We start from the raw sequence: 71,239 nt of genomic DNA on the forward strand, positions 1-71,239 counted from the left end.
GAATTGAAGAAGAAACTAGAAGGAAGGAAGGTTAGTGGGAAACTATTCCAGAAGAGCTGGAGGCTTTGAGGCCGAGACCCTTCATGCCTATGTGGTTGAACAGACTGTTTCCTGGCGAACGTGTTTAGTAGCCATTGAAAAGAGAGCTTCCCCCCAAAGGAGGATCAAAAGTCTGCCCCAGGGGTTTCCTAGAGTTGAGCCTTGCCTTACCCGAGTCCCATGCTGGCACTGGCAGAAAGCCCCGAGTCCCTAATCACAGCAGGGGACGCCGGATCCGCAGCTCAAGGCCAAAACAAAACGAACACACAACCTTCTAGGAGAGACAGTGAGAGTTTTCCCTGTGCAGATTTAAGGTACAGTTTTGGACTCGGCCTGGGGTGGTCACAGAAAACATGTAACGAGACCCTTTCACTGAGAGATTAAAAAATTGGAGGCCAGCCAAGTCAGGTGGCACGAAGGCCATTACGACGTCATCGAATGTGAAACCACCGCCCGCTTCTAGCGCTGCAGGACAAGGGCTCATCCCCCGCCGTCCGCGACTCGTGTTATTTCCACCTTCTGGCACGTGCCCTTGTGGTAAGCGCCTTCCTGCTGCGGTCCTGGCTTTATTTTAGGAGGCGGTTTCTGTAAACGCCGCGGAACCAGAGCTGAATATTGTCTCAGGCCGGTTCCCCAAGAAGCAGACAAGATTTGCTGGAGGAGGGCTCTGGGCAGGTGCGCTCGCGACCCCTGGAAGGAGGCACGGGGGGCAGACCGGGCGGAGGGCGAAGGTGGACGGCGGTGCAGCTGGGACAGGGGCCTCGGCCAAGCTCCCTGGGTTCCCTGGAGTCGGGGAGGCTGGGACTTGGAGTCTCCGCTAGACCCCTGGCTGCTGGCGGCTTCCAGGGCGGGGGCAGGGCAGCTTCCTCCGGCTCCCCCCCGCGGGCAGCCAGAACCAGTGCTGTGGTCGTGGGCTCCGGCTGCAGCCTCCGGCCAGGCCCCGTCATGATCTGGTGATTCAGAGGCTCAGGGAAATGCCTTTGGCCAGGCTGCTGCAGGATTTGAATAACCAAGCTGAGCGGCCCCGTGTTTAGGGTTGCATTAGCTGTCCCGAGCGCGAAGGGATGAAATCAGGAAGTGTCTTCTTAAGGGAGAGACGGATAGTGAGACTGAGCAGGGAAACCTGGAGGTAGCGGGGCTGGACTCACGACCCCCAAAGAGGGGCCTGTTTAAGCAAGACCTACCTCTGGGTCTCCCACCTCCTCCTGGAGGTTGGTTCCTGTTGGGTCGAGTTGTACTTCTGCACGCTGCCACCGGGCGGCAGTGTTGTGTAACCTTTAGCAGCAGGTGCTCCGGCGATCAGACCCCATTTCCACCCAGTTCACGTCACCTAAACCTCTATCACCTCATCTAGAAAGCGGGGATAGTAATATTGTTTACTTTGCACGGCCGTTAGGAATATTGATTGAAATAATACTTGTAAGCACCTAGATGAATGGCTCGGAAATAGCTGGTCACTCAGGCCAGAGGGTGCTATGGAAAGCGGGTCCATCTCGAATGTGAGTGACAATCCTTAGCAGGTTTTCTTAAGAAGGATGCTGTCTTTTCTGTGACTGAAAGACAGAGGTGGGAAGAGAGACGGAGTGGGTTGGATGATGGACGAAAATCCAGCTTGAGAATGGAGATAAACTGAAGAACGGCTACTTTTATTTTTTTTATTTAGTTTTATTAAAAAATGTTTAATGTCTATTTATTTGACAGAGAGAGAGAGAGAGAGAGAGAGCAGGGGAGGGGCTGAGGGGGACAGGGAGACACAGAATCAAAGCAGGCTCCAGGTTCCAAGCCGTCAGCACAGAGCCCGACACGGAGCTCGAACCCACGAACCAGGAGGTCATGGCCTGAACTGAAGCCGGACGCTCAACCGACCGAGCCACCCAGGCGACCTAGAAAAGCTACTTTTAGCCAACAATACGTAGGAAACAAGCTGCAGCTGATATTTCGACAGCACAGCGTCATTGACCTGGGGGCTGGGCAGAGGAACAGCATTTGCCTCGTGGAAGGTGTATGCTTTGGGACTGAATTGGGATAAACCAGGCTGAAGGTGTAGGTCGCGCCCTTGATGTCATGACCCATCAGACACCAGGCTCCCAGCGCCTGCACACCTCCGCCCATGAAAAAACATCCTGGCCTCAGGGCCAGGGTATGGAGGGTCCAGGCGTCAGAGACACAACTTGCGTGCTGCACCTACACAGACGTGACTCCATCTGCCAGAGCCACTTCTGTCCCCCTCGATGGTCAGCGAAGGCTGATCGTGTCACAACGACCCGATGCTTTTTTCTGTGCCGTCCCCTCTTCCCGCCCTCCTGATGTCCTGGTGAGGGCCGCTCTCCCCTCTTACCGCAGGCGGGATTCACTCAGTACATCGTTTCTATTTTCCCTCAGCGGTAACGGAAATAGGAGAGGAGCCAGAGTAAGCTGGGAAGTTTCTGATGATGCAGAAAACCTTAGGGATCAAGGACCTTTTGGCCCTGCAGACGTCTGTCTGTGCGACTTGTCCCTTGTCAAGTTCAAAACTCGAGTCTCCAGAAGGACGGAGAAGCCTGGGGTTGCCTTTCGTAACACACAAATGGCGTGACAGATTATCACCATTAAAAATCCATTAATGCATGATTAATATGAATGTTGGGATTTAAATACCCGAATCACCATGCTGCTCCCTCTGTTCTTGTCTCAGCACAGGATGGTTCCTTCAGACGGGCTTCCCCGGGGGTGTTTAAAGGAGAACTTAGCGTCAGGTAGGATGATCGTTTTTATTTATGAAAAATAAATATTTTTCGGCTGCCGTCACCCCCACCCTCACCGGCCATGTTGATAGCTGTTCCTGTGAATGGTATTGGCCAGATGTGGGGGCCCAAGGAGGAGGGCAGAGCTACACAAGACCGTGGGGCTGGCGTCTCACCCGCCGGCCTGGGGCGGGGGGGGGGGGGGGGGGGGGGTGCAGGTGCAGTGGAGACTTCACGCACAGGAGGTGTCAGGAGGCGAAGGTAAGAGAGGCCCAGATCGTCGCTGATCCCGGATTTGCTGAGGTTGGACTCGTCATCCTGCCCCTGGGTGGAAGAGGCCAGTGTGACCTTGTGACCGCACGCCTTGTGTTTTCTGGTGGCGGGGACGCTTGGTCCTCTGCAAACGGGGTTATTTTTTACACGGAGTACACGGGAATCACATATTTCACAAATTTGCATTGAAGTCTTAAGATAGTGTAGCCCCTGTGCCGATTTTCTTTTTTTACTTTTGTTTTTCAACAGAATGGATTCAGTTTCTGCCCCCGCCCAGGGTTTACATTTCGGTGAATAAGGCGGACAAGACATCAGGCCGCATAAATCGGCGCATCGATACGATGGCGGTGAAGATTATTGGTGACGGACCGCGTCTGCCGAGAGCCGTGGGCCCTCAGTCACTCGGCTCGGTGCTTTAAGCGCATCGACTCTGTACGGTGGAGAGCACCTGCGTGGATTCGGTGCTCTAGGTTAACAGACTGGCCCCAGGTCTCACGGTCGGGGGTGCGGCAGGGCGTTTCACGCGTGCGGCGTGCGGCCAGCGCCCGGGTGCTTCTTTGCACGCTACTGCCATTTGAGACGCCCCGGGTGCGTGCGGATGAACGGGAGGCGCAGTCCAGCCAAAGTGAGGCCGGCAGGATTTGAGCGAAACTCAAGGAGGGGAGTGGGAACTAGCGGGATGCAGGACGGTGAGACGGATGGAGGGGGCCACGCGGGCTCAGGGCGGCCTGGAGCTTAGTGCGCTGGGGTCCGGGGATGCGGGGAAAGGCCTGGGAGGAGGTGGCCGGGGGGAACAGAACGGCGACCGCACGGTCCCGAGCTCGCGAAGAACAGGCCCTGAGAACTCGGGCAAACGTGGAGGATGCAAAGGCCGGGAAAGCGTCAGGGTCTCCTCTCAGGCTGACCTTTGCGTGGCCCGTGCTGACCTTTCCCTGCTCCGGGTCAGTGCGCGGTGAGCCGGCATGAGCAGGGCAAACCAGACGGAATCATGGAAGGAGGGGGGAGATGCGGAGGAAAAGAACAATTACGGAGCGACTCTTCCCTGGAAGGGTTTGCTAGGTCTCAACCTCGTCCTTCTTGAAACTCTGGCCTTCAGGGCCTCCGGAAGTCCCCCTGGCCTACGCTTCCTCCTGGGCCCGATGGCTTACTGTCCCAGCCACGGGGGCCTGTAGGCCCACCGCCTCCTCACTCGCTGGCCCCGTCCTGGCTCTCGCCCTGTTCTCCACCACCACCTCCCGCTGGAGTCATCACCAGGAGTCCGGGTCATGGGCTCCATTAAACACTTGCCTCTGCATACCTCACAGGGGCCCACCCCCAAGGACTCTCGCACCCCCCTTTCTCTGTAATGACCCCCCTCGTTGTGGCTTTATAGCAGACGCCTGCCGTGCTCGTGGGGGGCCATGGCCAACGTCTTTTACATACTTCGCATGTAGGAAGTCCACCTCCGCATTCAGAAGCCAAGCTCTCCAGCCCTGTCCCACGCGGGAAGCACACCCCCGGGGGGCGAAGGCTTGCAGTCCCTTCCTTCCGAGGGAGGCCTGGTTTGGAGGTCGCCAGGCGAACCAGGCTCCATGCAGGGCTTCGGGCTGGCTGATGCAGCTGGTTTCAGACGTGTCTGGGTTTGGGAGACAGCAGCAATGACAAGATGGGATCCCTGCCCTGGAGGTGACGTCAGGACTCACAGGTCTCACGGCAGGCGGGTCTCCACATCCTGGGTGTGGCCGCAGAAGCGCTGAGCCCGCGTGGAGCTTTGCTGCCTGGTGTGGCGCGTCCTTGCAGGCGTGGGGGAGGGGAGGTGATGGAGGCACAGGGGTGGGTTTCTTCTGCCTTTGACTTGACTGCCCTTCAGCCTTCCCAGCAATCAGAGAGGTTCATAGTCCCTACCAAAGCTGCTTTGTATACGTGCACTGAATCATCCCGTCGCACACCTTTGAAAACATCACATGGTACCAAAAAATTTTTTTTGTTTTAGATAAAACAAAACGTTGCCGAGCAGACCCTTGTTCGCAGCGGAATCTCCAACGGTTGGAGACTTTTGCTTCCTTCCCCGCTGGTGGAGAGTCGAGCTGAGTGCCAGGCTGCCTAGCAGCGAGGGGTGTGGTGGGCATCGGCTTCAAAGGGCGGGTTTACTTCTGTTTTACCGTCCCTCGAGGCTGTGTCACCTGGTGTCCCTGAGCCTGTGTTGTCCCTCTTAAGCTTCAGCCTCCCCAGCGGTTTCCCTACCAGTCGATTAGTGACAGTGCCCTTTATGCCATGGCGCCCCTGGCGGGGTCCCCAGGCTGTGACCCAGTGATCCAGCTGACGTGACTCAAGTCCTGCACAGCGCCTGGAAGTCTCTCAATAAAGAACGTCTGTCCGCATGCAGCGCGAGGCCTCGTCTTCCTGACCAGAGCGTGAAGCTCTGGTCTTGCCCACTGGGCGACTGGAGCGACTTCAAGGCCGTTTCTTTGTCACTCTCACCACCACCACGCCCTTGCAGCCAGCACAGCCTCTCTGTCTGCCCCCCCGAACCCCCCCCCCCCGCCGTGCACCCACCTCCCTGAAGTCCTCTTGTCTCTGTCCTTTGGGGAAGCGTCTTGTTCATGTTTGTTTATTTATTTTGAAAGAGAGAGAGAGAGAATCACGAGCAGTCTCCACGCTGTCAGCACAGAGCCCAACGCAGGGCTGATCCTGTGAACCATGAGATCATGACCTGAGCCAGAATCAAGTCAGACACATAACCCACGGAGCCACCCAGGCACCCCAACATTTTTATTTTTTTTTAAGTTTATTTATTTTGGGAGACAGCACATGCAGGCACACACACACACACACACACACACACACACCAGCAACGGAGGAGGAGCAGAGAGAGGGGGAGAGAGAGAATCTCAAGCTGGCTCCACACTGTCAGTGCAGAGTCTGACTCGGGGCTCGATCCCATGAACTGTGAGATCGTGACCTGGAACTGGATCAAGAGTCGGACGCTTAACCGACTGAGCCACCCAGGGGCCCAGGGGAAAGCATTTTCGAAGGATATCCACCCACAGTCTCTTTTAAGTCTGGAATCCAGGTTATCACACCCCCACCCCAGGTAAAACTGTTATTTGTCACAGGAATATCGCTACTATATACCTACTTCCGTCGCGTTTGTACTGATGGCTCACTTTGATTGAACGGCCACTCCCCCCCCAGACTCTAGTACACGGTCTGGACCTGCACGGACTCATCCGATTCCAACGGTATCCTTCCGTGCAGGTTGATAGCATTTTCCCCGCTTTACGGTCGAGGATGTAGACGCTTTAGGGAGGCTGTAATTTCCAGGGTGAAACGCGTGTATGTAAATGGCTGAAGCAGGATTTGCCTCTACGTCTGTCTGACTATATTGCTGTCGGCCTTAGGAGGTAGGTTGACATGGCCTGAGATCCTTGGGGGATTCGGAAATCCTGGAGTGAGGATGGAGACCATCGCTCTCGCCCGGCAGGTGCCACACGGGGAAAACAGCTGGCGGGCCTCCTTTACACAGGCTGTGTCTCAAACAGGAACGCTTCTGAGGTATCGCTTCCTGAAGCAGTTTTCACTCCGGTCTTCTGCACCTCTGATTTTCTACCCCTGCCAGATCCTTCTCAGTGGCGTGAAAACACCTGCCATGTCTCCCTGGCTGGGAAAGCAAGCAGACCCAGAAAGGAGACTCTCAACCCCACATCTCCCTCCTGCTTCCAGCACACTTGCTGGCCCCTTTGCAATCCAAGCACTGGGTTTGCTAATCTCCTCCCTTGTCTCTCTGCCTCTCCCTCAAGTATGTCCTCATTAATGGCACCCAGGGAGGCCACACTGCCAGTCTGGCATTTCTGTAGGCCTCGTCTTGCCTGGCGTATTCAGAAACGTGAGCGGCTTGGTCCCTTTATCTCAAGAACTGTCCCCTCTTGAGACGTCGTCCTAAGAGACTCTTAAAAACTGACAACAAACTGAGGGTTGATGGGGGGTGGGAGGGAGGGGAGGGTGGGGGATGGGCATTGAGGAGGGCACCTGCTGGGAGGAGCACTGGGTGTTGTATGGAAACCAAGTGGACAATAAATTTCATATTAAAAAAAAAAAAGACCTCGTCCTGGTTTTCAAACCCTCCCAGAGGGAGTGGCCCCCGGGGACTTGGCTCTAACTCCTGCTACGAGTATGCTAATGACTCCCAAACTGGTCTCTCCAGACTAGCATTCTCCTGGGACTCTGCCTGTGCCCCTGAAAGGATGCCCTTGAAGCTCCGACAGACGTCTCAAGTTCACACTTCAAAACCCAGATTCCCGGACCCCCGACACACTCCACACCTGCTCCTCTGACATCCTTCTCCGTGCTCAGTCCAAACACCCAGGTGCTTCCCTTAACTCCTCTTGGACCCTCCACATCCACCCTCTCCGTAAGTCCCATCTGGTACAAATCAAACCTGTCTGATGCCCCGTCGCTCCTTAGACTCGTCACCGGCACGCGCCCAGACCCGGGCACCCGCACCTGTTACCTGCGTCACAGCAGCCCGTGAACCGGCCGTGTGGCTTCCGTCCTGACCGTGCCTCGGCATATTCTCAGGCAGCCGGAGAGATGTACTTGAAGACGTGGGCCACGTCCACCGCGTGGAACCGTCTAATTCCAGAGAGCAAGTTGCTTACGGGGCCTTCGGGAGCTGGTCTAACTCTTCCTCTCTGGCTTCCTCTCCATTCTTTCTTCCCCTTGTCCCCCCTCCCCCCGCCATCCACGCCAATTTTAACCCCCTGGAATATTCTGGAACACTCTTGACCAGGTGCCTGCACGTCCCGTCCTCCCTTCTGGAGCCGCGTTCCCCGTGAAGCCGTGGGCTTGCCTTCCTCTCCCCAGTCCTCTGCGTACATTCGGCTCTTCTCCTCTCCCGTCTCCATCTCTCTACCGTACCAACCGCACCCGTGGCTGTGCCGGCCACCCATCCCCGCTACGCCTTCCGCGTGGGCTTAGTACCATCCAAGCTGTTTTTTACTACTTGTCTGTGTGTTTCTCGTCAGTTTCTCCTCCCGGCAAAGACGCTCTGTGTGAGCTTACTTCTTTACGGTGCCAAGAATCATATCATATCTCTGGCATCTGTTAAATATTTGTTGCATTTAATAAAATGGGGCAACAAACCTCTCATCCAGGCTTGCGAAAATACGCAGGTGTCTGCCTGTCTGTGAGCGTGTGTGCGTCTGAGCGACAAAAGCCAAACTTAAGGGTTGCAGGCGATATTATTCAGCTGCATCACCTAAACCACAGACCTCTGTTAACTTGCAAGTTCCAACTCCTTTGCTATTGTCGTTTCCTTCAGGGGCTGAAGCCCACGAAGACCTGAGCCCTTGGCTGTGGCAGGAAGGACCCAGCTCCCAGAGGAGTCTAGAATTTATCTCGCTGCCATGGATCCAGTTATACACATGTGACTGCTGATGTTTCCTGGCCCCTCCTATCCCTCCTCCTGATAAATTCCCTGGATTTGTACCATGGGCTGCCTGCCTCTGCTTCCCTGCTGGACATTCAGTCCTCCCGAGAGTGCGATTCTCCAAAGCTTAACTTGCCTGGCAAGTCCTCGACTCCCACCCCCTTTTACCCGCAGCCCGATTTCTTATGCACCTGCTGCTAAGTAAGATCCTTCTGTGAGAGGTCAGACGGCTTGAAGTCTGGCCCCGATTTCCTCCTGACTCTGAGTTCTACATCCTGCCTACACTCTTGGTTTAAATCAGCATTACTTCCTGCCACATCGGATCGTCCCTGTCACTGATACATCGTAAGCCAAACTCTCTTTTGCTCAGGGGGGCAATTGCACAGAAATCGAAATAGAGCGAGGGAGCAAGCTGTGCAGACATTCCCGGCGAAAAGAGGTAAATGGTTTAGGCAAAGAAAAGAATGGCTAATGTTAGAATTTGAAGAGGGCTAGATATTGGGGCGGACGGGATCCTTTCACGTTATAGTCAACAGCACCAACGTTTTTGTTTGTTTTGTTTGGTGCTTTTGTTTTTGCTTTTTTTATACAGGGAATCATTTTACACTTTTTGCACACCCAAAAAAGGTAGATATCAATAGAAAGAGCACAAGGCCTGCATTCGGAAGCCTTCGATTTTATACCTTCCTACTTCCCCTTACTATCTGTGTGGCCTCGGGTATGTCACTGCACTTGAGACACCGAATTCAACCTGTAGCAACGGGCAGATGATAACAAATGAATCTGCTGTGTGTCAAGCACACCCCGCCAAATGCTTACACCCCCCATTTTCCAAGCAGCCCTGAAAGATGGAACTACTATCCCCATGTCAGAGGTGGACGGGTCGTTTTCCTCTGCATCGGCCAGGCCCAGTGAAAGTGCTTTGTGACTGGTAAGCCACCTGCCAGTGGTCAGTCACACGCCAGGCCAGGTTGGTTCCCCGCTTCCCAAACCAGCGCGTGCGCTCCTGAAATCACGACGCTGCCAGAGAGATCCGAATGCGCTTTCTTTGGGCGTGAATGTTACCGTTTGAGAAATATTTAAAAACCAGTTTTTAAGGAGGCAGATCTTCTGGAGTTCAATGCAAATTGTATATGTACAAGATAAAAACAAAACTTTGGAGAGACAGCGGGGCCTTTGTCTCCTTATACAGTATATAAAATGCATCAGAATGCGATTGCTATTATGTAAGAGGCTTTTGCCAAGAGGAAATTCTTAAGGAGAAGAGGGAAACAAACAAAAAATAAGGAACTGGAGGGGCTCCTGGGTGGCTCAGTCGGTTGAGCGTCCGACTTCAGCTCAGGTCATGATCTCGCCGTCCGTGAGTTCGAGCCCCACGTCGGGCTCTGGGCTGACGGCTCGGAGCCTGGAGCCTGCTTCCGATTCTGTGTCTCCCTCTCTCTCTGCCCCTCCCCCGTTCATGCTCTGTCTCTCTCTGTCTCAAAAAATAAATAAAACGTTAAAAAAAAATTTTTAAAAATAAGGAACTGGATGTTTACCTATCGTAGATCCTCCACAGATGTGAGCTCCTCTTCCTCCTTCGTCCCCAGGACTGGGGACCTTCAATGGCCTTATCACTCCAAGGATTTCAAATGGGTGTGTTAATTTGAAAATAGTTCTGAGAAGAGTTTGAGTTCCCACTTAGGATCTGGACGCGTGGAAGGACTTTTCCTGTCGTCAGCTGCCTGCGGGGAAAGCATCACGAGGACACAGGGACGGGGATCATTTGGATGACTCACTGATGGGTCACTCAGGCTCCCTTAAGGCCCCACCTATTATTGCCGATTCGTGACCATCCTTTCTTGTTCCGTGGCTTATGTCCTGTGGCCTATGTTCTGTGGCTTATGCCCCATACGGTGTTGTTCTGGAAGTCACTAACTACTGGTGATGCCAAGCATCTTTTTTCTAATGTTCATCAGACCTTTGACTAAATTGCTTATTCATACCTTTTGCCCACTTTTCAGACAGACGGACTATCTTTCCTTATTGACAGGTGGTTCTCCATGCATTCTGAATTCAAAACATCTATTAGGTTTATACACTGCAGATATTTTCCCAGTTTGGGGCTTGTAGGTTCATTCTGTTTAGTGCATCTCTATGTGTGTTTCTGTGTCCTCCCTCAAAGATTTCCCTGTTGCGTGCAGGGAAATCCGACTAAGTGTTCCTCTCTGCTTCTCTTTTTGTACCTGGAGTAAGAATCCTCCCCCACCTCGGGGTGTGAGAGTCTCCTGTGAATCCCTCAGGAGCAGTGCTGTTCTGATTTAGGGGTTTGATCCACCTAGATACACATATTTTTGTACGATGTGAGAGAAGGCCTCGGTATTATCTGTCCCCATATAGATTGCCACTTGTCCCATTCTTACAGTTTCCCACTCTTTCCTTGTGATTTGTAATGTCACTGAATTATATACCATTTTCATGCATGTGTGATTCCGTTACCCCATTCTGTACTAATTAGTTGATTTTTCTCTGTGTGTGAGAGATACGATATGTAAACCACCATCGTATTGCTTTAATTGTCACGTATTCATAGTAAGTGTTGATATTGTAATGCCCAAAGTTCTAAAACCTCCCACAAAAGACCACCAGAGTCGTAAGTCAAAGCCAAGCGGCAAGGGTCGTTTATTGCAGGTTCGAACCTGGTCCTCTGCGCACTCGTCGCCGGTGACGCAAGAGGCCACGATTAGGGTTGGTATAGCGTTTTTATAGACAGAGACAAATAGCACAGGGGAGGTTTTTACTTGTGGCGGGAGGAAGAAAGGGGGAAGGGGGTAGGTGAGGAATGTGCTAAGCAAGCAGGTTTACAGAAGCGAGAAATGCCGGTTAGTTTGTATACAATCACTTATTTCATTACATATCAGACTACATTTAGGAAGTTTTACAGCCCATTCTACTACACAGCGGGTTACAATCAGGAAAGGTCTCACAATGCTCGTAAAACAGACTTCTCAGCAATTGTATTTCTTATCAAAGATCCATAATAAGCAGAAAAGAGAACCTAGCTTTAAACTAAGGCAGGGCTGTCATTTGAATTCAAAGCTGTTCCTTTCAATATCTAGTAGGGACAGTACTTTCTAATGAATATCTTAAACTTGTTTTGGGGTATTGTTGTCCTTACTCCTTTAGGTAGGTCTTGGGCTCACCCTGATGAGCGCAAGGGGAAGCCCTTTGAAATTCTCCATGGAGTTTACGGGTTACTTTGACAAGCCGCCATTTTCGTTTTCCTGAATCTTTATTGGTTAAAAAGATCATACATATCCTTCTTTACTTAGATCTTCATATAAATCTTTCAATGAAATTTTAAATTTTGTCTCTTTAAGGACTTTACAAATCCCTTAAGTATGCCGTAGTTTAGTTGTTACTGGAAACTGTACTTTTCTATTCCAGATTTTTTAATTTTCTTATTTTTTGAGTTTATTTATTTTGAGAGAGAGGGAAAGAGAGAGCGAGAGAGAGAGAAAGCACAAATGGGGGAGGGGCAGAGAGACAGGGAGGGCGAGGATCCCAAGCAGGCTTCAGGGCAGAGCCCGACGTGATGGGGGGCTCGAACCCACGAACCGCGAGATCATGACCTGAGCCAAAATCGAGAGTCAGACACATAGCCGACAGAGCCACCCAGGTGCCCCTCCAGATCTTTTTCTATTGGCGTCCTCCTGAAATAAAAAAAATGCCATTTTTGAATATTTGTCTTAATGTCTGGAAACATGGCTGAGTTGTTATTTTTAATATTTTGGGTATTATTTTGGATATTACACACAGATAATAAAATTACTGTGAGGTGGTCTGGGCTCCAGGACAGAAACGTCAATGGCACAACATAAGGAATCCGGAAGTGGACCCACTCGTATCTGGACAACTGATCTTCAGTTGAGGGGAATCTGTTTTTAAAGTCCCCGTAGATGATGTGCTGTCGTCTAAGAACTCCAGAGGCCTTGCATAACCTCCGGTGGTCCGTTTCACGGCAGTCCCGACCCTCTTTCTTAAGAAGCTCTTGCTTACATTTCAACAGGATCTCCTCTGCTGCACCGTAAACATTCTGCTTCATCTTCCCTTTAAAAAGATACTGACCACTTACCGTGCTTTACTTTGAAAGGAGAGTTCTCTTGGGTGGTGTCACTCCGTGTGGGTCCCACAGTGGGGACCGGGAGTAACAGTGAGGAACTGTGTTACTTCCTGGCCTGGGCACCTCACTCCTGGGCAGCCGGGCAGGTGTGGGTGCGTTCTTCCCCGTGGGTTGAAGATCTCCTGTTCCCTGAGCGCGACGGCTACATCTGGCTTTATATCCGAATGAAAAACAGAGCCGGCCAAGGAGCATCCCCCCCCCAAGGACCCCTCCCAAGGAGAGTCTCCAAACGCAGCAATTCCAGGGTTCTACACGCGACTTTGGTAGCAAAAGTCACGACACCTTATACATAATATTTGTGTGCATACCACGTGAACAGCATGGCTTCTCACACACGAGCCTGTAATGGGCGAGTGGCAAATGTAAGCAACGACGTGAGCACAGGGGCCACGCAGAACCACAGACACTGTATCAAAGCGGCCGTGTCCGGGAGTTTAGTTGCCTCGGCTGTCTGAAGTCAGAAGGTGTAGCTCTTGGACTTGGCCTCGAGGGGGCGGTAACGACACGTAAGAACCGACCCCACTGGCTTTTCTGATTCTGAGCCCAGGCATCTAAAAGTGTGGGCGGACCACAGGCTGACCACACTTAGGAACGTCTTTCGGTTTTTATCTCAAGAATTCATTTTCCCTGCTTGGGGTAACACGCAATTTCCTCTGTTGAAGACTTTCTCCATTTTGCTGTGTTTAACAGTGATCCTAGGATCTTATTATCCCAACTCGGTAAAAGCGACCCAATCTGGGACTGGGTGGGAGACAGGGATGTCTGGAGCTCTGCAGCCATAGAAGAAGTCGGCCAAGTTCCCGTTTTATAAATCTAAAATTCCTTCCCGGGTCATTCTTAGGCCTCCTTTGGGTGCGAACACTTATCTGTGCTCCGTGCTGTTCTGAACTATTCTGGTAGAAAACCTGTGATTGTTGTGTTGCCTGTGGGTCTCACCTTTCAAGCTTTGTGGACTGTTCTCTCTGCGTAGCCACTGCCCGTCTGCACTCGGACTGCTGAGTGCTGTCCTACTCACGCCCTCACCTCATGGAAGGTGGAGGAGAGCTGCATGGAGCTTGCATGGAGGGAGAGTCAATAATCAGCAGATGGAACAGGCTTGTACAGAAAGAGAGATGAAGGTCACCGAAGCCTGGAAGTTCAGAGGAGATACAATCAGTGTCTGTGAAAGCCGTGGAAGATGAAAGGAGAAGGTTGAAAATGAGAGATGAAATGGCGAATACAAACACGCACCCGAATGTTAAGGAAAATGAGATCCTTGGGACCCCAAATGCTTCCTTGGTACCACATGTGTGAGAGGAAAAGGGCTGCCGTGCTGAGGGAGACCAGGAGGAGGATTCCCTCGGTCTCTCTTGAGTCTGTTGTCTCTCCCACACTGTCCACATGGAAGGGAGACTTGATCTGCATACCTCTCTGAGACACCTGTTTCGCGGAACTGACTTACCTTTGGAAGGTTAGTTTCCCTTCTTCCTAGAGCAGAGATCTCTCTGAATGGCCTGTGACCGAGCCCTGACCACTTTGTACTCTTTGAAAGGTAGTGACAGGGAACCCACCACCTCAGAAGGCAGTTCGCTCTACTCTGAAACAGCTCTAATAATTACATCCTTCTTCTTTCGAGTAAATTCAAAGTTAAATTTTTTTTTAATTTGATTTGAGACAGAGAGAGTGTGTGTGAGTGGGGGAGAGGGACAGAGGAAGAGACAGAGAATCTTGAACAGACTCCACATTCCGTGCAAAGTCTGACATGGGGTTCGATCCCATGACTCTGGGATCATCACCTGAGCCAAAATCAAGAGTCGGACACTCAACCAACTGAGTCATCCAGGTGCCCCATCAATTCGAAGCTTAGCTCCAAAGGTTGCCTTGTTATTTTTAACATAGAACTACTCATTTCTATCAGAAACAACATCCAATAACCTTTTGCCCCTTCTGCCTGAGAGTATCTCAGATAATTGAACAGGACCATATTGGTACACGGTATTTAAAAAAATTATCACTGGACTTCGGCTTTTCATGATGCAAGAGAAGTTGGCCTTCGACCTGGGGCACACAAGGTGCCTTTTATGGCGGCCTTGGTGAGCAGCGAGCCCATCACCCACCCATCCGTCCACCTATCCTTCCAGTAAATATCCATTGAGCTGCTAATAGTTAATGGGAACTCTTTTCATTTCTGGTGATAAAATAGGGAGTTGTAAACAAATGCAAGTTTTGGAAACTTACGTTCTAATGAGGGAGGTAAGTCTTTTTCTAACTAATGAAAATTAATGAATTAGTAAGCTGAGATAAGAGCTCTCAATGAAGGAGATGGTCATTGGGGAGCATGTGTCAAGGGAACATAACAAAAGCCAGGAGGAGGTGTAGGCTGGGAGGGGGTGTCAGATGAGGAGAAGGTGTCAGATGAAGCTTCTCGTGAAACGTGACCCTTCAGCTCAACTCTGAGAAATAAATAAGAGTGGACAGTGTCTTCAGTAGAGGGAACACCATGTGACGAAGCCTTGTGGCGGAAGTCATTGGCTTACTTAAGGACTTGAGAGAAAACCTGTGTGGCTGGAGCACAGAAAGTCACCAGAGGGTGGTTGAGATACCCTTTGAGAGACAGACAAGGTAAGGCTGTGTGGAGCATGATTAGAATTCTCCTTGTTTTAAGAGAAATCAGAAGTGATCAAAAGGGGAATGATACCAGATTTGCACTTTGGATTGATCCCTCTGGATATCGTGGGGGGAAAATGTGACGGGCCAGTTTGACTTTGGGAACAACAACTGGAAGTCAGGGAGAGCTATTATGAAGTGGAAATGGAGGGAAATACACCGAACTGAAAGAGACTTGGGAAGAGGGATTAGGATTTGGTGACACATTGGAAATGAAAGGCTAAGGAACAGTTGCTGTCAGGGAGGGTGCTTTGGTTTCATTCAAATAACTAGGTTTTCCAGCGTGAAAAATACAGACGCTGCAGTGGCTTTGGGCAGCCAATTCTTTTTTGTAAAAGTTTGCATACAGAGCTAAAAGATAAACTCACTCCAAACAAAAAATAATTATAATATCAAAATGTTGTCGACACAGTGGTTTCCTGGAAGTGAATGGTGCCTTGCTTGTGTTTGATGTGGACCAGTGTCCCAGAACACATTATTGGAAAAGCTGGTGAAACCCCAAAGATCCATGAGTTTCAAGCTCAGCCCCTTGGCACAATTGTAAATGGGCTGTTTGCAGTCCCGAATATATATATATATATATAATATATGTATATTATATATATATACACACACATATATATATTATGTATGTATAATATATACATATATATACATATATACATATATATTTTATATTGCTTACTAAGACTAGCTTATTCTCCACCAGGAGCTTGGAGAAGACTTAGAAATTATTCATTTCCAACTTTCTTTAGAGAGAAGAAAACAACAACAGCAGCAGCAACAAAAAACCTCAAAACTAAAGAGCTGCATAGTGAATGTGCTAAAACCAAAATACATAGTGAATGTGCTAAAACCAAAAACAATGTGTTTTTATTCTCGAAAAGCCCATCACAATCCCATTTCAATTCTCTTCCATCCTTGCAGCTTTTGAAAGAGGGATTACTTACTTCAGACACAAATCGTGTCTGCCCTCTGGGTTATTTTTGCACTGTATACAAAGGATCTGTATTTAAGGCTACTAGTTTTGTGAATACATAATCAGTGTAGTTGAGTGATAAGCCAGATTAACTGACCCGGAAGACGAATTGGTAGAGCAAGCTAACGAGCTGTGAGGCAAAGAAGAAGAAGAAGAAGGGGCATAGCTCAATTGGTTAAGCATCTGACTTCGACTCAGGTCATGATCTCACGGTTGGTGAGTTGGAGCCTCCCGTCAGGCTCTGTGCTGTTGGTGCAGAGCCCACTTGAGATCTTCCTTCTCCCTCTCTCTCTGCCCCTCCCCCACCACCTCTCTCTCTCTTCCTCTCTCTATGTGTGTCTCTCTCAAAATAAATAAACTTTAGAAGAAGAAGGAGAAGGAGAAAAAGAAGAAGGAAGAGGAGGAGGAGGAGGAGGAAAAGAAGGAGAAGAAGAAGAAGAAGAAGAAGAAGAAGAAGAAGAAAAAGAAAAAGGAGGAGGAGGAGAAGGAGGAGGAGAAGAAGGAGGACAAGAAGGAGGAGGAGGAGAGAGTCTGTGAGGAGAGCCCCAGAAGTGAGGACAAATGAAGTGTTTGTCTCTGAGCCTCAGAGGGACTGGACATGTCTGCTTCCCTGGTCTAGGGTTGGACCTGAAGGACCACAAGGAGGGATCCCACTCACTCCACCTCCATGAACCTTAGATGAGCCCTGCTGTCTTGGGGTTAGTTGTAGAGGAACCAATAGGGCGAATCTGTCCTTCTGGAAAATTCAGGCCAAAAATGACCTTGGTTAACAAGGTGATAGCCTCCATTCCAGTTTGGAGCCTTCAATCTGGCCAACCACCCGCCAACGTGCATTCATTTAGTCCATTAAATTAAACTTAAAGAACTATCAATCTTTTATGTAACCGATCAACACCCTGCTCCCTTTTGACCTGTACTTGATTGTGACTGTTTCTTGTCCGTGATTCCTATAGGAATGGCAAACTTTCCCCTTCTTCCTTTCTAGGTTCTTTGGCTGATCTAATAATTACATTGCCATGAGACAGGTGAATAGGAGAAAAACTTAATTTTGTATGTACTGGGGCCCCATAAAAAAATATGAGACTCTGAGATAGTCAAGCATGTGAGGCTTATAATGCCATCTTGAGCTAAGGAGAAGGGGACAGGGGTCCAGGGCTTCAGGGGCAGCAAGGCAATTCATGGGAAGATGAGAAGACCCACTGTTTGGTTCACACGTGTTTGCCCTGCCATGCTGCTACACCTGTCTTTTATAAAAAGTTGTCTTGGGTAATAGCTCTTTTCTTGGCATAGGCTCCCATGGAAAAAAAATTTTTCATAGTTAAAGGAGACGCAAAAAGCTTTTCTTGAGTCTTGTGGGTCTTGATTGCCTTCAGCTCAACATAACCTATGTGTCAAAGTGGCACATTTTGGGGTGACTTTTTCTGCTCTCTTCGTTCTTCACTCTTGGACTAGATTTTGCACCATCTGCTCGTGTCTCTCCTGGAACGGCTGCTTCAGGTGACTCTCCTCCAACCGTGGGATCTCCTTTCCGCTGCCTGCTCTGGTTACTGGCCCTGGAGAAACCCCAGCTTCTCCAGCTGTCAGTTATCGGCCCACGGGCCCTCCTAGCCTCCCAAAGGAGGGCAGCTGACAGACACATGAGGCCATCATTCTTAGTAAGACAGTTATGTCTACCCGAATTTGCTAACATCTATTACATACACACCTGCCACTTTCAAAGCTGGATTTTTTTCGTATACAGACCTATGATGGTTCAACTTACATTTTTTAGACTTTATAACGGTGCAGGGCTGATACGCATTTAGTAGAAGCTGTACTTCGAGTTTTCAATCTGGGTCTTTTCCCAGGCTAGCGACGTGTAGATGATACTCTCTCGTGATGCTGGGCAGTGGCCATGGCTCTCGGGGAGCCGTGTGATCTCCAGGGTCAGCAAGCTACACACTGACAACAGTTCTGCCCCGTAAAACCTTTCCATTTTTCACATTCAGTACGGGATTCAATAAATCATGTGAGATACTTCAACGCTTTACAATCAAATGAGCTTTATGTTGGATGATTTTACCCAACTCTAGGCTCATCGTTCAGTGTTCGGGGCACGATTAAGGTAAGTGAGGCTAAACTGTGATGTATTAAATGAATTTTTTTTTTCAACGTTTTTTATTTATTTTTGGGACAGAGAGAGACAGAGCATGAACGGGGGAGGGGCAGAGAGAGAGGGAGACACAGAATCGGAAACAGGCTCCAGGCTCCGAGCCATCAGCCCAGAGCCTGACGCGGGGCTCGAACTCACGGACCGCGAGATCGTGACCTGGCTGAAGTCGGACGCTTAACTGACTGCGCCACCCAGGCGCCCCAAATGAATTTTTAACTTCTGGTGGGTTCATCGGGATGTAACCCCATCACAAGCCAAGGGAGATCTGTCTTTCCTTCTGGAGGCTGTTGCTGACACTCCTGGTATCTGATTGATGTGGCGTTTCTTAATCAGATGAGCAAAGGTTGGGCGTTGATTTATTTTTGCAGAAAACAGAAGAGTCATATATTATTTGACCTAAATGACAGAGCGGGAAGCATGGAAGCATTGATGCTTGGAAAACAGAACACGGTCAAACGTGAGGAAGGGGATATATCTTAACTTACGTTCTTTGAGCTGTCAAAAACGAGTAAAAGTACAGCTGAACTCTGGAGTTCACAATTTCGTTAAGGTGGGAGCTGCATGGAAAGTCACTCCTCCAAGGGGATGTATTTTGTATTTACTTTCACAAAGCTGGACAGGTCCTCTTGTACCCCTGCATCTCACGGACCTTAGGGATCTCTCTTCTCCAAAATGCATATCTTACATACACAGTCAAGAGGACATGGCTTTCTCACAAGGCAGAGACACATATGAAGGTGCCCATACAGCCCCACAGGGTTCATGGGAGACACTGCACGTCTAATGCAGTTTGCCCAAAGTTGGGAAAAATATTCTGACAGATATATATATAAAAGTAGGCGCAGACCAAGACATCTTGAGGACGCATTTCTCAGAGTCAATCCAGCCATCCCTGCATCTACCATAGATAGTCCAGGGAAACTGAGTCAGGATAAGTCCCCTTCCTCTTCCTGTCCTTTGTCTGTCCTTTGCCACCAGTTGGCCTTCTTCCCCATGCCCCGGCATTGTTGGCACAGGCCCCTGCCTCCCTTTGTAAGAGTGGGAGTGCAGACAGGAGACAGTGGCACATGCCCTTGTTAAGCAGGAGTGTATATCTCAGGCCAGACATAACTCAAAGAGAGAGATCCGAGAGTGAAAAATGAACTAGAAGGAAGGGAAGAGATCATTTTATGAGAAGAGAAGAAGGGTGCACTTTATGAGGACAGAGGCACTGTAAGCCGAGAAGGAGCGACTGATGAGCGGCTTCACAGACTGTATTTTTTCTTCATGCAGGTTATTAAGGGAAAAAAATTGAAATGAAAAGGATCAATTCAGATCAACTGCTCTAAACAGCATTTAATTGAAGAATATCTAATACAGCCTCTTCAACCAGACTGTGAGTTGCCTGAGAACAGCAGGGCTCAGGCTCCCTCCACCACTTCTAGATTAGCCAGGAGGGGGCCAGCGCTGGATAAATAACTCCAAAACCACAACATATTATCACAATAAAAGTTGATTTCTCATTCAGCGCAGCCCCATATCAGTTTTAGTTTGGGGTAAGGATAGGACTTTGCTCTGTGTGGACATTCAGGGAGATTGTTGTTTTTCAGTAAATGCCTTTGAATGAATAAAATGGTTAATAGAAAATATTTACTATATACGGTTACACACATCAGATAACCCAGAGTTATAATTAACCAAATTCCCAGAGCAAGTATGAAAGGCTCGTAGCATAAAAACATTCTCAGCTTCACCAATGATCTGTGACCCAATTAAATAACGAATAAGAGGACTCTGATCCTAGTTAGAATGTAGAAAAGTTAGAAAAAGTCTTGCTCCCACCCTTACAATAACAAATTTAAGTGGATAATCTACGAAAACCACAACTCTTTCTAAACCCATTAGAGAACTAAGGCTGCAGAACAAGCATCTAATGAAAAATCTAAGGAAAGAGAGAGGACCCCTCCAAGGAGAGAAAAGCACTTGCTTATGTGGGAGCAGGTGACAGACACCAAGTTCCCCACATGAAAGAAGAACTCAGCTAAAAGTTTTAATGGATTTCTCAAGGCTAATGTTGGACTAGCATAAAAGTGTAGAGTCCCTGGGAGTCTCAGCCACAAGGAGAGTTTGTGCGTACTTGTAGGTACTTCTCGGTGGGCCTCATTGGATGGTTATGAGAAAGATTGGAGATGGGGAGACTAACCATTGTGGGGCAGACATGAAACTCTGTCTGGAACCTTCCTTAGAGAACAATAACCAACCAACCAAATAAAAAAAACCAAAACCAAACAAATGAAAAAACCCTCTAGTGGAAGAGAAGCAAATTCTGCCATCTTTAGGACACAGAGGAAGCCCTATTAAAACAGAGGGAGGGAAGAAAAAGTTGTTCTACTCTTGGAGAAAGGGTAGAAATAGGTTCTGGGAGCAGAATGTAAAGCAGAATGCAAATTCTACACGTGAGGGAGGGACGGGATCAGAGGTGACAATCTCACCTGTAAGACGTAGGACAAAATGCCTACCAAAGACTGAATGATGCTGAGTCAGAACAACAGGAACTCCCCCATCACTCCTCCTACAACCTGCTGCCGACTGCCAAGACAGATAAGTACCAAACAACAAATCACAGCAGTTCATTGCTAGGGGATGATCAACAGTACATAAAAAATATCTTCTTAGGTTCAGGTGTGAAGGGAAGACCTTAAGATAATGGTATAGATAGCACTAGAAGAATTTCAAAGCATGCGGTGCCCTGAGAGTAAATAGCACCAATAAATCTCAAACCCATCTCTACTCCTGACCAGATCAATTCAACAGGCATGGTAAGATCATCCATGCTCATTTCGAGGTATAAAGACTCTCTGCCTCAGTCTCCACCATCACAGACGGCTTTCAATAAAATTTGTGAGGCATGCAATGAAGTAGAAGAAAAAAAAATCTGTCAAGAGACTAATCAATCAAAAGAAATAAAATGTTGAAGCTATCAGGTAGGGTATTTAAAACAGATGGACGACAAGCATCTTTAGGTGAGCAATTTCAGGAGAAAAATGTAAACAAGGAGAAAGAATGAAATGGAAATACTAGAAATGAAAAATACAGCTGTAGGGATGAGGGAAGTCTACGACAGTATCATCAGTAGACTTGACACAACCCAGGAGGAGACAGATTAACAAAATGGAAACACAAAAAAGAAAACACTGAAAAGATTGGAATATCCAGGAGATATGGGACAATAGCAAGTAGTTTAAAATACTCGTAATTGGAATCCTGGAAAGAGAACAGAGAGAGATTGAGGCATGAGGAGTATTTGAAAAGAGACGGTGGCAAAGAATTTTTCAAAACTAATTATAGACAAATAACCACAGATCCAAGAATCTCAGAGACCATCAGGCAGGGTAATAGGCTTTTGGCAAAAGTATAAAGTGAATAAGTCATGGAGATGAAAAATGCAGCATAGAGAGTATAAGTCGATAATATAGTCATCATGCAGTATGGTGACAGATGGTTACCTCACTCATGGTGAGCATCCAGCAAGGTATAGAATTGCTGAGTCAATATATTGTCCATCCAAAACGAATATAACATATGTCAATTATACTTTAATAATGAATTTAACTTTTTTAAAAAAGAGAAACGATATCAGTGGTGGTTAGGAGCTTGGAATTGGGGGAAGAGTTGACACTGTGTCCTATCTATTGATTTTCTAGTGGTAAAACACCTGCACGCATTGGTAAAAACCCAAAGAACTTTGCACTAGTAACTGAAGTTTACTGTATGAATATTATACCTTAATTTAAAAAAATGGAAAATAGGTACTACATAGGAAGATAAAATTGTGGAGGTTTTTTAATACTCTTTTGATTGTGATTTTTGATTTTTCTGGAATAAGCACCCATTTTTTTTATACTAAATAAATGGGGGAGGGGCAGAGAGAGAGGGAGACATAGCACAGAGCCTGACAGAGCCTGATGCCGGGCTTGAATCCACGAACTGCGAGATCATGACCTCAGTTGGACGTTTAACTGACAGAGCCATCCAGGCACCCCACGATGAAACTTTTTTTAAAAGAACCACAAACCTGGATCAAGGATTATATTTTTAAAAATTTTTTTAATGTTTATTTATTTTTGAGACAGAGAGACACAGAGCATGAACGGGGGAGGGTCAGAGAGAGGGAGAGACACAGAATCTGAAACAGGCTCCAGGCTCGGAGCTGTGAGCACAGAGCCCGACGCGGGGCTCGAACTCACGGACCGCGAGATCATGACATAAAACTCTTACATAAGAGAAAGAAGTTGAAGACGATGAGTATGTAGCTCAGAATACAAACATCATTTCTGTGTGAAGCCATCCTGATCCTTAGGGTCCATAGATCAGGTCTGAGGTGGAGGAAGTTTCAGCAGTTGGCGACATCTTCTCTGCATGACATCCGTTCCCCAACTAGCTGAGGGACGTTATGATCTTGATGACTTCTCTCAATCTCTCTTCAGTGAAAACTTCAGTTTTCACATGGCGGAGGGAAAAATGGGATTCTAGAACTTCTAACTTCCTTCCAACTCTGATTTTCCCCAAATGCCCCAAATGATATGAATGCTATTAGGTTGGCATTGTGCAGGAGTTTTTTAAGTATACACATTACTCTTGGCATCTAAGCCTCCCAGAATAAAAGACACGCATTCAGAAAGGAAGCCGTACAGGGGAGAACCACTCATTATCTTTCCAGGGACCTGGGCCCCAAACCATAAAGGCAGACCTGTAATGCCTCGTTTCCTAGATCAGTTGCACATGAACAGCCTTGGACTTTCGCGGAGGGAGACCCCTCATTCCATTCTTCTCAAGTTCCGCCTGATCCTCGCTCCCCTCCCCCTAACACACCTACCCCAACCGGGACCACGGCCTGATTCTCCATCAGGGACAGCGACTGACCACCCGAGTATCATTAGGGAAGTGATTTCACCTTTCTCTTCCCTGTTTTTCTCACGTTAGGAGAGTGAAAAGGCGAAAACTCTCAACCATCTAGAGCTAGGCTGGAGATTAAGTGACACAAAATAATTGCAAAGCACCAGGAAGTGAATATGTGATCAAGAAATCGATTGTAAACGTCCGGTTTTGGATACCTCCTTCCTGCCACTGAACTCCACAGTACGTGAATGGTTCTTCAGCGCTTGCCTGAAGCGAGGGGGTCTCTGCCCGAGGCAACTTCCCGCTGGAATCCACGCAGGGGCAGCATGAGAGCCAGGAAACATGGCTGGAGAGCCACCAAGCTGTTGGGCCTTGAGTAAAGGAACGCAGCCAGGCAAGCCGCATCACACGGGGCTAGAACCACATGCAACACGTACGTGTCTTCCTGCAGATTGCCCGGAGGTGACTTATTTGGCGGAACAATTAGGCGTTATGCCCGCTCAGGGGCACCAGTTCTGAATCGATTCCCATCCTTCTGAGCGACAGCAATCCTTTCCTAGGAAAACAGGGCTTAGCAACTGCAGCGCAGAGAATTTCTGTGCTGACGTGTGCCCTCAGCAGGGTGTCTCTGAGCAGGGCACAGCCCGTTCAACACGCCTGTTCTTGACCCCAGCCTTCCTTTGTCGAGGTCGCACCCAAAGCATAAATGCGAATATTGCTTGGGGTCTGTGTGCTCCAACCTGATCTGCAAGTCACACATGTTTGCTTTTGTTTTTTCGTATTATTTTCTTTTCTTTTCCTCTTTATTTTTTTTTTTTAATTTAAATCCAAATTACTTAATATCTAGTGCAGTAAAGGTTTCAGGAGTAGAACTGAATGATGCATCACTTACATACAATACCCAGTGCTCACCCCAACAAGTGCCCTCCTTTACTGTCCATCACCCATTTAGGCCACCCTCCCCCCCAACTCCCATCCAGCAACGCTCAGTTTGTTTCTGTATTTAAGAGTCTTTTATGGTTTGCCTCCCTCTCTGTAAACGATTCACTTGTAAGCAACGCACCAAATGAATTAGACTTCTATTCTAGCACGCCTTTAGCAAAACGAGTTTATTATTTTTTCCCAAATTATAAAAATTATACATGCAAAATATGGCATTAGGATGGCACAGAAAAATATAAAAAGAAAATAAAAAGTCTCCATTAACACTCTATTTCCTAGAATTAACGGCTGGTATACCTATCACTGAATTTCTATCATGGACATATATAGCTTTTCTGTATCTGGATTTTATTTCCATGTACATCGTTAATGGCATCCAGGTTTTTAGAAGGATGTTATGCTGGGGTTTTCATATCCAAATCAGGATTGAGTTGTTGTTTCTTGTTTTTCCTGGGCTTGATGACCTTGAAGAAGAAAGAACTGAAGTTAGAGCAGGTGAGATGTAGCTAATTCTGACTTTCTCTCTGCACTGACACTGTCCTCCAACCACCAGTTGCATCCTGTTGTCGTAAGGTTCTTCTCACTCTCCCCTGTCCCCTTCCATGAATTCCTGTCCTTTGGGTCACCTCCCACATTGGTTGAGACCCTAAAGTGAGATAGTCACTCACCCACAGCATGAATGCACATGGAAGGGCAGGAGAGAGAGGAAGGAGCAGGTGTACTCGATGCCAAGAGCTGAAGGGACGGTTCTCACGGGGAAGGCAGGTGGGAGGAGGGACTGAGTCTGGAATGGAAAGGCTGGAAGGTTTGAAAGACTCAGAACTGGAGATGTCTAAGAGTCTGGGCTATGCTGTGCGTCTGGATGTGTCCATCTTTGATCTGTTTCACTCTGGTACTAGCCTTTGAGGGTCTTCCCACAATCTCACGTGGACAAAGAGCATGGACTTAGTCCTGGAGGACCAGTACTCTCTGTCTGTGTAGACCAGTCTGTGTATCTCATTAAAGACAAGTTACTTTGTGTTGAGGTACTCAGGGGCACTCTTGATCATCTAGGTCTGGTGTGAGCTCTGTTTGCCTTCCTCTGGGATAGATGGCATTTCCCCCACATTAAAACCGATGAACCTGAAGTTTCTGGTGCTTAACTTCACCAGCAGTTAGAAAATCACAGAGCTAGGTTTTGAAAGAAATCGGCCTTAATGAAGCCCAAATTTACTACATAATCTCCCTGCTTTGATGCATTCAACCAATTTTGTAATATTTAGCTAGGTATTATATCCTTTGAAGTCTTCTCTGGGGTTTCTCTCTCCAACACAATTCAAAACCTCCTTCTTTAAAGAAAGAAAGAATGATAGAAAGGGCAGTCATAAGTCTTCCCCATTGGAAGAATGCTATTCCCCAGAAGTCCCCACCTTGATGAAGCTGTGAGTTACGGATCTCAGCTGTCTTGTATCCCCGCTTAGTTCAAAGCAGATGAGTGTGAGTTTATCGCCTTCCTCACAGTTGACTTTGGTCAGTCGTCCATACACCAAGACGTTCATCGTCCCCGTATCATCTTGTATTTCATACAAAGTGATGCATTGATCCAACACCATTTTCTGCAAAAGAAAATCAGCATGCTCCTCCTCAGAACTGGATCAGGTTCCACGTCCATGAGAAACACAGGGTGTGGGTGGAAACTTTTGTCTCTGACAGGTTAATATGAACTGGAGGTCCGGAAGGAGGAGTAACACATAGCTTAAGATGTTTTGTTCAGAGGATTCTCCTTATGAGTCTGAGAAGGATTGCCGCTAATTCTCATTAAGTGGATTATGTCATTTCAGTCTGTACTTCTTTCCTATCCATTCTCTACTCCCTCTTCCCAATCTGCCCAAATCCAGAATCTCGATCATCTAGTCCCATTGCTCTAGGTTCCTTCTCGCTCACTGTACTCATTAATTCTGCAAATGCACCTGTGTGCACAGCCACTCACACAGAGGGCACAGGAGACAACACAGGTAGAAGGAACAAGCTGCGTTTCAGGGCAGAGCCATCTGTCGATTTCCTACTCTGGTTGTCACAACCAGCATCCAAGTTTGGGAGGGCAATTCTTTATTCACAATCAAGTTAAGCTGTCACTGAAAGGGATGAGACAGAACTCAAACAAAATCATAAGGATGTGTGTACTGATAGAAAGTCTGCACTGTTCTGGACCAGAGTACCTGTGAATGGATCATAGCATCTGCCAAATACCAAGGATTTGGGGAAATCTCTTTCTGTAGAACTTACATGGCATTGCCTTCGGAAGAGGAATGTGAAGAGTTTTTCTAGCCCTTATCCTGAAGTGGGAAGATTCTACCCAACTACCCTGGCCATTGGAGCCTTGAGTTCCCGTGTTTCAGAAGTGAACCAAACTCCAGTTGGCAAGTTCAGACCTTTAAATTCGGGGGTTATAGATGAAATAGTACAAAACAATGGTGTGGGCTTACCTTATGCACCTGATACACCCCACTCACAAATGTTCCTGGCTCTTCCGAGTGAAGATCCTTGATTTTAGGAGTTGCATTTGCATTTTGGATCAGTCTGCTTGAGACCTCCATCTTTCGGTCAGCACTGACGTCAGACACAGAAGAGACATTGTACACCTCCAGGAACCCGTTGCGGCCAATATAATCTGCTAAGGTGATGACTCTCTTTGGTATGAACTTGTCCTTCAGGCCGACATGAAAAACCTTCACTCGAAAGAACTGGCTCTCAGTAACCACAGTGGCGTGAAACATCTTTCTCTCCTCGTCTATGACGTCATATGCGAATGGCTCTGTGGCTTTCAGCACCATCACTTCCTTGGCGCATGTCTGTAAACCCTCTTCTCTGGAAGCTTTTGTAGGTACAGACTTCAATCTTGGTTTCTACTTGGAAGTACACATCAGAAAGTGGCCCAGTTAAGAAAGGGAATACACAGTCCTTTCTAGTGACAGCCACCTTAAGCTTAATGTTGAGCCTCCAGAAAGGCTCAGATTGGATGGATTTGGGGGAAAAAAATGAGCTGGAGAGAGACAGCTGACCTAGTCTAAGGTAGCTAGTGGAAGACATGGAAGAATTACATGTAATTGTACTTATTTTCTTCATCGTTTCATACATTTGGGAGGAATATTATTTTTTCTGTTAAAGGCATTAACCCAAGATAAAAAAACAACAACAACAAAACAACATTTCTCTGAGGAGAGCTCTGGAGAGCATAGAGGAAGAGGAAAATAGCCATGCTGTTGTGAAGGGATTCCCATTAGACATGAAGATAAATATATTATCTTAATTTACCAATCAGCATTTTAGTGAGCAAAGTAAGATAGCAGTAAGGAAGAAAATAAATCACCCTAACAGCACTGGCAGGGAACGGCTCTAGTCAGAAACCACAGATTTCATCTGGAACCAGTCCCGGTAGATGTCACAATTGAAAGAGGGAAACCGTGAGCCCTTTTCCAAGAAGGGCTGTGCTAAAAAGAGATTAGTTAAGCAATCACTGGAGAAGCTCATGAACTTCCCTGATTTAGAAATGTTCTGGCTCCAGACTTGAAGAGTAGAAGAATGAGCCTTCTGAAAACATGCTTCCTTGGCATAGAATTATTTGAACCCAATGATTCTAAAAAACAGCAGCATAGAAAAAGCTCTACAAAGAGAATAAAGATTCCCCTAAATGTGAAAGCTTTAGATCGCAAAGCCTGGATTTGAATCCAGCACCAAGTAAATGCCTAGTGCGCAGAAATGTCGTCAGCACTGTCTTTCCATGGTTTTTCAGAGGCCTGTAGTCTGCTCCAATAAACAGATATTTCATGCTTTGTGTTGACCCTGTTGGTGGAATCTTTGTTAGAGGGAGAGCCTTATAAAAGAAATTTCTCCATTTGGGTAAGCCACATATACTCAGTAATCTCATTGACAGGATCATGCTGAGCTATTGCCTTTTAAAACTCAGTTATCATAAACTGGCATGACAAGAGTGGGGCTTGGAGGCTGAGGAAATATTGGTTTGGATAATATTTTGAAAGCATGAACAGGTCATTTTCTCTCAGAGTATATTCTCCACTTCCCACCTTGTTCATAAATCATGCTTTTCTGTGCTACTCCCTTCATCATAGCAGAAATTGAAGGTGATAGTGATCTGTTTCTGGCTTTGAACCCAAAAAGCAAACAGAACCTACACCCTAGAGAAAATTGTTGGGAGTCCCCGTGATGAATAACAACAAGGCTTTCATTCTCACCTAATGAAGCACAGACTGAAAGGTCAGACACCTTTTTGAAGGCCTCCTGTGCAGGTGGTCAGACCCCAGGGAAGCACTGAGTCCATGGTGTGTTTATGTGTAAGAGGCTAAGGCACAGAAGAGCCTCCTGGGGTCCTGGTGCTCCATGGAGGGTTCAGGGCAGCAGAAGGATTCTGACAGGAGGAAAAGTGACTGTGTCTCACGTATAGGCAGATGGGGACATAGAAAGTCACTTCCATAGAAAGTCACTTCCAAGCCAATACTCTACCCCCAAGGGTAGGCAACCACCATGGTCATGTCACGGTGGGACGGAGGTGAGCTAGGCGGGAGGGCATGCCTGCCTGTGCACTTGCCTCTCCATTCTAGTCTAGTCTTTCTCTAGAATCTGAAGTTATTCTCCCATAAAAGGAGAAGGTACACTCAATAGTGGTGATAAATGCTGGAAAAGAAAAATAAAGGGACTCGTGAAATCGAGCAGAGGAAAGATGTGATGTATTGTTGGAGGCACATCGGTGAGGACCTGCCCGGTGGGGAGGGGAAGCAGTCAGGCTGATGTCTGAAGGTGGGTGTTTCTGGGTCAGTGAAAAGACAGGAGTAATGAATTCCCAACCAGAGAAATATCTTTTGTATACACATTGGACGTGGGAGGGAGCCCCTAATGCTGGAAAAGAATCCAGAAGTGTGGTCAATAAGCCAAGAGGAGAGGGACGAAAGGAGACAGGAGAGGAGTTACATGCAGTCGTTCATATTTTCCTCCTGTGTTCATCTTTAGTGGTCTGACCACACCCTATTCTCATTCCTGCACTAAGTCAGTAACCCTCTTGAGATCAGGAATTATTTCAAAATACACACTTTCAAATAGCAAAATACACACTTTCTATTACACTGAAAACTCACCACCTGCATTTAATAAGCTAACAGGTGACTTTTGTTATGTAAGGAAATTATACATAGTAGGGAATTGCTGAGAAGCTCTTTACAGGTCCTGATGATTCCTGTACTATGTTGTAGACAGCGGAACAAGTACGGGGAAGAGCAAGACGGTACCTTGGTCGAGAAACTGCTGCCCGGCGTTGATGGAGGCATCCGAGGAGGCTGAGAGAAGCTCGCAGGTGACAGGGCACCTGTGACGGAAGGTTGTCCAAGCTGACCCCATTCCGGCATTGGCTGCATCATCTCAAATTTTTCAGTTTTTATGGTTTGGGTTTCTGTTTTCTGAAAATAGTTTTTTTCTCCCTGGTTAGTTGTCAGTATCAGGTGAACCACAATCCCTCTCTTCCTTCACCTCTCCCTCTCTCTCACTCTCCTCTCTCTCTCTTTTTGTCTTTATGTCTCTCCGTCACACACACACTCACACACACACACACACACACACACACACCAGGATCTTCAATCTGGAATACTAGCACAGAAGGATACCTCCTTCTGCTCTCTGGCTAGGACCCCAACCAGGGTACAAACATCCCTCTGCAAATTTTAACAACACAGATGATTGAACTTTCATTGGAATGCTAGGCAATTCTAGTTCTACCTCTGCTTCCAAGGGCCCTATGTCAAGCTCTGCAAGACGACAAGTGGATCGTGGCCTGGTAGAAAACCCTTTGTGGCTCCAATGGAAACCAGTCTCAGAACTACTTGGCTGAACTTCGGGATGTTTCATTAGCCAAGTTTTTCACTGCCTTGTGCTTCGGCAAATAAGCAAATTGGTTCCTATCTCCTGTCCTTCAGCTCAGGAAACCCTGTGAATGCTTTGTTTTCCATGCCAGTGAGATTCCCCCCGTTCATCATTCCAGAGGCAGGATTCTGCACCAGGCCACCAAATCCCTCAGAGATCTCAGGGACAGACAAACCCAATGAGGATTTCCCCCAGGCTTTCCCAGGACCTGGACTTTTATGATCGTTCTAGGAATTGCAGAAAGAGTCTGTAAACTCGTTTGTCTTGACTACCTTTACTGTCACTAACGAAAGCCCTTTTGGACCATCCTGCATCCGAGATGCACATGCCACTATTCTTATCACTTTTAGCATCCATTTGACTAGTTTGTCAAGTGTGACTTGTGGATAAAGTTGTAGATGAGGGAGCTTCTGGAATGCCTGCCTCTGGCAGGCGGCTTCCTGATTAGAACACCGTCGGACCAACCCCCACACCTCATTCCTCTTTTGCAGGATTACAGAGCCAGGGTTGTGGAAACAAGTCCACCCATGACTCTGGTTCTTCACACATTAGAGGCATTAAAAAAATATTGTAACATCCACACAGCTACGTGGATTCGGTTTGTGCCCGTGAAGAGCTCACGTGTTCACGCTCTGACACTCACTGTCTGTGTGACCTTTGCAGAACGTGTTTAACCTCTAGGAACCGCAGTTTTCTCAGAGGCGAAATGGCCCTAGCAACAGCACCCTGAAATGAATGCTGTTATAAAGACGAGATGAGATCACGGACACAGAGCACACAGGTTCCGGGCTCCAACACACTACGTGGGCAATACACAGCCATGTCGGCATTGTCACTGCTTTTTCATGATCTACTTAGAGATTTTGGTCTGCTCTGATGTGCAGATGCCTCATGTTGTATGTGAGTCCCTCCTGATGGCATGGGAAATACTTCCCTAAAGTAGCTTCTCTATTCGCTTCTGCCACAGGTAGCAATTTATCCGAAGACAACCTTATCTTGATATTCCCTCACAACCAGTGACACTGAAAGCTTCTATGATACCAGTAGGATTTAGATGCTGAAAATATTTTTTCAAGTTTATTTCTTCATTTTAAGTGAGGGAGAGTGAGAATGCAAAGAGAGAGAGAGAGAGGAGAGAGAGAGTGAAAGAGAGAGGGAACGTGTAGGGTAAGGGGGGCAGAGAGGTAGGCAGAGAGCAAATCTCAAGTCAACGCTTCACTGTCAGTCCAGAGCCCAAACTAGGGCTTGATCTCAAAAGCATGAGGTCATGACCTGAGCAGAGATCAGGAGTTGGATATGCTATCGGTTGAGCCACCGAGGCACCCCTAGATGCTGAAAATATTCTTTTTGACTGGATAATATGAGAAAATAATAATTGATTTCATTTCCTTCATCACCCTGCCCTGTTGTAGAAACACGATGTCCTGAGCTGTTTGCTTTAGAAGAGACGTAGCTGTAGGAATCAAGAGCAAAACCGGTCTACGCCTGGTTTTGGGGTAAAAGTTGAACGGATCCCACTTGGTAGAGCAAATCATTGGGAGACCCCATGATGAATCAGAGCAAGATTTTTGTGCTCACCTAATGAAGAAAGGACTGAACAATCAGACACCCGTTTTGTTACTGCCCAGGTGGCTGGACCCCAGGGACGAATTCACTACATGTGTGTTTATGTGCAAGAGGCTGAGGGAGCCGATGAGCCTCCGTGACCTTGGCCTCCAAGGAGGATTCAGGGCAGGAGAACGTTGCTCATGGGAGTAGAAAATCTCATGGGAGTCATTTGTTTAAGGAGTCATCTGAGTAGGCCGACGGGGACTTTGAAAGTGTTACTTCCAAGCCAGGATGCTTGGCAAAAGTAGTGTTATCCTGAGCTGTGTGCATATGTCATTGTCATAGGAGAGAGACAGCGGCTGTGGTTATTGTCCCTGTTGTGTAATGAATTTTACATAGTGGGAGAATTGCTGAGAAGCTCTTTTCACTTCCTGATGATTCCTGTGCTATGTTGTAGACACAGGAACAAGTACGGGGAAGAGCAAGACGGTACCTGGGTCGAGAAACTGCTGCCTGGGGTTGGTGGAGGCATCCGAGGAGGCTGAAAGAAGCTCGCAGGTGACAGGGCACGTGTGACTGCAGGTTGTCCAAGCTGACCCCATTCTGGCGTTGGCTGCGTCGTCTCAGATTTTGCAGTATTTGTGTTTTGCGTTTTCTTTTTCTGAAAGTAGTTTTACCCTTGGTCAATAGTTTTCAATATATGATGAGTCACAATCTCTCTCTCTCTCTCTCTCTCACTTTTCCACTCTCCTGTTCATTCTCCTCTTCCCTTCCTCCCCTTTCTCTCTCTCTCTCTCTCTCTCTCTCTCTCTCTCTCTCTCTCTCCACACACACACACACCTGAGGATCTTCACTCTGGAATACTAGCACATATAGGATACGTCCTGCTCCACTCTGTCTTGGACCCCAACCAGGGTACAAACATCCCTCTGCAAATTTTAACAACACAGATGATTGAACTTTCATTGGAGTTCTAGGCAATTCTACCTCCACCTCTGCTCCCAAGGGCCCCATGTCAAGCTCCTCAAGATGACACATGAATCGTGGCCTGGTAGAAAACCCTTTGTGGCTCCAATGGAAATGGGTCTCAGAACTACTCGACTGAATTTCGGGATGTTTTCTCCACCATATTTTTCACAGCCTTATGGTTCAGCAAATAAGCAAATTGGTTCCTACTCCTGTCCTTCAGCTCAGGAAAACCTGTGAATGCTTTGTTTTCCATACCAGTGAGATTCCCCCCGTTCATCATTCCAGAGGCAAGATTCTGCACCCGGCCACCAAATCCCTCAGAGATCTCAAGGGCAGACAAACCCAATGAGGATTTCCCCCACACTTTCCCAGGACCTGGACTTTTATGATCATTTAAAGAAATGCAGAAGGAGTCTGTAAACTCATTTGTCTTGACTACCTTTACTGTTACTAACGAAAGCCCATTTGGACCAACTTGCATCCAATATGCACGTGCCACTATTCTTATCACTTTTAGCATCCATTTGACTAGTTTGTCAAGTGTGACTTGTGGATAAAGTTGTAGATGAGGGAGCTTCTGGAATGCCTGCCTCTGGCAGGCGCCTTCCTGATTAGAACACCGTCGGACCAACCCCCACACCTCATTCCTCTTTTGCAGGATTACAGAGCCAGGGTTGTGGAAACAAGTCCATCCATGACTCTGGTTATTCATACATTAGAGGCATTAAAAAAATATTGTAACATCCACACAGCTACGTGGATTTTGTATGTGCCCATGAAGAGCTCACGTGTTCACGCTCTGACACTCACTGTCTGTGTGACCTTTGCAGAACGTGTTTAACCTCTAGGAACCGCAGTTTTCTCAGAGGCGAAATGGCCCTAATGACAGCACCCTGAGTGATAAATAATGAATGCTGTTATAAAGACGAGATGAGATCACGGACACAGAGCACACAGGTTCCGGGCTCCAACACACTACGTGGGCAATACACAGCCATGTCGGCATTGTCACTGCTATTTCACGCTCTACTTAGAGATTTTGGTCGGCTCTGATCTGCAGATGCCTCATGTTGTATGTGGGTCCCTCCTGATGGCGTGGGAAATACTTCCCTAAAGTAGCCTCTCTATTTGTTTCTGCCATAGGTAGCAATTTATCTCAAGACAACCTTATCTTGATATTCCCTCAAAATCAGTGACACTGAAAGCTTCTATGATAGCAGTAGTATTTAGATGCTGAAAATATTTTTTCAAGTTTATTTCTTCATTTTAAGTGGAAGAGAGCAAGAATGCAAAGAAAGAGAGAGAGGGGGGAGAGAGAGAGAGAGAGAAAGAGAGAGAACGTGTGGGGTAGGGAGGCAGAGAGATGGGGAGAGAGCGAATCTCAAGTCAACTCTTCACTCTCAGCCCAGAACCCAGTGTAGGGCTTGATCTCAGAAGCTGTGAGGTCATGACCTGAGCAGAGATCAGGAGTTGGATGTTCTACTAATTGAGCCACCGAGGCACCCCTAGACGCTGAAAATATTATTTTTATATGCATATTTTAAAAATAATGATTGATTTTTTTTTTGCTCTCTAGATTATTCACTTATTCACCCTGTCTAGTTCTTGAAACATGATGTTTTGAGCTGTTTGCTTCTGGAAACACAGGAATCAAAGGTAATATTTGTCTGCATCTGGTTTTGGGGAAACAAAAGGAACAGAACCCACACTTGAAGAAAATCGGTGGGAGACCCTGTGATGAATCAGAGCAAGGCTTTCCTGCTCATCTAATGAGACAGAGATGGAGTGGTGGACCCATTTTTTGCAGGCTTCCTGTGCAGGTGGCTGGACCCCGTGGAACAACCGACTGCATGGTGTGTTTATGGGAAGAGGCTGAGTCGGCAGACGAGCCTTCCCGGGGTCCCTGCTCTCTAAGACGTTTAAGGGCAGAGTGAGGATTCTCCCAGGATAGAAATGGCTGTGTCCCATATATAAGCAGGTGGGGACTGAGAAACTGTCACTCCCAAGCCAGGATGCAGGGTCAAAGCAGAATTATCTTGAGATGTGCACATATGTCATTGTCCTAGCAGAGGCACAGCGGCTGAGTTTTCAGTGACTGGAGAAGGACACATCCGCGGCCATCTGGGCCTGGGATCCAACAGGCACAGGCAGCTAGCTCCATCCCATGAACAAGTCCTGGGGACACTGGGTAGGGATGATGAGTTTTGGTGCTGACAATAGTAGGATCCACAAGACACAACTTGAGAAAGATGTCTTTAGGGAGTTTGTCTTCAAGTGCTATGTGTGTGTTGGGGCCGGGGTACAGCCTGGGTCAGAGGGCAGCTTGGGGCCTGGGTGACAAACTACATTAGAGAATAGTGATTCAAGTGTTGCCTGGCTCATTCCTCGGGTGGGTATTCCTGTGGTATTTGCCGCAGAATGGACATTATATCTCCCGAGTGTAGGCAACCACCGTGGTCATGTCAGGGTGGGACAGAGGTCTGCTAGTCGGGAGGGGATACACACGTGTGCACTCACTTCTCCACCTCGCCTGGTCTTCCCCTATAACCTGAGGTTATGGTCCCATAAAAGGAGAACTCACACTCATTAGAGTGGTGATAAATGCTGGAAAAAAATCAAAGGACCCGTGACAGCCAGCAGTGGGAAGATGTGATGTGTTGTTGGGGGCACATCAGTGAGGACTTGCCGGGGTGAAGGGAGTCAGGCTGGGGTCCGAAGGTGGGTGTATCTGGGCCAGTGAAAAGACAAGAGTCACGAATTCCAAACCATTGAGATAGCTTATGTTTACACCCATGACGTGGGAGGGAGCCCCCAATTTTGGAAGTGAATCCAGATGTATGGTCAATAAGCCAAGGGGAAAGGGACAAAAGGAGACAGGAATGCAGGGTATAAACACCCTCCCGTGTTCATCGTTAATGGTCCGGCCACCCCCTACCCCTACTCCTGCACCAAGTTGGTAATCCACTTGAGATTCGGAATTATTTCAAAATGCATACTTTCAAATAGCAAAGGATTTCTACTACACTGAAATCTCACTACCTGTATTTGATAAGTTAATGAGTGATTATTGTTATCTAAAGAAATTATGCATAGTAGGGAGTTACGGAGAAGCTCTTTACAGGTCCTGATGATTCCTGTACTAGGTTGTAGAGAGAGGAACAAGTACGGGGAAGAGCAAGACGGTACCTTGGTTGAGAAACTGCTGCCCGGGGTTGGTGGAGGCATCCGATGAGGCTGAGAGAAGCTCGCAGGTGACAGGGCACCTGTGACTGCAGGTTGTCCAAGCTGACCCCATTCCAGTGTTGGCTGCATCATCTCAGATTTTGCTGGATTTTTGTTTTGCGTTTTCTTTTTCTGAAAGTAGTTTTTCCCCTGGTCAACAGTTTTCAATATCTGATGAGCCACAATCTCTCTCTCTCTCTCTCTCTCTCTCTCTCACTTTCCTACTCTCCTGCTCACTCTCCTCTCCCTTTCATCTCTCTGTTTGTCTCTCTCTCTGTCTCGGTCTCTCTCTCTCTCTTGCACGTGCACACACACAAACACACACACACACCAGGGGATCTTCACTCTGGAATACTATCACATATTAGTATACCTCCTTCTGCTCTCTGGCTTGGACCCCAAACAGGGTACAAACATCCCTCTGCAAACTTTAACCACACAGATGATTGAACTTTCATTGGAATGCTAAGCAATTCTACCTCCACCTCTGCTTCCAAGGGCCCTATGTCAAGCTCCTCAAGATGACACGTGGATCGTGGCCTGGTAGAAAACCCTACCTGGCTCCAATGGAAACCAGTCTCAGAACTACTTGGCTGAATTTCGGGATGTTTCATTAGCCAAGTTTTTCACTGCCTTGTGCTTCGGCAAATAAGCAAATTGGTTCCTATCTCCTGTCCTTCAGCTCAGGAAACCCTGTGAATGCTTTGTTTTCCATGCCAGTGAGATTCCCCCTGTTCATCATTCCAGAGGCCGGATTCTGCACCAGGCCACCAAATCCCTCAGAGATCTCAGGGACAGACAAACCCAATGAGGATTTCCCCCAGGTTCTCCCAAGTCCTGGACTTTTATGATTGTGTAAGAAAGTGCAGAAAGAGTCTGTAAACTCATTTGTCTTGACTACCTGTCCTTTTACTAACGAAAGCCCATTTGGTCCATCCTGCATCCGATATGCACGTGACACCATTCTTATCACTGTTAGCATCCATTTGACTAGTTCAGCAAATGTGACTTGTGGATAAAGTTGTAGATGAGGGAGCTTCTGGAATACCAGCCTCTGGCAGGAAGCTTCCTGATTAGAACACTGTCAGACCAACCCCCACACCTCATTCCTCTTTTGCAAGAGTACAGAGTCTGAGCTGTGGAAACAAGTCCACCCATGACTCTGGTTCTTCACACATTAGAGGCATTAAAAAAATATTGTAACATCCACACAGCTACGTGGATTCGGTTTGTGCCCGTGAAGAGCTCACGTGTTCACGCTCTGACACTCACTGTCTGTGTGACCTTTGCAGAACGTGTTTAACCTCTAGGAACCGCAGTTTTCTCAGAGGCGAAATGGCCCTAGCAACAGCACCCTGAAATGAATGCTGTTATAAAGACGAGATGAGATCACGGACACAGAGCACACAGGTTCCGGGCTCCAACACACTACGTGGGCAATACACAGCCATGTCGGCATTGTCACTGCTTTTTCATGATCTACTTAGAGATTTTGGTCTGCTCTGATGTGCAGATGCCTCATGTTGTATGTGAGTCCCTCCTGATGGCATGGGAAATACTTCCCTAAAGTAGCTTCTCTATTCGCTTCTGCCACAGGTAGCAATTTATCCGAAGACAACCTTATCTTAATATTCCCTCACAATCAGTGACACTGAAAGCTTCTATGATAGGAGTAGGATTTAGATGCTGAAAAAATTTGTCAAGTTTATTTCTTCATTTTAAGTGGAAGAGAGCGAGAGTGCAAAGAAAGAGAGAGGAGAGAGAGAGAGTGAGAGAGTGAGAGACAGAGGCAATGTGTGGGGTAGGGGGGCAGAGAGATGGGGATAGAGTGAATCTCAAGTCGACTCTTCACTCTCAGCCCAGAGCCCAAACTAGGGCTTGATCTCAAAAGCTGTGAAGTCATGACCTGAGCAGAGATCAGGAGTTGGATGTTCTATCGGATGACCCACCGAGGCACCCCTAGATGCTGAAAATACTCTTTTTGACTGGATAATATGAGAAAATAATTGATTTCATTTCCTTCATCACCCTGCCCTGTTGTAGAAACACGATGTCCTGAGCTGTTCGGTTTAGAAGAGACGTAGCTGTCGGAATCAAGAGCAAAACTGGTCTACGCCTGGTTTCGGGATAAAAGTTGAACGGATCCCACATGGTAGAGAAATCATTGGGAGACCCCATGATGAATCAGAGCAAGATTTTTGTGCTCACCTAACGAAGAAAAGACTGAACAATCAGACACCCATTTTGTTCCTGTACAGGCGGCTGGACCTGAGGGATGAATTCACTACATGTGTGTTTATGTGCAAGAGGCTGAGGGAGCCGATGAGCCTCTGTGGTCCCGGTGCTCCAAGCAGGATTCAGGGCAGGAGAACTTTGCTCATGGGAGTAGAAATTCTCATGGGAGTCATTTGTTTAAGGAGTCATCTGAGTAGGCCAACGGGGACTTTGAAAGTGTCACTTCCAAGCCAATATGCGTGGCAAAAATAGTGTTATCCTGAGGTGTGTGCATATGTCATTGTCATAGGAGAGAGACAGCGGCTGTGGTTAGCGTCACTGTTGTGTAATGAATTTTACATAGTAGGAGAATTGCTGAGAAGCTCTTTCCGGGTCCTGATGATTCCTGTGCTATGTTGTAGAGAGAGGAACAAGTACGGGGAAGAGCAAGACGGTACCTGGGTCGAGAAACTGCTGCGCGGGGTTGGTGGAGGCATCCGATGAGGCTGAGAGAAGCTCGCAGGTGACAGGGCACCTGTGACTGAAGGTTGTCCAAGCTGACCCCATTCTGGTGTTGGCTGAATCGTCTTCGATTTATCACTGCTTGTGGCTTTAGTTTTTCTTTTCTGAAAGTAGTTTTTTCCCCTGGTCAATAGTTTTCAATATCTGATGAGCCACAATCTCTCTCTCTCTCTGTCTCTCTCTCTCTCTCTCTCTTTCCCACTTTCCTGCTCACTCTCCTCTCCCCTTCCTCCTCTCTGTCTGTCTGTGTGTCTCTCTCTCGCACGCACACTCACACACACACACACACACACACACACACCAGGATCTTCACTCTGGAATACTAGCACAGAAGGATACCTCCTTCTACTCTCTGGCTAGGACCCCAACCAGGGTACAAACATCCCTCTGCAAACTTTAACCACACAGATGATTGAACTTTCATTGGAATGCTAAGCAATTCTACCTCCACCTCTGCTTCCAAGGGCCCTATGTCAAGCTCCTCAAGATGACACGTGGATCGTGGCCTGGTAGAAAACCCTACCTGGCTCCAATGGAAACCAGTCTCAGAACTACTTGGCTGAACTTCGGGATGTTTCATTAGCCAAGTTTTTCACTGCCTTGTGCTTCGGCAAATAAGCAAATTGGTTCCTATCTCCTGTCCTTCAGCTCAGGAAACCCTGTGAATGCTTTGTTTTCCATGCCAGTGAGATTCCCCCCGTTCATCATTCCAGAGGCAGGATTCTGCACCAGGCCACCAAATCCCTCAGAGATCTCAGGGACAGACAAACCCAATGAGGATTTCCCCCAGGCTTTCCCAGGACCTGGACTTTTATGATCGTTCTAGGAATTGCAGAAAGAGTCTGTAAACTCGTTTGTCTTGACTACCTTTACTGTCACTAACGAAAGCCCTTTTGGACCATCCTGCATCCGAGATGCACGTGCCACTATTCTTATCACTTTTAGCATCCATTTGACTAGTTTGTCAAGTGTGACTTGTGGATAAAGTTGTAGATGAGGGAGCTTCTGGAATGCCTGCCTCTGGCAGGCGCCTTCCTGATTAGAACACCGTCGGACCAACCCCCACACCTCATTCCTCTTTTGCAGGATTACAGAGCCAGGGTTGTGGAAACAAGTCCATCCATGACTCTGGTTATTCATACATTAGAGGCATTAAAAAAATATTGTAACATCCACACAGCTACGTGGATTTTGTATGTGCCCATGAAGAGCTCACGTGTTCACGCTCTGACACTCACTGTCTGTGTGACCTTTGCAGAATGTGTTTAACCTCTAAGAACCTCAGTTTTCTCAGCGATGAAATGGCCCTAACAACAGCACCCTGAGTGATAAATAACGAATGCTGTTATAAAGACGAGATGAGATCACGGACACAGAGCACACAGGTTCCGGGCTCCAACACACTACGTGGGCAATACACAGCCATGTTGGCCTTGTCACTGCTATTTCACGCTCTATTTAGAGATTTTGGTCGGCTCTGATCTACAGATGCCTCATGTTGTATGTGGGTCCCTCCTGATGGCGTGGGAAATATTTCCCTAAAGTAGCCTCTCTATTTGCTTCTGCCATAGGTAGCAATTTATCTCAAGACAACCTTATCTTGATATTCCCTCAAAATCAGTGACACTGGAAGCTTCTGTCATAGCAGTAAGATTTAGATGCTGAAAATATTTTTTCAAGTTTATTTCTTCATTTTAAGTGCAAGAGAACGAGAATGCAAACAGAGAGAGAGAAGAGAGAGAGAGAGAGAGAGAAAGAGAATGTGTGGGGTAAGGGGGCAGAGAGATGGGGAGAGAGTGAATCTCAAGTTGACTCTTCACTCTCAGCCCAGAGCCCAGTGTAGGGCTTGATCTCAGAAGCTGTGAGGTCATGACCTGAGCAGAGATCAGGAGTTGGATGTTCTACCGATTGAGCCACCGAGGCAACCCTAGATGCTGAATATATTATTTTTGATTGAATAATATGAAAAAATAATAATTGAATTTTTTTCCCTCTCCAGATTTTTCACTTATTCACCCTGTCTAGTTCTTGAAACATGATGTTTTGAGCTGTTTGCTTCTGGAAACACAGGAATCAAAGGTAATATTTGCCTGCATCTGGTTTTGGGGAAACAAAAGGAACAGAACCCACACTTGAAGAAAATCGGGGGGAGACCCTGTGATGAATCAGAGCAAGGCTTTCCTGCTCATCTAATGAGACAGAGATGGAGTGGTGGACCCATTTTTTGCAGGCTTCCTGTGCAGGTGGCTGGACCCCGTGGAACAACCGACTGCATGGTGTGTTTATGGGAAGAGGCTGAGTCGGCAGACGAGCCTTCCCGGGGTCCCTGCTCTCTAAGACGTTTAAGGGCAGAGTGAGGATTCTCCCAGGATAGAAATGGCTGTGTCCCATATATAAGCAGGTGGGGACTGAGAAACTGTCACTCCCAAGCCAGGATGCAGGGTCAAAGCAGAATTATCTTGAGATGTGCACATATGTCATTGTCCTAGCAGAGGCACAGCGGCTGAGTTTTCAGTGACTGGAGAAGGACACATCCGCGGCCATCTGGGCCTGGGATCCAACAGGCACAGGCAGCTAGCTCCATCCCATGAACAAGTCCTGGGGACACTGGGTAGGGATGATGAGTTTTGGTGCTGACAATAGTAGGATCCACAAGACACAACTTGAGAAAGATGTCTTTAGGGAGTTTGTCCTCAAGTGCTATGTGTGTGTTGGGGCCGGGGTACAGCCTGGGTCAGAGGGCAGCTTGGGGCCTGGGTGACAAACTACATTAGAGAATAGTGATTCAAGTGTTGCCTGGCTCATTCCTCGGGTGGGTATTCCTGTGGTATTTGCCGCAGAATGGACATTATATCTCCCGAGTGTAGGCAACCACCGTGGTCATGTCAGGGTGGGACAGAGGTCTGCTAGTCGGGAGGGGATACACACATGTGCACTCACTTCTCCACCTCGCCTGCTCTTCCCCTATAACCTGAGGTTATGGTCCCATAAAAGGAGAACTCACACTCATTAGAGTGGTGATAAATGCTGGAAAAAAATCAAAGGACCCGTGACAGCCAGCAGTGGGAAGATGTGATGTGTTGTTGGGGGCACATCAGTGAGGACTTGCCGGGGTGAAGGGAGTCAGGCTGGGGTCCGAAGGTGGGTGTATCTGGGCCAGTGAAAAGACAAGAGTCACGAATTCCAAACCATTGAGATAGCTTATGTTTACACACATGATGTGGGAGGGAGCCCCCAATTTTGGAAGTGAATCCAGATGTCAATAAGATGGTCAATAAGCCAAGGGGAAAGGGACAAAAGGAGACAGGAATGCAGGGTATAAACACCCTCCCGTGTTCATCGTTAATGGTCCGGCCACCCCCTACCCCTACTCCTGCACCAAGTTGGTAACCCACTTGAGATTCGGAATTATTTCAAAATGCATACTTTCAAATAGCAAAGGGTTTCTACTACACTGAAATTTCACTATCTGCATTTGATAAGCTAATGAGTGATTATTGTTATCTAAAGAAATTGTACATAGTAGGGAGTTACCTAGAAGCTCTTTATAGGTCCTGATGATTCCTGTACTATGTTTTAGAGAGAGGAACAAGTATAGGGAAGAGCAAGACGGTACCTTGGTTGAGAAACTGCTGCCTGGGGTTGATGGAGGCATCCGAGGAGGCTGAGAGGAGCTTGTAGGTGACAGGGCACCTGTGACTGCAGGTTGTCCAAGCTGACCCCATTCCAGCGTTGGTTGTGTCTTGTTAGATTTACCATTGCTTGTGGTTTTAGTTTTCCTTTTCTGAAAGTAGATCCCAACCCTCTGGGTAATGGTTTGCAGTTGGAGGTAAAACATTATTACTACTGAGCCAATCAGTTTTTTATTACTAGATTACCAGGATACTAAAACTTCTGTTTCAGGAATCCAGGGGACCACATGGAGCCCGTCCTCTTGAGAGATGACGGGAGGTGTGCAGCCCACATTGATGGGAGTTTCACACAATAGCTGGGAATCTCCTCTCCTCCCTGTGGCCCGAAGGATGCTGCACCAGGATTTGGAAAATCTAGAATTGAATTGTGTCTCTTTGGTGAGCTGCCCTCCTGGTGAGACTTCCCTTTATCCCACATGTAAAGAGGGGTCCTGACTCCACATCTCCTTCCCACGGAGTTATACACACGAGTTATAGTGAACACAGTTCTGAAACATAACGGGTGATGGCCAACTACGGGTGGGTGATTGTTCACTATGGATTTGTTGACTCCAAACCTCATTTTCATTCCGCCCCTGGAATCCCTTTTTTCTTGATTCTTCTATTTGCAGGTTGAGAAATGAAGGAAGAGCTAAGTGCTCCCAGGAAGCTAATCAGGGGAAGAGCCATAGGGGAAGCTTCTTCAGTGGGACCTTTTGCATCTTACCTTCGACACAAGTGTATCATCCATTGGCCGTGAAGCCTTGTTTGCGGTGGATGTCGATTCGTCAGTACTGGACGCCTCCTGCTTTCTTTTCTTCACTGGAGCCAGTCCCTGTGTTTTGTACTTCTTCATAACTGAGGCAGCAAAAAGAACATGGTAAATCCAAAGGAGCCGGTCTAGGGCAACTGCATCACGTTCGGCGCCATTTCCTCGGAGCTCATGCCTGTGGGTCTGAGTTGGCGTTTCTGTCCCCCCTGTGTCCATCAACCAGCCAGCCCGGCTACAGGTGCTGACTCAGTCTCGGGTGGTCTCCTTCCTTCCCCACGGGCACAAGCCCACCCCTCCATCGTCTGGACTCCCGGGAACCTCAGTCAAACCCTCTTCCAACCCATTTATCCTATATTTTCCTTTTAAGAATATTAAGTTTTCAAAATGCCGATGGTGGGTTAACTCCTATGGAAGGTCTATTTGAATTACAGCAAGCAGAGAAAGGAAATCCGATCTAATTAGTGACGTGACAAACTGGTGATGCTTGACTTTTCAAAATATGTTTTTACGATCCAGTGATTTTACAGGAGGCAATGTTTTCACATCTGCGAGAGATGAGTTTTTCTTTAAGCACTGCCTCACGTTTGTTGCTGGGGAATAGAGTAACGGTGGGATAAATATTGTGAGGGAGCAGTATATGCACCGTTTGCAGTATTTTTAAGAGTCACAATTTTTTCCTAATTTTGTCGTCACCCTGTAACCATCGTAATGTGGGGGAAGCCTCAGCCTTTGTCGTCAACTCCTGCTTTTTTTCTTTACCCACATCCCCCAAATACACCCTGTAGAATACAGTGCCCCCCTTTGTAGGAAAGGAATTGTTCGACCTGTCAACCTGTTGGCGCTCGAAGGGCCACCTCATCTGGGCAACTGAGTCGTAAATTGGCAAAGGGATCTCCCCGCTGTGCCGACACCAGGGCTCTGCTGGGCACAGAGGGCGGGCACACGGACAGTGAGGGCTCCTCTGCATTACCTTTTCTCTTCTCATTTTGAATAGTTTTCACAGTGTCTCCTAGTCCTTCTATGTCTTTGAGCAGCCTCAGGAGTTTGTTCACACAGAGAATCCCCTGGAATTTCTTGTGCATCATGTCAGCAATCTTGACCTTGCTATAGTCTTCTTTCATTTTTGGAGTCAGCCCCAAATCGGAATCCAGCAGGGACTTAACCATGCTAAACTGGTCGTCGTTGAGGGGCTGAAGCCCTTTCAGCAGAAGAATTCTCTTGCATTCTGTCTCCATCTCTCAAGGTCTGTCTAAGCAGGAGAAAAATACCATAGGGCGTTACATCCTCATCGGAACAATTTAAAAGCCTGGTTGTGTCTATGTGGGTGAGTGGCCCATGTCAAGGTGTTGTCCTTGAGTGTGTGTGACAAGGAACAATTTAAAAGCCTGGTTGTGTCTATGTGGGTGAGTGGCCCATGTCAAGGTGTTGTCCTTGAGTGTGTGTGACAAAGACCAGGTGCATCACTGTGCAAAATGGGTTGAGATCTGCTGCATTCGGAACTTCTTTTTTTAAAAAAAATTTTTTTAAATGTTTATTTATTTTTGAGACCATGCGAGAAACAGTGCAAGCAGCAGAGGGGCAGACAGAGGGAGACACAGAATTTGAAGGGGCTCCAGGCGCCGAGCCATCAGCCCAGAGCCCGACGCAGGGCTCGAACCCACAAACTGTGAGATCATGACCTGAGCCGAAGTCGGACGCTTAACCGACGGAGTCACCCAGGCACCCTGCATTCAGAACTCCTAAGGAAGTCTTTTCATTTAATAATGACAGTTGTGTCGGGTCAGGGCGGGTGTGGTGGCAGGAGGTCTGGAAAGAGGTAGTGTTTTCTGTGCGTGGAGTGTGGGCTGTACGGTGTCACAGGGCACCTGTTCCCAGCGGCCGTCCCCTACTGGGGCTGCGGTGTCTCCCTGGATGTCTGCTCGCTGGCTCCTGACCCTGTTACCCTCTCTGATGGCCGAGTGGACCGCAGCCTCTCACCCTCCGTGACTGTCCCCGCCACCGGGGCGCTCGCTTCCACACCAGGGACCCGCCCATGTCCACCTGCCTTCCTCCAGTCAGTCCTTCTAGCGTCCCCTCTCCCTGGGGCTTGGGCATGTCCTCTGTGTCCTCTGTGCCCTTGTCCCCTGCTGGCCTTCTACCTGCTGCCTCGTGCACAATCACAGCATTTTTTTCTGGGACCATTTAGTAGTCCTCTCACTGGAGTTCTACACTCCGGCTAGAGCAGGAACACTGCACTTTTTGGTGCAATTATTTAGCAGTTCCTTGATTTTACCCTTCTAGGCTGAATTCCTCTGCACAGTTCTTTCGGAGAGCCAGATGTCCCTCTATCCAGCCATGGCTCTGTCCCACTTGACAGCCGCCAAGAATTCCCCGGTTTGTTTTTGAAATTTTTCTTGCTCCCCACCCTAGCTTGGAGAGCCTTGAATAATCTGCATCTTTTTTTTTTTTTTTTTTTTTACATCTGTGTCTTTTGTGATTCTTGCGGCTTATGCTCCAGAAATATACAACCCATCTCGCCTCTTCATGCATCAGGACTTTGCTAATTCCCTCCCTGCTGCCTAACAAGCTGCTCTCGCCTTTCTTCCTCCGACTGATTCCTCGGAGCCTTCAGGACTCCGCTGAGGCTTTGTCTTCCAAAAGCCACCAGAGTCCCCCTGTTGGACCGAGGATCCTGCCTCTGGGCCCCTTTAGCACCTCTCGTACTTCCTCTATGGCACTCAGTACATGGTACAGATTCCACTTTTCTGTTTAAATTCATCAATTGTTCTTATTCGGGCACCGTGTGTTTGTGTAGCTTCTGTATAATTAGCATGTTCAAGTCCCCAGGGCTGTGAATGATTCCTTCCTGCGAGGGTACGAGATCCTCGGATTGGTCAGGCTCATGGATTGAAGGATAAATCCACAAGATGGATTATAGCAGAACTGAAGATCATTAACAACAAACTAAAAACTCTGAAAACTTCCAGAAATGAAGAGCAGATTACCTGTAAAGATTCAAGGAGCAGCCTGAATCTGATGCTCAACAGCAAAGCTGTCCACCAACAGTAAAACAGGGTAATTTTCAAATAGTATTTGTTCAAACTCCATATCTGTTTCAAAGCTGAATAGTGTTTAAAATGAAATTTTTGTGTTGTGTGTGGTATATATGAGTGTGACAACATAATTCGTTTGCAAAATAAGATATAATACGATATAAGGTGACAGGAGGCTAGGTCTAATCTTTGTTCATTCCTCTTAAATATGAATGTGCATTTTGTATTTCCAAAATATTAGTGTGCTTGATTTTAGAATAACCATCCAGACCCCTCTTGGGTTTCTAGTATTATAGGATTTGTTTTTGTGTCTTGTTTGTTTGTTTCTATTTTTTTAATGTTTGTTTGTTTTTGAGAGAGAGGGAGAGAGAGCATGAGCAGGGGAGGGGCAGGGAGAGAGGGGGACAGAGGATCTGAAGCAGGCTCTGTGCTGACAGTGGAGAACCCCATGTGGGGCTCGAACTCATGAACCATGAGATCATGACCTGAGCCGAAGTCAGACACCCAACCGACTGAGCCACCCGGGTGCCCTCTAATATTACAGTATTCAAAGTAGATACACTAAATAGCCTTTCTGAAATGCCCCGACTGTGAATTTCAAAACAGATGCAGCCCCGGGGGTATCAGAAAAGGTACTGTCTACATAGAGGGAGGGCAGAATAATTTTGAGAGCAGAATTCCAAGCTGGCCAAACTGATATTTAAATGTGGGGGCCTCAGAAACTATTCTCTGATATTCAAGGCCTTGTGGTTTGTACGACAAAGACCTATAAGGAAACGTCTATTGGAAATGATATTCGATAATAAAAATGACACATAGAGCCCAGAACTACTGCCAGCCAGAGCGAGGACTACCTTGGCGAGGTGTGCCTCTGTCTTACAAAGAAATGCAACTTCGACTAAAGACGAGAGAGACAGGAAGCATATCGACACGGTGGGGGAAGGGAGGAAAGCCAATGGGGCCCTTCGCTAATGTATTTGTCTTAAAGGATCAGATAAAGGTATACGTAAAAACAGAAGCACGAGAAAGGAGCATTCAGAAGTGTCAGAAACGGGAACGAGCGTGGCCGAAGCCAAACTGTACCCCTTAATTATCAGCAGACACAGAAATGGCCCTAACGAGTTAAGCGGAAAGTGTAGTCAAATGGCATTTACACAATCTGCCAATGTATTGTTAACAAAAGATCACTTAAAGGTGGGGAGATAAAAGACAAATATTTCATCATGCGACGAGCAACCAAGAGAAAACCAGCTTATCTACATTAGTGTAGCTTTAAATAGATCTGGAGACAAAAAAAATATCATCAAAGCACAACACAATGACAAAGCTGACGTCCCAGGGAAATAACACAGTTGTGATTGTGTATTTACTTGCTAATCGAAAATATATATTATTTTTGTTGTGATATCCCTTTATAATGCTATAAATATTATGTAATTTATTTCATAACATGATTCGCCTATAATAATATAAAAATTATATTTGTATATTATATCGTATGTTTCTCTCCATACATCCACACACACCTGTATATATCATTGTGTATATAAATTTGACAGACGTACGGGACGAAAACCTCACAATGGCACGGTTTTTATGCGTGATGATTTTAACGCATCTCGCAATTGCGAAATAAAATTTTAAGAAATCAGTACAGATTTAGAAAATCCGACCAACGCAATTAATAAACATAATTAACGAGGTTTATCTAACATACCCCAAATTCTGAAATCAGCATGAAAAATCTCACACTCTAACGAGAGCAAATGAAATAGTATTATAACAGGCCGTCCAGAAAGTTGCTCAGCAATTCTGCAAGCAGGCAATAGAAATCTCTGTATAACTGACTCCCTCCCTCTCCCTTGCATCTTGCCACTAGAAAAAAGTCAGTAATTTTGAGGAAGGCAGAAAGCAATAGTAAAAGGAACTAAAATAATGGCTCTGGAGTATAAGATAAAAATTAAACTGTCTACAAGAGGTAAAGAAGCCATGTTTTTGCATAACTGTGTCTGTGGAAAGGAAATTTTTTCTGCTCTGTGTGTGTGTGTGTGTGTGTGTGTGTGTGTGTGTGTGTGTATGCGTGCATGTGAGTTTTCTAAGATTAGGATAATACCATACAATCAACTTTAAATCCAGATGTGTGTTTTACTTCATATTAGGTTATGATACTTTCCTCCTTGTGCTTCTCTCTTGACTTTTGCCCGGGACCCTGCCACAGCCACCACATTTCCTGTGCACTTTCCAGGGAAGGAAACTAAACAGTTTCTCTAAATATAACTCATGCCAGTAGTCACCTAAGGAATAGATTTTAATATCTTCTATAGTCAAAATGTATCTCCCTTTGTTCAGGCCTCAGATGTGGTAGAATGAGAATGTCTGTTTTCTGCCTGAGCTGGAAAGGATTAGAATCAAGCTACTGTTGGAGAGTCTGGGTGGCTCAATCGGTTAAGCACGTGACTCTTGATTGCAGCTCAAGTCATGATCTCACGGTTCATGAGTTTGAGCCCTGCTTTGGGCTCTGACCTGACAGCATGGAGCCTGCTTGGGATTCTCTCTCTCTCCCTCTCTCTCTGCCCTTCCCCTACTCTCACTGTCTCTCTTTCTCTCAAAAATACATAAACAAAATTAAAAAAAAATAGAACGAAGCTACTGTTTTCATTTTCCTGACTGTAGTTGATAACCAGCACCACCCCCACCCCCCCCCATTCTTTATAACCGAAGCCCCCTGGATGTTTCCTGCTCAGCTAATATCTCTTAACAGAAAGCCCACGGTTCTCACCTTGCTGGAATTCCCCACAAGTCCAGATCTTGAGGTCTTCTTCAGAAATGCAGGAATCACTGCTTATTTTGTTTGAGGAGAAAGATCAATCAGCAAAGCCCTTAGAGACTGAACTGCAAGCTATTATAATCTCCTGAAGGGCACAGGAAAAAGAAATGTTTTTGAAAGATAGCAATCAGAAATGGCACTGTGTAGAGTCACAACTTGACTAGTTTTGGTTTCCTCTCACTGTGCTGTCCCCCAGAGGGAGGTTATGAAACCATCCCGAGACTCCTCCCTCCCTTGTCCTTAGCTTTCGATTTCATTAGTCAGAGAAAATAAACAGCCTCCTTCCTGTAAATACTGAGTCAAGACGAAAAATCAGAGCAAAAATATAATTAAGGGTTTTTGTTACAAATGTCAGGAGAGGGAAGGAGTGCCAACGTTAGAACTTTGTTGTCCCGCAGACTTACGTGCGGGTCCTTAGAAATTATATTCCCTCCAAAAATGTTCAGATGTAGAAGTAAGATGAATCACTGGGCCACTTATCCCTCACTTCCTGTTTTCAGAGTTTCTAGGGTGAAATGTTGAAAGAGGCATCTATCTCTGCTACGCACTTGACTGGACATCCTGCATATATGTACAGACAAGTCTGCTATGAAATCCTTCTGGGTTTAAATAGTGCCTGAAGCATTCACCCCATTAGTAAGTGAGGTACTTGGAGGTAGAAGGTACCACAGAGGTAGAAGGTCATTAATATGTGAATCTTTCCTTAGATATATATCAAGGAAGTTGCCCTCTCAACTGTGACTAGGCTACTTTGCCTCACTGATTAAGTTAATGGTTACTCATACTTTCTGCATTATTCACGCATAAACATAGCTGGGTAGCAAGTTCATATCATGACAGCGTTGAAGTCTTTGCAAATTCTGGATGAACACTGAACCTCTGGACTGAGATGGGCCTGATTCACCTTTTGTTCCGCAATGGTTTTGTTGTTGTTGTTGTTGTTGTTCCCATGAAGGACCGTGGATGCATTCCAGAGTATCGGAAACCCTGAGATAGCAAATAAATGGTACCAATCAACTGACATTATGGCTGTAACTCACCAGGGGATCTGCAGGTGGGATGACGCCAGGACTGGGATCCCAAAGGACAGATGGTGTTGGTAGATGATCTGAGGTCATCTAAAGAGAAGAAAGCTGATTATTTTAATTCAGACTATAGTCGTGGAGTGGCTAGCTGAAGTCGAGATTTGAGACCATCTGAAAACGCCACCAAAGCATGAGTAAGTCATGGGAAGGCGAGGGGGATCTGGAGGTGTCCATAAACACCTGTGAGTGTCCATTGCTTCTTTTCAAGGCTTTAGGTTGCTGTTTCACGCGGCATGGAGCTGGCCTTAAGGTAAGAGGTGGAGGGGAACATTAGGGAGGTCAGAGAGGGCCCCATCCCAGAGATCAGAGGGTAGAGAACATATGGGAAGAATGACCATATCAGGACATCTTCCTGCTCCTTTTCTTTGCAATCAGGTGATGTGATGTCCCTGATTGGGACTCCTGCACATAACACACAGATTCCTGTCATCAATAAGGACAATTCCGAGCGGTGCTCCATAATTCATACAGTGAAGCTGGAATTTTAATAGCTGAAACAAAGGAATGCTAAAAACGTGTATTTCTTCCTGGCTCACAGGCAGTAGCCAGACATTTGGTGGCTCGTGCGGTGATGCAGAAAGCTCGCTAGTACAACATCCAAGAAACCTCGATACGGAGAAAAATGGATAAATTTATGCCGAGTTTTTATTGTCTCAAGTGTTAATTCACATGGTCAAAATCCCCAGGACAAGTCCCCACTGGATTGACCTTCCGTGGGCCAAAGCCAACACACTGTTTTTTGTGAATACAGTTTTATTGGGACACAGAAATACTCATTTATTTATGCATTGTCTACATCTGCATTCCTGGTGCCACTGAGGAGCCGACGGGCCACACGGTCCAGGTTTTCACTATATGGCTCTTGAAAGAAAAAAATCTCGTCCGCCTGTGCCCTTAGCCATCAGGCTGAGAGAGAGCAGAGAGAATCTACAGGGAAAAGCAGAAGTGAGGAAGAAAACAAGCACATCAAGAAACCACAGTCAGACCTTTTCAAATCCACAGTAGGACTGTGGAGAAAAGCTTGGTGATGAAGTCTGTGTCTCAGAGAAAGAAACAGAAAGGGAGGGTTGGGGACTGAACTGTGTTCTCCCAGATTCACATGTTGAAGCCTTACCCACCCCCGCGACTGTATCTGGAAGGAGATAGAGCCTCTAAGGAGGTAAATAAGTTAAAATGATGTCATAAGGGAGGGGCATTAATCCAACGTGACTGGAGCTTTTCTAAAAAGAGGAGGTTTTAACACACACGGAGACCAGGGATGCGTCCACACAGATGAAAAGTATGTGAGGACACGGCAAGGAAGTGGCCACCTGCAAGCTGGGACAGAGGCCTCAGGAGAAAGCAAATCTTTTGATGCTTTGATCTGGGACTTCTAGCTTCCAGAATTGTGAGAAAATAGATTTCTGTTGTGTCAGCCGCCACCCCCCCCCCCCCCAACCCTGCCCCCAGTCTGTGGTAGTTTGTTATGGGAACTCTAGCAAAGGAATACAGGGAAGAGTGGCAAAATTCTTCTCCAACAGCTTATCCTAAGGGGCCGGTAGAAAGCTCGCTAGTGTGGGAGCCTCAGCTGGCTCAATGGATGAATTTACAGAACCACCCCCGCCACCCCGCTTCCCTGAACAGCATGCTTTCTCAGGGAAGTTGATTTCTCTTTCAAAGGAAATGCAAAGTGTGATGGAGGTTTCTATGCGGAATCAGTCTTGTATCCCTGAGATAAAGCAACAGTTCCAGGATGCATCATCACTTACCACATTTTGAGAGATTCAGTTTTGAGGTATGTGAAAAAGTACTTTTACATTTACTTTCAGGAGAGGCATTGGCCTTTATTTCTCCTTTTGCTTGGTCTTTATCTGATTTTGGTACAGCATTAGTGTTGACACTCCTAAAAGCGTGCACGTGACGTCACTAATGCTTCCTCCTTAGATGTTTGATAGAATTCATCAAGTGTGTATTCCGGGAGCTTTCATTGTGGGAAGGTTTTTGTTACAACTGAATCTCCTTGCGTAGATATAGCGACATTCAGATGTTCTTTTTCTTTATGAGAGTTTTGGTAAGTTGTGTTCTCCAGGAATTTTGTCCATTGGATCTAAGTAACCGAAGTTACTGGCCTAAAGTGGTTCATAATATGTTTTTTGTTCTCTTTTAAATTTCTGTAGGCTCTGCAGTGTCCCCTTATGTTCCAGAAATTGGGCATTTCCACTGTCTCTCTATTGCCCTTATGTGGTCCCACTGGACAGGTTTGTCTCTGAGGACAGGGACACAGGAAAGCCCAAGGCCCAGGGGGAATGGAAGGAGACCAGAGGGCTTGAAGCCTCTAGCAAATGCAGCGAGAATGAACATTAAACACTGCCCGACACTAAAGGTGTGTTTACTCCATTCCTATCACCTGACAAAACATGTCATGCTTTCGACAAACCATTATGGGGCATGTCTAAAGACAAGGACAAACAGTCTGAAGAGACAAAACTGGCAGCTGAGCCAGACTCAGATATGACATAGATGTTGAAGTTAGCATACAGGGAATCTAAAGTGTCTCTGGTTAATATGGCAAGGGCTTGTGTTAGTTTCTAGAAATGCCACGAGAAAAATCCCACACATTGGTGGCTTCAATAACCGTACTTGATTTTCTCTGAGTTCTGGAGGCTGGAGTCCAAGATCAAGGAAGCAGCAGGGCTGGTTTTCTCAGAGGACTCTCTCTCTAATATGCAGACAGACACCTTCTTCACACAACTGTCCCTCTGTCCTCCTCCTGATGTCTCTGTGTGTCCACGTTTCCCCTACACATAAGAACACCCATCAGACTGGGTCAGGAACCAACCATATGATCTCGTTAGCCTGAATCACCTCTTTAAAAGGGTCTGTCTACAAATATAGTCACATTCTACTCTACTGCCTGTTAGGGCTCCAGCATACGAATTCGGTGCGGGGGACACAAGTGAGCCTAAGAAAGAATCAACAGGAATTTTAAGAAATAAAATTGTTGAAGAGCGCCTGGGTGGCTCGGTACATTAAGCACCTGACTTCGGCTCTAGTCGTGATCGTGCGCCGTTTGGTAGTTTGAGCCCCCACGTCAGGCTCTGCACTGACAGCTCAGAGCCTGGAGCCTGCTTCATGTTCTGTGTCTCCTTCTCTCCCTGCCTCTCCCCTGCTCTCTCGCGGTCACCCCAAAATAAATAAACATTAAACAAAATTTTTTAAAAAATTTTAAAAAGAAATAAACATGTTGTGACACAAAAGATAGGTATTCAGTAAGTGGACACAACCAAGGAAAGGATCGGCGAGGATAGGTCAATAGAAACTACTTACACTGAAATGCAGAGAAAGAGAGAAAGAAAAACCAGAGTAGCCACCATCGGTGGCATCATAGCATAAGACGCAGCATATGCTGCATCTCAGAAATCCTAAAGGTAAAGAAAAAGGCAGAAAACGTATTGGAAGGAATAACGGCAAAGAAGACTCCAAGATTAATGACAGACACAGAACCGCAGAGACAAGAAGTTCAGACAGTGTCAAACACGGTAAATATCAAAAACTTACCTCAAAGAATATCATTTTCAAATTGTGGAAAACAAAAGACAAAGAGAAAATCTTGAAAGAAGTCAAAGGAAAATACAACACGCTGTCTACAGAGGAACAAAGATAAGAATGCTGTGGCCTTCTTGTCAGAGACGGTGCAAGAAGAGGGTGAAGCGAAATATTTAAAACGTTGAAGAAAAAGCCTATCAGTCTAGAATTCTATATCCACGAATACTATCCCTCAAAAGTGAATGAGAAATAAAGGCTTGCTTAACCAAACAAAAACTGAGGGGATTTGTTGTCAGCAGACCTGGTCTATGGGAAACGTTAAGAGTTCTTCAGGGAGGAGGAAAATGATACGGGTCAGAAACTCAGATCTACATGAGGAACGGAAGAGCATCAGAGAGGAATAAATAATGAGAGCATGTTTTGCATTTCTGATTTTTTTGAGTTTATTTTTATTTATTTTGAGAAAGACACAGAGAGCAAGTGGAAGAGGGGCAGAGAGAGAAGGAGAGAGAGAATCTGCAGGCAGATTTAGATTGCTTAAAAACCTGTCTCTACACTCTCAACTACTGAAAATGTTATGAGTATAGTTGAAATGCTAAGAGAGGAAGAAAAATCAAATGATATAAAAAGCTTAGTTAAAACCAGGGGAGGCAGTGGGGCGCCTGGGTGGCTCAGTCTGTTGAGTGTCTAACTCTTGATCTTTGGCTCAGGTCTTGACCTCATGGTGCGTGAGATCCAGTCCTGCATGGGGCTCTTTGCTGACAGTGTGCGTCTCTCTCCCTCTCTCTCTCTGACCTTCCCATGCTCCCTCACTCTCTCTCTCTCTCTCTCTCTCTCTCTCTCTCTCTCTCAAAATAAATAAATAAGCTTCAAAAAACCAGAAGGGAAGGAGACAAAAAGACAGGGGAAAGAAACAAAGAACGAATACAAAGAATAGAAGACAATTAGAAACATGGTAGTTACCAATCTAACTTTGTCAAAAATCACTTTCAGTGTCCAGTGGTCTAAATACATGAAATAAATGAGATGGATTAAAGCAAAACAACCCAATTCTACATTTTCTGCAAGAAATCTACTTTTTTTTTAATGTTTATTTATTTTGAGAAAGAGAGAGAGAGTAGGGGAGGGGCAGAGAGGGGTCGAGAACAGAATCCCAAGCAGGCTCCACACCATCAGTGCAGAGCCCGATATGGTGCTTGAACTCACAAACCATGAGATCATGACTCTGAAATCAAGAGTCAGACGCCTAACTGCCTGAGCCACCCAGGCACCCAAAGAAATCCACTTTGAAGGTAAAGACTCAAGTTAAAAGCAAAGGAATAGCGATAGATACACCCGGCTCCTACTAATAAAAACAAAAAGGAGTCACTGTATTAAATTCTGACGAAGCAGATTTTAGAACAATGAAAACTTTCCAGGTTATGCAGGGTTATTACATAATGATAAAGGGGTAAATTCTTCATGAAGACAAAATAATTCTAAACGTGCATGCATCTAACAGAACATCAAAATACATGAAGCAAAACCTGACATATATGTATATGTATATATGTCTGTATAGACATGTATCCACCATTGCAGTAGTATACGGAATATTTTCACTGCCCCAAAAATCTCCTGTGCTCTGTCTGTTCGGTCCATCCTCCCTCCTCACTTTCCCCTTGGCAACCACTGATCTTTTCACCGTCTCCAATACTTTTGCCTTCCTAGAACGTCACAGAGTTGGAATGACACGGTATGTAGCTTTTTCAGATTGGCACTTTTTTCAGATTCACTTAGCAATATATGTTTCTTCCCACCTTTTCATGGTTGTATAGCCCATTTCTTTTGTATCACTGAAGAGTATTCCATTGTCTGGAAGCACCAGTTCGTTTACCCATTCATCTATTAAAGGACATCTTGGTGGCTTGCAAGTTTTGACGATTATGAATCAACCCACCGTGAACATTTGTGTGCAGGTTTTTGTACGGACATAGTTTTCAACTCCTCTGGGTAAACGCCAAGGATCGCGACTGGTGGGCTGCATGGCAGGAGCATCTTCAGTTTCGCGAGAACGTGCCAGACTGTCTTCCAAAGCGGCTGCGCTGTTCTGCATTCCCAGAAGCCACAAACGACAGCTTCTGTTGCTGCACATTCTTGCCTGTGTGGTGTTGAACGAGAGTGGTAAAGGGGGGCTTCTTCGTCTTGTTGCCGATCTCAGCAGGAAAGCATCGAGTCTCTCACCATTAATCACGACGTTAACTCTACACTTGATTGTAGATGTTTGTCGCCTTGAGGAAGGTGCCCTCTCTTCCCAGCTTGCTGGAAGCTCACTTTAGTTCTCAAATTTTTATTTAAATTCTAGTTAACACCCAGTGCAGCTTTGATGTCAGGAGTAGAGTTCAGTGATTCATCGTTTACATACAACACCCAGTGCTCATCACAAGTGCCCTCCTTAGTACCCATCACCCATCTAGCCCACCCCCCACCCACATCCCTCCACCAACTCTGTTCTCTATCGTAAAGAGTCTTCTCAAAAACAACAAAAAAAGTCTTCTCGTGGTTTGTTTCCCTCTCTCTTTTGCCTGCTGAGAGTTTTTATCATAAATGGCTGCTGTACTTTTCCAAATGTTTTTGTGTCTGTTGATATGATTATATGATTTTTTCCTCTTTATCTGGTTGATGTGCTGGATTAAGTTAATCAATTTTTTTGAACATTGAACCAACTTTGCATATCTGGAATAAATTGCCAGGGACCAATAGTGCTTTTCAGTTCAACTATGTCTTTACTTATTTTCTGCCTGCTGGACCTGCCAGGTGCTGGTAGGGGGCACTGAAGTCTCCAAGAGTAAGAGTGGGTCATAATCGTTGCATGTCTTATCTTTCTGAATATTATCCCTTAATTAGCCACAAACACTCCAAGATGACCTTTAAGATATTTTTAAAACAATACACCATTTCACCGCTTCTCTTTTTCTTATCTAGATTTCTGAAATTGCCTACTGAGCTGGGCTGGTAGACCAAGTGTTTAATTTTAACAGCACTTGCCAATTTCCGTGGTGTAAATACTACTACCCAGGTTGATTTCGTGGCGCCCAATGTTTATCCACCAGCATGCAAAATCCCTAAATATTTAAATTAGTTCTTTATACCTGTGGGATGAGCAGACGCCACCATGCTGCCACTGACCATTTATGTCCCTGCCTTCAAACGTGTCGTCTCCTTGCCACAACACTTTTTTTTAAATGTCAAAACAATTTCTTTGACACAAACCTCTCAAGTAGTTACCCACTTTCTACCCTGAAGATCCAAATTTCTTTCTTTCCGACATAAAGTAGGCTGCTATCAAACACCCTTTTTTTTTTTTAAACCTCTCCAGCCTAATTTGCCCCTATGCTCTCGCATATGTCAAACTTCTGCTGTACAGAACCCTCCACACCAGCTTGTGCTTTGAACACTTGCGGGTGACATTTCCTCTACCCATCAATAGCTTATGTCTTCATCCTGCTAAACACAGTACCGCTGTGCTTTGATCTCTCAAGATCCACCGAGACGGTGGTGAGTAAGGTGTATGGATTATCTCACTTAACTTTCAAACCAACCTGTGAAGGAGAGACTTTCTCTATGACAGAGAAATCTGCTTTGGCTCCTTTCCCGACGCTGATGGAGCCAGATTCAAGGCAGGCCTATCTCACTCCAAAGTCCCTTGCTCTTAACCACCAAAGCAACGTCCTTCCCTACACTGTTCATGTCTACAAATCTTCTATCACTTTGCACAAGTTTCATATGCTTTTAAAGTCTATATGAAGGTAAGCCTACATTTCCTTAATAATATCCCGTAGCAAAATTCTTCATCTAAAATATTAGCACATCGTTGGGATCCTATAGTTCCTGTGTCCATTGAACTTTCTCTGTAAAACCACAGGAATATCATTTTCCCAAAGCCGGCACCAAATATTTTGTCTCTTTGGAAAACTAATGTTTGTCTATACAACTCCTACCTGTATGAAACCCTGAATTTCAGATACAAGCTTTGACCTCTGGCTTGTTACTCCCAGTTACACGCAGAAGTGGTGACCATTATCTACTTTTTCATACTTGATATTGTGCCACTTTCCTCCCCCCTTTATCTTTCTGTATTCTTCTCTGTCATGGTGTTCTTATCCATCTAGGAAAATGTGACTATGTTGCTATATAACATGGCTGCAGGGAGATTAAATCCTATAGACTCATTGGGATGAGGGAAATTTGGGGCACGAGCACCAAGTAGGAGTTCATGGAGATTACAAGGTGGCATTCATTCTTTCCTCTCCAACTTAACTGCTTCTCCCACTTAGCTCTTCTCCCCTGGCATTTACAATCCGTGTTTCTGTTTTAACTGCTTTTATTCTTTCTTTTGTCCCCCAAACAACACCACACGATCCAAACAATTCTGGTGGCAGAAAGGGCATCTGCAGCCCCGTGGATGATCTCTGTACTTTGAGGTCTCATCTTCATAGCACGACACAGGGAAAGTTCGTGAATACGTGCAGCTTCCCGTTCACTCAAGTTACGGTTCTCTGACCCTCCCTGTAATGCACAAGCCACACTTTCCCACCTCTTGGCCATTATATCTGCTATTCTCATTCCTTATTTGATCATTTCATCTAAGATAGACCATCCTCTGCAAAGGCTTCTCTGATGATGCTTGCCAGACCGAGCATTCCTTTACTCTCTTTTATTTCTGGACTTGCTCTCAAGACATTTCCTAATGTTATTTCATTCTAAAATTAGAGATGACATTCTTTACTGTGACTAATCCTGAAATTTCATCCAACCATAGATATCCAATTTAGGGGGATTCTTATGACAAATCACTAAAACTATAATTCGCTCACATTACTTCAGCGATAAGGACAGAATAGGTTGGGAGTTTGAGGAGAGGAAAATAATTTACAAGTGATAGAGAGGTCTGACTTCAGAATCTTGTTCTCTTTTAGCTTCAGGTTAGGGCTTAAAAATCTTTTGCCTAATAGAAGCAGCTCTCATGACCCCAAATGCACGTTTCTGTATTCTTAAAATGTTTACGATATCACCTCATGAGTGTCAGAAGGAAAAGAAAGAAAGAAACAAAAATTATTGACATGCAAGATGGTGGAAAGTGTGTGGAAGAAATACTTCTAGCATGGTCTCTCTCTTTTCCCAGCCAATGACAAATGTAACAGATTTACGATGCTCAGTTCAATTCTAAATTACAGCAAAAACTGTGACCGCTTTTATATAGTACTGTGTGTGTGTGCGTGTGTGTGTGTGCATGTGTGCATGTGTGCATGTGTGTGTGTGTGTGTGTAGCGTGAATAACATGGCTTCTCTCTGATGATTTCTATGAAGCCTAAATAAAACCATATAAGTGATGATGTAAGCACATAGTGCTAGGCACATAGTCTGCTATGCAGTATCTAAGGGACTTTAGAGAAGGGACCGCTGTGTCTTGCATTGTATTTTTGATCTGAAGTCGTATCTCTTAGAGACGGTCTCAGGGTGGCAGTAATTACACATAAGTGCTTAAAGTTACTAACAGCCGTGTATGGAAAGTCAATTAAGTTTTCTTTATGGCTCTAAAATTCCTTCCTGGGTCATTCTTAGGCCTCCTTTGGATGCGAACACTTATCTGTGCTCCGTGCTGTTCTGAACTATTCTGGTAGAAAACCTGTGATTGTTGTGTTGCCTGTGGGTCTCACCTTTCAAGCTTTGTGGACTGTTCTCTCTGCGTAGCCACTGCCCGTCTGCACTCGGACTGCTGAGTGCTGTCCTACTCACGCCCTCACCTCATGGAAGGTGGAGGAGAGCTGCATGGAGCTTGCATGGAGGGAGAGTCAATAATCAGCAGATGGAACAGGCTTGTACAGAAAGAGAGATGAAGGTCACCGAAGCCTGGAAGTTCAGAGGAGATACAATCAGTGTCTGTGAAAGCCGTGGAAGATGAAAGGAGAAGGTTGAAAATGAGAGATGAAATGGCGAATACAAACACGCACCCGAATGTTAAGGAAAATGAGATCCTTGGGACCCCAAATGCTTCCTTGGTACCACATGTGTGAGAGGAAAAGGGCTGCCGTGCTGAGGGAGACCAGGAGGAGGATTCCCTCGGTCTCTCTTGAGTCTGTTGTCTCTCCCACACTGTCCACATGGAAGGGAGACTTGATCTGCATACCTCTCTGAGACACCTGTTTCGCGGAACTGACTTACCTTTGGAAGGTTAGTTTCCCTTCTTCCTAGAGCAGAGATCTCTCTGAATGGCCTGTGACCGAGCCCTGACCACTTTGTACTCTTTGAAAGGTAGTGACAGGGAACCCACCACCTCAGAAGGCAGTTCGCTCTACTCTGAAACAGCTCTAATAATTAAATCCTTCTTCTTTCAAGTAAATTCAAAGTTTAAAGTCAAAGATTGCCTTGTTATTTGTAGCCCAGAACTACTCATTTCTATCAGAAAAAAACCCTAATAACCTTTCACCCCTTCTGCCTGAGAGTATCTCAAATAGTTGAACATGACAATCTTGATACATGGTATTTAAAAAATCATGACTGGATTTTGGCTTTTCATGATGCAACATAAGTTGGCCATCGACCTGGGGCACCCAAGGTGCCTATTATGGCGGCCTTGGTGAGCAGCGAGCCCATCACCCACCCATCCATCCACCTCTCCTTTCAGTAAATATCCACTGAGCTGCTAATAGTTAATGGGAACTCTTTTCGGTTCTGGTGACAAAACAGGGAGTTGAAACCAAATCCAAGTTTCGGAGAAATTACACTTTAATGAGGCAGGTAGATTGGCGACATCTTCTGTGCATGACATCCGTTCTCCAACTAGCTGAGGGACGTTATGATCTTGATGACTTCCCTCAATCTCTCTTCAGTGAAAACTTCAGTTTTCACATGGCGGATGGAAAAATGGGATTCTAGAACTTCTAACTTCCTTCCAACTCTGATTTTCCCCAAATGCCCCAAATGATATGAATGCTATTAGGTTGGCATTGTGCAGGATTTTTTTAAGTATACACATTACTCTTGGCATCTAAGCCTCCCAGAATAAAAGACACGCATTCAGAAAGGAAGCCGTACAGGGGAGAACCACTCATTATCTTTCCAGGGACCTGGGCCCCAAACCATAAAGGCAGACCTGTAATGCCTCGTTTCCTAGATCAGTTGCACATGAACAGCCTTGGACCTTCGCGGAGGGAGACACCTCATTCCATTCTTCTCAACTTCTGCCTGATCCTCGCTCCCCTCCCCCTAACACACCTACCCCAACCGGGACCACGGCCTGATTCTCCATCAGGGACAGCGACTGACCACCCGAGTATCATTAGGGAAGTGATTTCACCTTTCTCTTCCCTGTTTTTCTCACGTTAGGAGAGTGAAAAGGCGAAAACTCTCAACCATCTAGAGCTAGGCTGGAGATTAAGTGACACAAAATAATTGCAAAGCACCAGGAAGTGAATATGTGATCAAGAAATCGATTGTAAACGTCCGGTTTTGGATACCTCCTTCCTGCCACTGAACTCCACAGTACGTGAATGGTTCTTCAGCGCTTGCCTGAAGCGAGGGGGTCTCTGCCCGAGGCAACTTCCCGCTGGAATCCACGCAGGGGCAGCATGAGAGCCAGGAAACATGGCTGGAGAGCCACCAAGCTGTTGGGCCTTGAGTAAAGGAACGCAGCCAGGCAAGCCGCATCACACGGGGCTAGAACCACATGCAACACGTACGTGTCTTCCTGCAGATTGCCCGGAGGTGACTTATTTGGCGGAACAATTAGGCGTTATGCCCGCTCAGGGGCACCAGTTCTGAATCGATTCCCATCCTTCTGAGCGACAGCAATCCTTTCCTAGGAAAACAGGGCTTAGCAACTGCAGCGCAGAGAATTTCTGTGCTGACGTGTGCCCTCAGCAGGGTGTCTCTGAGCAGGGCACAGCCCGTTCAACACGCCTGTTCTTGACCCCAGCCTTCCTTTGTCAAGGTCGCACCCAAAGCATAAATGCGAATATTGCTTGGGGCCTGTGTGCTCCAACCTGATCTGCAAGTTACACACGATTTACTTTTAAGCATCACACCAATAAAGTAGACTCCTGTTATAGCATTCCTTTGGAACAAAATGTCTATTATTTTTTCCAAATTATAAAAACTTATATATACATGCAAAATCTGGCATTAAAATGGCACATAAAAGTATTTAAAAAAATAAAAAGTACCTATTAATACTCTATCTCTTAGAATTGATAGCCGGTATATATATCTCTAAAATTCAATAATATTATATACTATATATTATATATATGTAATATATAGATAGATAGATACTTTTAATAATATGTGTATATCTGTCTCTGTCTATCTATCTCTATATATACTTTTGTTGTACTTATATTTTATCTCCATAAACATCATTGTTAATGGCATCCAGGTTTTTAAAGGACACCCTAGTGTGGTTTCCATGTACAAGTAAGGATTGAGTGGTTGTTTCTTGCTCTTCCTGGGCTTGATGACCTAGAAGAAGAAAGAGGTGAATAGAGGACACTTGAGATGCAGCTGATTTTACCTTTCTCCTTGCACTGACACGGTCCCCCAGCCACCAGCCACCTCCCCGTGAGCACTCTATTGTCACTGCCATCTCACATATGAGATTACTGAAGCTCATAGGGTTTAAGTCTTCCTCAAGACCACAAACTTAGTGAGAGAGCCCTTAAAACCCAGCCTCGATGACCTCTAAAACATGAGCATTTGGTGGGCATACAACGCTTCCAGCCCAGAGTTGGAATTGTTACAAGGGCTGCAAGTTGTTCCGAAAACAATTCACAGTCCGATGATCTGGTTGTTTTCCTTTTTTGATTTTCCTTAGCTCGGTTTCTGCAAGTCTAAAGAGGAAGAGGTGCTTGACGTGGTTCACAGATATTTTAATCATTCCGCCCACAGGGATTTCCAGTAGCCACCTCCTACCTGTCTGTCAATAGGTGGCATTATATGAATTAGATTACTGAACACCAGATGGTAACTCAGTGGCAAATGAACCTCAAAATACGAATGTTAGAGAAAGGCTTTCATTAGTGATATTGAAGGTAATTGATACAATATGAGATTGCTCACACATGGTATAAAAATCAGTGTAATGGCAATGCCCTTGAATTGTGTTGAATATAGTTGACACAGCTAAAGGATTCTATCTGTTGGATGCAGACTGCAAGGACCCCAGAATCTTTTCTCTGAAATTTTGGCTCCTGGCAAATTCCTCCAACAAGGGGATGATAAGATCGCACCAAAGATTGGGGAGCTATTATTTCCTGATAACTGAAGATCAGAGGACAGAACTAATTTGAGCGTTTGGTTAATGGGCAATATATAGTTAATGAATGTCCGTAAGTGTGGAAGTTTCTGTTCTGAGACTTTTTCTTTATAACCTGGGAGGACTGTCAACTAAATAATACCCTTGAGAATTCTGTCTGCCCCAGTAGCTAAGGCCACTTTTAATCTCAAGTAGAGCAGGACCCATCTCAGAACAATGAAGTTTCAATCATGTGGTCCTTTGACACCTCGGAGTGAAGTATTCGATAATGGGGGGGGGGGAGGTGAGAGCGGAGGAGACGGTGAGTGCATCTGAAAACGTGCTATTATTGCTGAGAAAACGGCAGAGTTAAGATTCTGTTTTTATTTTCATTTTTTTAATGTTTATTTCTTTTTGAGACGGAAGGAGACAGAGTGCAAGTGGGGGAGGGGCAGAGAGAGAGAGGGAGACACAGAATCCGAAGCAGGCTTCAGGCTCCGAGCTGTCGGCACAGAGACCGACGCGGGGCTCGAACTCACGGACTGCGAGATCATGACCTGAGCCGAAGTCGGACCCTCCACCGACTGAGCCACCCAGGCGCCCCCAAAATGTTTTTTTACTTGACCACCAGACGTGAGGTTAGATAAAAAATTTTCTAATACTTAGGAAATTCTCAAACCTACGTTGAAATCTTTACATTCCTCTGGAGTGCATGTCATGTGCTTGTATTCCAGACTCTGTAGAAAGACTAAAGCATTTCACAAGGTAGGTAACCGATTAGACTCCAGCCCTTCCTTCCTAGAAACGTTCATCACCAAATTTGCCTGAGCCTTTGATGAAGGCGGGGAGGGGGACCAGGAAAGCCTGGGATGCAGTCGTGTCCCCATGACGGCACAGAGCTAGGACACTTAGGAATGTGCTAAGGTGCCCTGTACCCTTGGAGTGCCCTTGTGACCCTGAGAAATGTTCTACTCCCTGTGTGTGTGTCCTCATGTTTCGTGAGGTGGGGCTAATACCATAGAATACGGTTCTATGTCCAGATGCGTGTTGTTTTTATCTTTTTATTATCATTGCATAATGCTTTTTTCCTCCCACTGTCCTGTCTCCTACCCAGGCCCCCACCACAGCCCCCAAGCTTCCAGGCAAGAAAGCCAAAGCCCTTGTCTAACTATACTCCGGTTGTAAACGCCCCCCGAGTGAATTTTAGAAGCTGCAACAGTCAAATGCTGTGTTCAGGCCTCAGTTTTAGGAGAATACAAGATGTCTGCTCTCTCCCCAGGTAAGTGAAGGATTAGAGGCCACTGAGGGTTTCAGGTTTCCTAGCACAGTTGATTCCGGCTTCCCTTCCCCATCCTCGCACCCCCCCCTCGCACTCGGCTGAATCCGCATGAGGCTTGGTTTGGGCCTTGTTAGGATGCGTCTAGAGCTGTCCTCAGCCCACTCGTTGTCCCATATTGACTCCTAACATGCAGCCTCCCTGCTTCGTCAGGGTGTTGTCCAGGTCGGGAAGATGCGTCTCTATTTCAGCAGCCTCCACCTTGCCAGCTCCCTGCGCTCTCTCGCACTTCTGCCCTGCGCTCGACCCCCGGCAGCCGGAGGCCTCACTGCTCTCACCCCCAAGTGCGAGCCAGGACTCAGCCAGTGAATGCCGCCCCCTCCCCCACAACCGGATCGTTCTCTTCTCTCTACGTTCCCGTTATTGAGATGCCGTGAAAACTGATGTTTACCGTCCTGGGCAGTGCGACTGCCAGGTTTTGCACGGACACCTGCTCCCTAGGCGCTGTCGGGAAACCCTTCCAGGGGAGACTGGGGCGACTGTGGAACCTGCCCGCGGAGTCTGCTTTCTGGCAGGGATCCTACCCTTGTGCTGCCTATTGTTCAAAGCCTGAAACTGTCATGTCCTGATTGCGTCATAGCATGGCCTATGGGGGGAGGCTACTCTGCTCTCTCCAGAAAGGGAAGTCACCCAGTATGCTTCAAATACTAACTTTAGAGATTTCATCTCGTTAAGTGTTATCTCCCGTCATTTGGAGTAGATTTCATTCACTATTCATGACTCTGTGCTCTTGACATGTCCCTCCATGGGTAACACGGTTCAGGAATCCGCACATTTGAGATATGACACTAGGAACATGCAGTTGAAGAATAAATCATGCGATGTACCAGTAAATCAGAGGATGGGACTAAATATTTCATAGCACTAAGGGTAGGGATCCTTCCTGAGAGTATTTGTACCTTTGCATAAACCCCCAATTGTGCTTCCTCCAGAGACACCAATGAAACAAATGCTCCCCTTTGGTGGGGGGGGTTCATTGCAGAAAAGGTTTATTTTTGTGGACCGAATAAACCTTTTCCCAGGGCAGGGGACTCACTGAGTTTTATATTGTTGTAGGACTAACATACATAACCTGAGACTGACGCCAGTTAGGGCCTTGCCCTCTGGAAGTCACAGAATGTAGCCCCCCGTATTGGTGAGGTCCGGTGTACCCCATCCTGTGTGGCTCACAGTACACAAGTCAACCGCCCCCATGCAGCTCACTCCTGGATGAAAGAGACCACATCGGGCACTTTGGCAGAAGATGCCTTTTGAAAAAGCCAATTTTATTTATTTATTTATTTATTTTTTGCCCTACAAATGTGTTAGACGCGAAATCTAATCTGTTTGGTAAGTGCATAAAAACATGTTAATCTAATGCTTTTTTGAAGGAAGTAATGAAATCTATCACGCGGATAGAAGGAGCTCTTATGTGCTGGACCACTTTCCACCAAGACTATTCTTCACTGATATTCTCCACTTTGACAACATAATTAACGCCACTCAATGGATTCAGAGGAGAGTTCTTCACTGCAATGTCCAGCTTGAAAGTTACACTGCGTGGTTGCTGTTTGCGTCCCTTCCTCTTGATGACCTTCAAGGAGAGATAAGAAAGACACGATGAGACCCTAAGGGTCTACCAGAGGGTCTCCTGTGTGGCCAACCCCCAGCCCCCTGCAGCCATTGTCTCCTGCTCCCTAACATCCCCTGTCCTGTCTCAGAGGCTGCTCATTCTCTGTTTCCCATCTCCCCCAGCCCATCTTCTCCCTCCTCATGCCCTGGCGCCCGAATCTTTCCTGGTGCCCCGCCTAAGTGTCCACCGGGGTGGGGCGGAGGAACCAGGAAAGAAAGGGTGGAGCTGGTGCCTGCAGTGCTGAGTGCCGAGTCCTCAGGGAGCACAGAAGTGACGGGAAGCTTCCGCGGGTAAGTATGTTTCTCTGTGCAGTTGCTCTAGAGGAGAGGAATGTTGATGAGCGCATCCACAATTCCTACGTGGACTTTGTGAGTATGTGTGTATGTTCCTATGTGCATGGGAAAGAGTGTGGTGTCATATGGGTCAGGATGTGCACTGCACCAGAGTGTGGTACCTTTGTCTCTAAGATACAGTTAGTGATTCAAGATCTTGGGGCTCCATGGGTCATTAGTGTCTGGTGTGAGCTCCGTTGACCCTCTTTCTCCTTACACTTCTCTGTGACGCTTATTAGACACACTTTCTGTTTTCCCCTTGACCCCTGTGCTCACTTGTTTTCCTTCTCAGGTGTGAAGTATTTCACCCCCAAGAATCAGTTCTTCTCAACGCTTCACCCTTATGCGTCTGGGCTTTTCAGTGAGCGCGCCCGCGAATCTGACACTGGAACCCAAGCACTGGGGCCAGTGTAGGAATGGCGGGTCCACCACAGACAGGCAGTGCTAATTAGGGCAAGGGCCTACCTTTCTCTGATGATGATCATCAGTATGTCTATCAATGAAATGGGAATAATGACGGTGTCTGCATCCCTGTTTCAGTTCCCAGCACACAAGGAGCACTCAGAGTTTTCTTATTGGGCCGCCTGGGTGGCTCAGTCGGTTAAGCGTCCGACTTCGGCTCAGGTCACGATCTCACAGTTCGTGGGTCTGAGCCCCCCATCAGGTTCTGTGCTGATAGCTCAGAGCCTTGAGCCTGCTTTGGATTCTGCGTCCTCTCTCTCTCTCTCTCTGCCTCTCCCCCGCTCATGCTCTGTCTCTCTCTCTCAAGAATAAACATTAAAAAAATTTTTAAAAAAAGTTTTCTTATTATATCAATATACATGTTATCACCTTGAGATTTCTCACAAGCAGCATCGTTACACCCATGACTTTAAGAAAGATCTCTAACTGACAAATATTGCCGCTTCTGCTCCGGTATCCTTGTCCCTGAACCTCGCCTCTCTCCCTAACGCATCCGTCCAGGTAGTCACTGCAATATGTTTTGCTAAAATCTCAAAGAGATCAAGCATTCTTCTGGTCCCCCAACAATTTTTCAAGTTGACACCTATCTTCACAGGGATTTTTCCACTGGTTTCTGAAACAACGCTGTACTACCTGCTCGGCTGACTCCTCCGTGTACCTTTCTGGCCTCCTCTTCCCACTGTGTTGACACCTGCTGTGTTTTTCGCTTGTACAGAAGTCATGTTGTCTCTCACACTCTTGAGGAAATGCCTGAATCACTTCCTCTGCCTAGAGCGCTTTCCAGCGTCCTCTTTGCTAAGAAAAATACTGCCGACTGCAGTTTGATTTCCCTTTTCTGCCAGGCAGTGACATAACATACATGCACGTTTTCACTGAGCCAGGCAGGGTCTTCCGTTCACCCCGTGAGGCAGAGACTTTGACCATTTCAGACGACCGATCGGGGCAGATTGCCAACATCAGGCAAGCGGTGAGTGCTGGAACCAGGACTCAAAGCACGACTGTCCTATTCAAAGCCTTGCTCTCAGCCACCGGGAGAAATTCCTTTCTTTCCCGCCTTCCTAATTTCTCCCAGTGTTTGCTTGTTTCACGTAAGTATCGTATCCTTTTGAGATCTGTGTGAATGTCATTTCCTCAGAGCCTCTTGAAACTCCTCCACTTAGACATGAATGCCAGGTATGGTTCTGTTCTCCTCCCACCGCCTGCACCCCGTGTGTAAGAAGACAGGAGTCAGGTGCTCTCAAAACCCAGGCCAAACGATTTGCCTCCCGGGCAAACGAATGTTGTTCTACCAAGGTCTCACCTCCATGAAGCTGTACTTTCCACTTGTCAGTTTTAGCTTCTCCTTAATTTTTTTCAGATAAAAGCAGAAGAGTCGGACTGTGTCTCCTTCCGCACACTCGATGCCGTAGCATATTTCACTCCCCACGACCTCCATGGTTCCTGTATCGTCTTGTATTACATAGACTGTTGTCTTCCTGTTATCTTTTTTCTGTAACAGAAATTGAACATCCCGTTTCTCTTTTGGCTTTGTTCAATGTTTTATTATTTATTTTTGAGAGAGAGACAGAGACAGAGACAGAGCACGAGGAAGGGAGGATCAGAGAGAGAGGGAGACACAGAATCCGAAGCAGGCTCCGGGCTCTGAGCCGTCAGCACAGCGCCTGACGCGGGGCTCGATCTCACGAACCGTGAGGTGGTGACCTGAGCCGAAGTCGGACGCTTAACCGACTGAGCCACCCAGCTGCCCCCAACATCCTGTTTCTGAAGACATCATCACGTTGATATTTGAAGGAAGACCCCGGGGACACAGTGAATACAAGACATAAAAAAGCAATTAGAGGAACAGATACACATACAGCTTCGGCAAGGTCTTCTCCAAGAACTTTCGGCTTACGATCTTGCTTTGATAGTTTCCCCTTCCTTGTTCTAGATATTTTCTATCTGGCAGTCCTAGAACAATGAATTTTCTTCCTATTTCCTACTGCTTCACCACCAGGGAAGCTTTGATTCCTTCAAACACTGGAATCAGAGGAACCCGAGGCTTTCACGGACTCCTTTACCTCCTGTCGTTCTGCAGAATGGAATGGACATGACTGCAACTTTTGATTCAGTAGATTATACAGAACCAACAGAACAAGTAAGGTTCCAGTAACTCCCTACTTCCTTTTCCAACCTTCTCCATTAACTCACTCTTCTCCAAGTCTTATCTCCACTGACCTGGATCTTGCAGTTCACAAACGACAGAGTCTCACTTCCTTAAGTTGTAACTCATCCATTCTAGAAATGCATTTCTCTTAAAGACGGAGTTGGAGGGTAATGTAGGTAACTTAAGGGGCTCTCCCAGAAGAGAGATGTGTAAGATTATGAAGCAGTCAATCCTACAAGATGCCAGGTAAGTTCATGAAAGTTTGTGAATTCTGGGGAGACCTGAACACATCATACTATTAACCTGAATTTGGACGTGCCGTACAAGTAAACTTCTCTGACACACGCACCCCCTTTTGGGGGATATAATGGAGTTGGACTGCCGTGTTTTCAACATATCTTGCGATGTCAAACCTTAGTCTTCAATAGACTGTTTAAATAACGTGTTAAATAAATAAGCTAGAGGAGACAGCCTTGCCCATGTCTGTCGTTTGCCTACGTGGTAAAGGTATTCATATTCAGGAGGACATGAGCCGATATATTTATTACTCTGATTATGTGTCCCAACCAGAATGAATCTTTGGGAGGCTGATGGATTATTCAAAGATTTAAAAAAAGAGAAAGATAGATTTATACAGTTTTGGAGGAGCTCAGAGATAAGCACATGCATACTGATTCATGCCCTGATAACAGAGGCTGAAAATAATCCTGACCGGGGACACGACAAGATTTCTGGTGACGCTTTTTCAAAGAACTTGCATGAAGGTATCTTGAGTACAAGACTACCAGGTCACTAGTCCTATTTCCTGTCACGTGGCTCTCTTGACCACCTACGCGTGGTCAAGAGACAGGCCTGAGAACTGGGCTCACCCAGTGTCAGTCAGTGCACACAGAACCTGGCGGTCGAAAACAGTTAATTTCAGGTGTGGATGGAGAACATGAAAACAAATGTGAAGGGATTACCTTCTGCAGGAGAAACAATCCAGACACGATTGTTGGAAGATTATCCGGATCTTCCTGACAAAGATCTCCGATCTTGGCAGGGGTTTTTGCTCTTATCCAGATATCGTTTGGGACCGCAATCGTCTGGCCATCAGGAGCTTTCTGCACAACCGACCTTTCGTTTATCTCCAGGACATTTTTGTATCGAATGTATGCTGACATGGTAATGACATTCTTTTGTTTGAATTCCTTTTTCAGCTTGATGTTTAAAACCTTCACTTGGAAAACTTGATTGGAAGTAGCCACCGTAGCAAGAAACACTTTTTTTTTCCTCTGCCCTGGGGATTCATACTCAATTGGATCTGTTGCCGTCAGTACCACCACTGTTATGGGGTCCTTTTGAAGGGTAGGCCTTCTAGGAGCCACCTGATTTGGGGCTTGCATAGCTGGGGTCTCTGTTGGACAGAAATAGGAGAACAAAGGTAGAAGTTTGAGCATGGAATACCAGGTCATTTACTCGTGAGTGACGCTTCGCTTATGACACTGGGGCCACAACAACCCTCAAAGATCATTGGAGCTGGGGCCAGGCTCGAAAGGAGTCGCCTAACAGAGAGGAAAGGCTAATGAACTGAGAGCTTAGGTAGTAAAAGTGTAAGGCAGCAGACTGGGATGAGAGTCCAAACACCCTCAGTTGAACAGAAGAGCCTTTCCGAATTCAAGCACGATCCTGAGCCCAAGACATGCACAGAACTGTGGATGATAAGAGCATTGCCCTGAGCTAATGAGGGACAGATTCAAATATTTCTTTGACAGAGCAGATTCAGAACGAGCAAATAGAAAATGAATGTCAGGCATGTCTGGGCACAGCTCAGACTGCCAATGTGCACATGCTGTCAGTGGTAAAAAAGAAAAAAATTGACATGTAACATGAAAAGGAGAAAACATTTGAGGAAATAATGAGATAAACTTCTTGGAATGAAAGTAACATGAACATCTTCAGAGTGGCCAAAAGAATGCCAAAAAGGAGAGTAAAGGAAAAACCCGTGTCAGGCAGGACGTAATGTTGAGACCCCGGAAAATACCTAAAACAGCCAGGAAAGTTTGATTCCCAGAGAAAAAGTACAGATCACTTAACAAAGTTGCAGAACCAGATTCTCAACAGCAAAACTGCACTGTAGTACGTTTGTACAGCATTCTACCCAAATTCCATATCTGCGGTTTGGAAATCCCCCCAAAAAGGGAATCCAAAAGATGTGTGTGTGTGTGTGTGTGTGTGTGTGTGTGTGTGTGTGCGCGCGCGCATGCGTGTTAGTTAGGTGACAAAACTTATTAGGAAAATATCTGATGTGAGGTCTCAGGAGCCTACGTATATATTTTTTAAAAATCCACATTAGCGTGAGGACACATACGTCTTGCTACATAAACATGACTGCATGTGAGCTGAGAGACAGGACTCAGATCTTCCTAGATCGTCAGTATAGTACATGATAGATAGTGTGTGCATTTGGTAACCTTTCCTAGGTCACTCAAATTCTGAATTCCACAACATATGTGAACCCAAAGGCCCCAGAGCGAGGTTGTGAACAGGTATTGAAGGGAAAAACTAATTTTGAGACAAGAATTTTGTAGCAAACTGAAAATGGC

At 46.3% G+C, this 71,239-nt stretch overlaps 3 protein-coding genes across 12 annotated transcripts in view; 1 reads left to right on the forward strand and 2 right to left on the reverse strand.

The window, feature by feature from the left end:
- Positions 1 to 14,617: 14,617 nt before the first annotated feature.
- Positions 14,618 to 23,351, forward strand: LOC144614934 (interferon-inducible protein AIM2). Its single transcript, XM_081791840.1, is given in 8 exon segments — positions 14,618 to 14,655; positions 15,569 to 15,588; positions 15,591 to 15,622; positions 15,625 to 15,707; positions 15,709 to 15,801; positions 18,750 to 18,890; positions 18,892 to 19,001; positions 23,344 to 23,351. Coding segments are annotated over 8 exon segments (525 nt in total).
- Positions 23,352 to 24,351: 1,000 nt separating this feature from the next.
- On the reverse strand, positions 24,352 to 49,077 carry LOC132677143 (pyrin and HIN domain-containing protein 1-like). Of its 10 annotated transcripts, none has more exons than XM_078440872.2 (12): positions 48,838 to 49,077; positions 43,997 to 44,271; positions 42,982 to 43,112; positions 42,200 to 42,367; positions 38,520 to 38,687; positions 35,812 to 35,997; positions 32,150 to 32,317; positions 29,481 to 29,648; positions 26,667 to 27,086; positions 25,611 to 25,796; positions 24,870 to 24,985; positions 24,352 to 24,665 (listed from the first exon to the last, which is right to left on the reverse strand). In XM_078440872.2, the coding sequence occupies exons 2-12, from the start codon at positions 44,259 to 44,261 to the stop codon at positions 24,611 to 24,613; spliced, it is 2,031 nt and encodes a 676-aa protein (XP_078296998.2). In that variant the 5' UTR covers positions 44,262 to 44,271; positions 48,838 to 49,077; the 3' UTR covers positions 24,352 to 24,610. The 10 variants fall into 10 exon arrangements, with proteins under 10 accessions (XP_078296998.2, XP_081648067.1, XP_078296997.2 ...); XM_081791941.1 differs by having other exon boundaries at positions 24,870 to 24,999; positions 25,691 to 25,796; positions 43,997 to 44,275; XM_078440871.2 differs by having other exon boundaries at positions 43,997 to 44,275.
- Positions 49,078 to 64,144: 15,067 nt separating this feature from the next.
- The window catches only part of MNDA (myeloid cell nuclear differentiation antigen), a 9,202-nt gene continuing 2,107 nt past the window's right edge, over positions 64,145 to 71,239 (reverse strand). The window contains exons 2-4 of the mRNA XM_078440880.2: positions 69,617 to 70,050; positions 67,809 to 67,997; positions 64,145 to 65,675 (exon numbers count right to left, since the gene is read on the reverse strand). Of these exons, the coding sequence (XP_078297006.2) occupies positions 65,538 to 65,675; positions 67,809 to 67,997; positions 69,617 to 70,050 (761 nt within the window). The 3' untranslated portion in view covers positions 64,145 to 65,537. The remainder of the gene's footprint in view (positions 65,676 to 67,808; positions 67,998 to 69,616; positions 70,051 to 71,239) is intronic.

Source organism: Panthera onca, chromosome F1 (genome assembly GCF_046562875.1).
Source record: "Panthera onca isolate mPanOnc1 chromosome F1, mPanOnc1 haplotype 2, whole genome shotgun sequence".
NCBI classification, from domain to species: Eukaryota; Metazoa; Chordata; class Mammalia; order Carnivora; family Felidae; genus Panthera; species Panthera onca.

Coding starts and splice junctions, on each gene's coding strand:
- LOC132677143 (XM_078440872.2), bottom strand. CDS start 44,261: ATGGAGACAGAATGCAAGAGAATTCTTCTGCTGAAAGGGCTTCAGCCC. Junction 43,113..43,996: donor TCAAAATGAGAAGAGAAAAG/GTAATGCAGAGG, acceptor TTGCTGCCTCAG/TTATGAAGAAGTACAAAACA. Junction 35,998..38,519: donor GCAGCAGTTTCTCGACCCAG/GTACCGTCTTGC, acceptor ACTGTTGACCAG/GGGAAAAACTACTTTCAGAA.